Below are 72,089 nucleotides of genomic sequence, written 5' to 3'. Positions count from 1 at the left end.
TAAATATTCTGATTTAAGAAGCGAACTTAAATCGTGTGCAACTTTCAGCTCCACTCTCCGTTGAAAGGGAATAATTCACTTCTTCATTTATTTTTGAAGGACTTTTTTTTCCTTTTCAATATCCGATGTGGAACAATGTAACCAACAGCACTTGTTGGTCTACTAAAGTGATTTTATGACTACACTTATGTAGTGAAGACAATTTTATTAAACTTTACCTTTGGGTATTAGCTAAAATAAGATAAAGTTTACATCAAAATCATGAGATTATCTATATCTAACAAGGAGGATAATTGTTGTGTTCAAATTTAGTTTGTAAGCAATTCGATTGAATAAATATCTCAAAAGGTCATTCTTACAAAGTCATTAAATTTTATTTTGTATAAATAAAGTCATTCAACCAAAATCACTCAACTAAAATTTTTTTCTTATAAAATCACTTCACAAAAAAATTTATTTTAAAAAATAACATGATAAAATAAATTAATTCTCATGCCATGTAAATATAAACCTCGCAAATAAAATTAGAATCACTGCCCACTAAAGTTGTATGGATTTAATTATATTAAAACTAAAATTTGGCTGGACGACTAAGGAAGTTTTATGGAGTAAAAAACCACTGCCCATATTTTTTACCGTTTAGCATTGAATACTTTTTTTATTTGAATAGATATAATATATAATCTATTTAATTATTATTTTTAAAAAAGAATATGAAGTTCTTATATACAAACACATACTTTTAATTAAAATCAATGGGAGGTTGATTCTTTTAACACCAAAAACAAAACAAAAATGCAAATCAATTTTCGGAAGTTAATTTGTTTTTGTTTTTTCACATAAATAAATAAATTTAACGATTATTGCAGAAACCATGAATTTCCAGATTCATAATTTTGAGAATTATGAAATTGTTGGTGTGTTGACTTTAAACTTTAAGATAATAAATTTAGTCTATGTGACTTTTTAAAAAGAAAATCTCAAAGTTGAGTGATTTTATTGGTACAAAACAAATTTGGATGATGTTACAAATAATTCTTCGAAATTGACTGATCTTTAGAAATATTTACTCCAATTCAACTAGGATAATTGTCGTGTTCAAGTTAGTTTATAAGCGATTTAACTAGTTCTAAGTATTACTTGTTACGACCAACAACGCTTGAAAGCAATGCAATTAATATAATCGTATTGTTCAAGTCAGTTTGTAAATAATTTAACTAGATTCTCAATAGTACTTGTTACAACCATCAATGTGCATTGAATAAATAGAGGATATGATAATACACATCATTTATATTGAATGCAAAGAAAATATCTATTTTGATTTGACTATAATCTCAGGATTATACTTCTATAATATAATTGAAACTTGATACGCTGCTCAAATTTTGTGATACAACACAAAGTATTATATTTTATTATTAATAATAGGTATCAACAACTATATAGTAAAAGAAAAGTTACAAAGCTTTTGCACCTAACATATGCATTCAAACACTTGATATCCACAACTTCTAAAGGAGCTTTATTTTTCACATTTTACAAGTCGATGTACGATGCAGGATGGAAGCATGAGTTACACTACTGATATCAATATGTAGGGGTGTCAAATGGGTGGATTGGGTTGAAATTGAAAATATTAAAATGGGTTGAAATCGAAGTGGGGTTGGATCTTGACTCATCCAAGTTTACTTCTCAAAAGGGCTAAAAACGAGTTAAGTCTTGACCCGCCCAATTTGACCCGATTAATCTCAATAATCTAACATATTATTATTTAAGTTTTATAATGACAATTTGAATTTAACTCGGATTTTTTTTTAAAAAGCAACAAAAATTGATAAACCTTAAAAGATTTTAAATGGATAATAATTCATACATTCAATATAGAAACATATCTAAATAAAAAGTTTTAAAATGGGTTGATATTGGAGATTAAATTGGGCTCAATTGAGGATTATCTTCAAATGGATTATGCTTGAATGAGTTGAGATTGAATCAATTCAAATTATCTTGAGTTCAACCCTTAAAATTCTGGTTGGTTACATATGCTTGGGTTTATTTTTGACACCCAATCTAACATGTTAGTTTTGTGTAAATTTTCAATTTCTAGAGGATAGTTTAGTCATTACCATTAATTGCCACAACATTGTTACAGGTGGCTAGGGGTGTCAAAAATGAGCTCAAACATAGATAACTCGTCCAACCCGCCCAAAATTGTAAGGGGTGAGTTCAAGATAATTTGAATTGGCCTCAATCTCAACCTGTTCAAGCTTAACCCATTTGAAGAGAATTCTCAATTGAGTCCAATTCAATCTCCAATTTCAACCTGTTTTAAAACTTTTTATTAACATATGTTCCTATATTGAAGGTATGAATTATTACCTATTTAACATCATTTAGATTATCTATCAATTTGTTACTATTTCTAAAAAAAATTCTTGAGCGTAAATTCAAACTATGATCATAAAAGTTAAATATCAATATGTTAATTATTAAGATTAATCGGGTCAAACTAGGCGGGTCAAGACTCAATCCGATTTTTAGCTCATTTGAGCCTAATCCATTTGAGTCCAAAGTAAACATGGATAAGTCAAGACTTAATATTTCCAATTTCAACCCAACCCTCCCATTTGACACGTCTACAGATGACTCTCATGCCCCTCTTCTCATTTTTATTATTCATTTGCCTTCGGCAGTAGAATTTCAAGTGACTCTCTCAAAGTGTTTCTACAATTTTCAGGTTTCGTAATTATTATTTTCTGCTCATATTCTGATCTTCTTTCTCCATTCCTCTTTTCTTCCTTTCTATATTTGAACCAATTCCCATCTGAAAATCTATTGTTGTAATAAACAAAGTGGGAAAAGAGTATTATTTTTATATTTCTCTTGCGAAATTTGATTCTAGATTTTGAAAACTCAAGTAACTAATTCAAATTTCTGAATGGATCTTTGCTTTGACTGTTCATAAATATTGTCTCTGTAGCCTTTCATCTTCAATCTTCTCAAAGTACTACTACAATTTTGAGGTAATTTCTTAGTATGTTTTTGTATTCCTCTTGAATGTCTTTTTAAATTCTATTTTTGAAGTTGTCATTTTCATATGTTATTTCCTCATTTTTCTTGTGAATTTCAATTATAGATTGATGGAGTCTGAATCTAAGAAGAATCCAAAATGGCATAATGAAACCATTAAAAAACACAAACAAATCAATCACAAACAAAATAAAGCAAACCAAACTTCAATATAGTATGGTTTTTACACAAGAAATAAATAAGGAAATAACTATATAAGTTGTCTGCAATAATCTAAATGCAGATCCTCCTATTCTTACTGCGTTGAATATAAGCATTCTAATTGGAGGTCAATAGATTGTAAGAACATTTCTAAAAATTTAAATAGATGACCTAAACTGTTGGGTATTAATGTGAATGAAAAAATGAAAAGTTGAAACTTTGATGAAAAATTGTGACTTTTATGAAAAAATTGTGACTTTTATGAAAAGTTATGAAAGGTGACGACCTTTCCGAAAGTTTGTGACTTTCCAAAGGTTTGTGACCTTTACGGTAAGACACAATAAGAACTTTTTCGCACTACCATTTGTTTTCTAGAAATTGAGTAATTTCCTCTCATTTTAAGAATGAAATTTCTATATTTCTTCTACTATTACTAAATCTAGTATATTAAGCGTATTTTATTGTCGTTGGGTATCAATAAACTAGGGTTTGAGATCATTCTATCATGGGAGGAAATAATCCAAATCAAACATCGGATATCAGTGGGCTTGATCTTCTTTTTATTTTTTAGATTCTGGTATATGTTACAAATTTTAGATTTGTAGATTAATATCTGTTTTCTGTTCTTCTATTTTTCACTAGTTCATTAAATTTTAGTAACTTCATGTTTCTGCAAAGTTTGTTGGAATAAGTATGATTCTATAAACATAGATTCACAACAATTCTTTTTGAAGAAAAATATTTCGTTTATTTTTTCTAATCTATTTCTGATTCTAATTTCTCAACTACTTTTAATTTTCTAGTTGTGAAAATATTCTTAAACGTTGTTGTGTCTTACCAAGTTCTTCAAAATTTTGTTTTTAGTATCTTAGGAATATAAGATGAACAACATAAACATTCTATATCTTCCTATTATAGTAGAAGAGATAAAAATGATTTACAAGACAAAAAACTTTAGGTAAATTCTTCCACTTGTCCTAGCTTTTGTGAATAGAATCAGGTAACTCGTGAAATTAGTCAAGCCGAACAACACAATTATCAGCAAATAAAGGATATAGGCGATTCACTAACTTGCACTAATTAACTAAGCGAACTTTTCTACAGACCCAACAAATTAGATCGTGATATATTACTCGATGTTAAAACCATTAAATTTATAAAGAGTTAGACTTAATTTTTTGGATTATCTTTCAGCTTAACGCTGGAAAAAAAGGAAGAGAAAAAGTCTAATCTCTATTAGCTTGCACTTGAATTTTTTCATATCCATGATGTTCTTTGAGTTATTATCTACTATGAATTGTTCCAAAAATCCACAATGTTGTTATAAAATATTGTGTCTAAAATTTGTTATTTGAATTTTAAAAAGTTCACTTTATTTTTAGTTTAGGAAGTATGAAATTAAGAGGGACACTTTTATTTTCACAAAGGTTGGAAGTTTGAATTTATGTAACAAAAATCTAATCTTTAGGTTTCTCATTCTTCCGCATTATCTTAGTATTATTCTGTTGTTGGAGGGTTGTTATAGTTATTGAATAACAAATTATTGACTACAATTTTTCTCAATTGATATGTACTCTCTTGATTCTAGAACATGTTTCAAAATTGGGAAAACAAATTCTTTGAGGTGATACCAGTGATGATTATTTGAGTTCGTGATTGGACTTTCAACTAGCCATTTTACTGTTTATGGGGGTAAGAAACCTGCTCCAATTTGCGATTCTGTTTCTTTTCTGTTGTTGTCATTGTAGTCATCAATTGCAATTTCATTTTACGGTATAAATAAGATACTATGATTACAGACAATATGCTTGATTTGTGGTACACACTTCATCTTCTAATGGATAAAAACACAACTACGTACATGTACAATTTATTCTTAGAGCTGATTTAAAGCCGGCGATAGTCAAATAACTACTTGAAATCTAAGGATTTGTACTAAGGACAATTGTAAACTTGTATACAATAGAATATAAACTTACTATTCCTGAAGTTGAGTAATAGATTAATAATAGCATGACCAAAAAAATGTTCTTCACTTTCCCCCCCTCCCAATTATCAACTGGTCCTTAGAATTATGTCTATGAGTTGGCTGATTTTTATGTTGCATGGCAACATGAGTTGATTGTGATGCCAATTGACAAAGGAACATATACTTATTATTAGTGAACTTCATATTGTGATTTGTTAATCTTGTGAATGTCTTTTTTGGAACTTGTGATGGACAAAATACTGAGCTTGTTGTTTAAGACATATAATTTATTTAAGTGTTATTGTTGAGGACATGTAAAATGTTAAAGTGTTATCGTTGAGGATATGTAATTTGTTTAAGTGTTGTTGTTGATGATATGTAATTTGTCAAAGCGTTGTCTTTGAGGATATGCATTTGTCTAATGTTGTTATTGAGCTATGTGCTATGTAAACTGTGAGTTGTTAGGTTAGGTTGATTTTTATGCAGGTTGTAGTTGTGGAGGTTCAGTTGGAGAGATAGTTGTACCCGTTTTTGATCCCCTTAGTTGTGTTTAGAGGCCTACTTGCCGAGTACCGTATGATTTGACACTCATCCCTTGCTTCTACAAATTTTTTTGTAGGTTACTTGCCTGAACCTTTGTGATGTATTCTCTTCTTTTTCGAGGTTTCTTGGAGATTTACGATGTAGTTGTTTGTCATCTCAGTAGACCTTCTTACTCATGTTTATGATTTTGTTCTACTCTAGAAACAATGTCATATAAAACTTATAGTTTCTTTCGATTCAATTACAATAATTTAGAAGTATGTGCACGTGACAACCAATTTTTGGAGGGTATATTTGAGTTTATTATAGAATTTCCCCATTTTATTATAATGGTTGAGTTTAAGTCAGCCTAAAACTTAATTGTTACAATAAAGTGAAGAAATGTTATAATCAACTCAAAAATACCCCCAAAATTTGGTTGTCACGTGTAGAAGACTCTAAAGTATTACAATTAATTTTTTTTAAAAAAAAAGTCAAGTCTCAAATGAACTTGTTTCTAGAATAGAACAAGATCATAATTAAGTAGAAATAAAGTATGCTAACATGACAAACAGCCACCCCATAACACTTTGTTTGGATCATTGTTACCAATTGTTTCATAATGTATTGTATTGTTTGTACTCTATTGTACTGTATTGTATGTTATAAAAAATGTTTGATTAAATTGTATTGTTTGTTGTTGTTTAGTAACATTCTAATTGTTTGATTTGATTATATTATACTGTATTGTAATTTATAAATTTACTTAAATATTCTTAATTATTCTAGGATATAAGGTTTGACTAGGTTTAAATAATTAAGGTAAAGGGTAAAATATTGTTTTGAAATATTATGTAAAAATATAATTGAAAAAAGAAATTAAGTAACAATGGGAACACACCAAATTGATTGTTCTATAAAATAGGGGTTTCCATTTTTACGAAACAAAGAAATTTAACAATAAAGTACAATACACTTTAAGTAACAATCAAAACAAAACATTGTAGGTATAGTAACGATACAATACAATACAATGGATAACAATGATCCAAACATAGTGAAAATCTCCAAGAAGCCTCAGAAAAGAAGAGAATATATCACAAAGGTCCTAAAAAAATTGTAGAAGTAAGGGGTAAGTACCAAACCACACGGTATTCATCAAGTAAACCTCTAACACAAGATAAGGGGATGAAATATAGGTACTTCTACCACCCCAACCGAACCTCCACATCTATAACCTGCATAAAAATAGCTCAATCTAACAACTCACAGTTTACATAACACATAGCTCAACAATAACACTTAGACAAATTATATATCCTCAAAAACAAGCTCAGTATTCATCAATCACATGTTTCACAGAATGACATTCACAAGATCAGCAAAACACAATATCAAGTTCACTAATGATAAATATGTGCGATGTAATGGAATGTAATTTCAAGTATAATGATGCATGTCTAACCTAGTGATATACACTGGTTGTCTCTTAGTCTGAGACCCATGTGGGACATATTTGTCCATGCATCCATCACGGCGTGTGATACAACCCCGGATAATAGTAACCATCGTGACGCGCGATACGTTCCTCAAAACATAGTATCCATCGCGGCTCACGATACGCCCCTCAAAAGGGTACATTCTCTTTAATTTCTTATTCTTTCTTAACTCATATAACACATGTCACAACAATTTTTCAAAATAATGCAAATGATATGATCGCACAAATAATGAGGATATGACCATTTTCATAATATTGCACAATTCACAACAACATAATCACTATACAATATAAACAATGACAATAAGTCTTTCAAACCATTCTCCTTTCTCAACACATCACACACAAATAATTAATTACATTACCTTTTATCACTCATTTTGCATCATTAAAATTAATCAATATGGACAAATTAATCAATTACCAATTCCCATTACTCCCTAACATATACCACAAGTAAATACACACATTCCATACACGTATCAAGAGTTTAGAAATTCACTTGCCTCAATAGTCAAGAATTCACTCTGACACTTGAGGCTTCCACTTTCGTTGAGCTTCCAAATATATGAAATCTATTCACATAATAATCACAAAAATTTTAAAATGTCAATATTTTGACATTTAATAGGACTCATTGTCAATACTTTCAATATGCAGTAAAAGTGTCAAAATTTCAGTTTATTATGTACCTTATTTGAGTTTTTATTATTTATTTTAAATGAAAGAATACAATTGTTAAAAAAAACTGAATGAAGAAATTTAGGGAAGAGAAAACTATTAAAAGTAATAATTGCTTAAAATTCTCATCAGTTACAAAAATTCAAAAAAAAAACTAATAACGCAATTCCATAGTTGATGAATTCTATCATTATCGATTTTCAAGATTTTCATTCAGTTGAACTTTTTTTTTGAGTATCTGTCTGGTAAGAACTATTTTAACAAAAGAGTATAAAAAATCGTTGACGAACATCTTTGGAGAATAATTTTTCTACTAAGAGTTCGATCAAATTGTTTGAATATAAATTTGATCAGGTTTTAGTTAATTGTTTCTTCCTAATCTTTTTCTAATTGCTTATAATTTTGATTTGAAATTTTGTAAATCGTAATCTATTTTTATCCTTTATCTGTTTTCATTGTAATGAATGACGTATTAATAATTAGTTTTAGTGGATTTGTTGAATTTTTTTTGTTGTTGAATATGAAAATATTAGTATTTGTTTGAAGACAAATTTTTTTGATTGACTGCCTGTTTTTAATATTCCAAATTCAATTATATCCCTAATGGAATACAAATTAAAGTCGGTATAATTTTTTACGACAATCAATAATTTTGTTTATTTATTTAGTTCTTTCTGTTTTATGCTTATTTAATTGCGTTGTATGCCTTATCGAAATGATATGATCAATGTAATGTATTTTGTAAGTGTTTGATTTAAATACAATTTCAATATCTGTTTAGCATACATATATATTGACAGACTTAATTGAAATATGAAATATACAGTTTTGTTCAAAACATGATGGAAATACTATTGTAAGTACATACATTTTTTTTACTTGGATACAAAATATTATTTACATCTTTAATTCTGTATTTATTAATGACTTGGGTGGGTCTCTTTTAGTTTGCATACAAATAAACAATGGAGAATATTAGTTTTATGAGTATGCATATGTATGAATGAAATACAATATGGCGAACTTAAGAGCATCATTTTCATTGTTAGCCCAATTTTTTTTGTGAATCTATCCATTAAGTCTGTTTTAAGGATAAATACCTTACCACCAAAGTACTAAACAATTAACCTATTAGGTTCTTTAGTGTTAAATTAGAAATCATCTATTACACCAACACAATTTAATTCAGTAATAAGTGTAAACGTCCTAAGTGTAAACTTCAAGATAGTTCCATTAATTCGGATACCAAGAGCTAGTTGAGTACTACATTCTAGTTCTAGTGCCATACAATACCTGTGACTTTGACATTGAACAACACATTTTATGATTCTCATATAATGACCGAAACATCTTTTCTCGCAAAACAAACTATATTTTTGCTCAGTAAGATGATCAACTGAGCTTTAATTTCTTAATTAACATAACAGTGAATGTGGGGTGACTTCTTGGGGTAGATATTTGCAGGCAAAAGCAACTCCCTGAGTAAGTGCTATTTGTAAGAAAAAATATTTATCTTGGCAAGCATAAAAATATAAAAAAACAATGCCATAATGTAACTTAGAAACTATATCATATTAAAAATGCGCAGTAATGTAACTTACAAATCAAACCTGACATATACAATAATATTATGATCTAATGAATACACCAAATATGACACAATGAATACAAAGAAATGAAACAAAAGTGAATGAATAATACAGTGAATACAATAAAGATGTATCTTTACTTTAACTTTGAAAAATTCAAATAGCATTACTATTTGTTAAAAATATATCAAGTTTAGTCTCATTACTCTAAAATATATACCACAAGGAAATACACGCATTTCATACGCTTAACAAGAGTTTAAAAATTTACTTGCCTCAATTAGTCAACAGTTCACTCCATAACGTGAGTCTTTCCTTTTCGTTGAGCTTCTCCAAACCAATGCAATCTATTCAAATACATAATCACGATAAGATTTTGAAACTAACAACACCCACATTACTATGTGTTTAGCCTAGACCCAAAAACTCACTCAAATATACATTTTCCAAATTTCAAGTATAGTGGTAAGTTCAAATATCTCCAATATCAGGAATTTATTTATTCCATATAATATAATACACTTAATATTTATTTAACTATCTCAATATATCAAGACTTGAATTATAACTTGATTATTTTCTTAGTAACGATAACAAAAGAAAGAAGAAAGGAACATAAAATTATCACATACCATGTGAACTTGAAAAAGCCAAAATAGGCATTCATCATATACTCCCAAAACAAGTGATTTGTTAATAATCATCCTTAATAGTTGTGCAGCCATTATTTAATCATTGGACACCAATGTCCCTTTTTTTCAAATCACACTGCTAGAAACGAAAAATTTACAGTTTAAACTTAAAACATTCAAATTATTTCCTCTCTTTTCCAAGCATGATGTTGGAATTCTACCCTCCTGAATTCTTCAAAGGAACACGTACGGACAATATGTTTCTGCTTGTTTGAAACATAACGATAATTAATTCAAACAACACTTTGTATTATTCATAAACTCCAAACAATACAACGATTACAAAGCTCTATAACCTTAGAAATTATAAACTCCAATTCCTAGAGGAATTATAAACTCTAATTCCTAGCTAAGAAATTATAAACTCGAATTTTTAGCTACCCAAAGGCACAAAAACCCCGGTTTTATATCTTCTGATGTTCTTCAAGTTCTACAACTTGTCGAACAACTCCTATCAAAAAATTCAGATTATAATAAAAACTCTTAATTACAATCTTACAATTTTTCCTCACAAATTGCAACACTCTCAATAAATCTCAAAACTCTCTCTAACATCTTGATCGTGTTTTGATCTTCTCTCTATGTAAGTGGGCAATTTTCTTCAAGTGAATCTATCGCCCTATTTATAGATTTGGACTTGAATCCAAAACTTATTTCAACTAGAAATCCTACTTGTGCTCTGCTACCTTTTCCTCATGAAACATAGAAGCTCACGCGTAGGATTCCTGCATTGTGTGAAACTCATCTTCACAGCATCTTCAACTCTTTCTTCAACTTTCACTTTGTCGCATCAAATCCTTGTTGACTCTGGACTTTGTTTCCAGCCTTTGTCGCTGAAAAATTGTCACTGGAACAAAACCTTGTAGCATTAGGACTTCTTTTTGTCTTCGCCGCAACTGCTTATATGTTCTGCTTCAACTTGTTGCCGCATCAAGACTTTGTATAATACAATTTTAATTAGGTTTCTACCCTTGCTGCTGCAACATGTAATCTTTGTTGAACTCAAGTTAGATTAGGTGATATACTTTCTCAAACCTTTCCTTAATTAAATATGAAAATAGTTTTCTTACATTAAGTTAGTTTTCCAACACTTATCAAGCTATACGTAAGTTCGGAATCCTCCTTCCAGTAGTCTTGGAATCTTCGAATCAAGTTCAAGCTATACGTAAGTTCGGAATCCTTCTTCCAGTAGACTTAGAATCTTCGAATCAAGTTTTCTCCATTATGCATCTTTGTTAGTCGTCAAATTAAACATGTTCATGTGTACCGAACAAATTTCCTCTTTTTGATGATGACAAACATCACATAATGTATTATGTATGCACACTTCCCCATTTTGACTTCATAAAAACTTGAATAAAACACAATCAACCACTGGTGAACACCGACATAAAAGCAAAAACAATACTCATGACAATTGAGGCTATCACTTACACAAAGACACTTTCACAAACATAGGAGATAGACATGAACACAAAACTCAAGCAAACATTAGCATCAATCAAAAAGCATATACACTACAAATGTAATCGAAATTAAACATATAATCAAGCACTTCTGATAAGAAAAGAATTGTAAGTCAAAGGCTAGAGTGCCTAGGTAATATCAAAAGATCATGCATGAGAGGATAAATAAAAGTCATTTTTCAGCAGCAAAAATATCTTTTGGATTAACAAAATTAGCAGTGTTCTCAATTTAAAAGGTTCATTGGTCTATCCACGCTCAATCTCTTTTTTTCTTATATCACTTTTAAGATACTTGTTAAATCAACAATGTACCATCTGCGAAAACAATAGTTCACTTATCTTTAATTTCAATAGAGTCAGTATGAGGAACAAGTTTTCTTGAAAATTATTTGTAGAGGAACATGTTATCTCAATCGTTCCCTGGGCGTGGTGCTATCATATGAAACATCAAGTATAATAATACCTCCTTGACATCAATCCTAACTCCCAGTTTATATGGTTTCCAATAGAAGAACTAGGGTCAAACAGATGGGTCTCCCATCGGTTCACCCTCTCTAGATTCACCCAAATTCAGCATAACAAGTGAACTTTGTTCAAGTGTAGGATCCCCAAAATATTACCCCTCACAAGGTGAATCCTTCAAAACCTTGCTCAATACAAATGATTCCCCCTAAGAACCAGCTCACTCTACTAACTCAATTAGTATTTTATTAGTAAAGGTGTCCTCCACCAAATTCATCTCAACCATAGACCATCACATTGGGGTAAGACTTTTTGTTTTGGTATTATTTAGGGCATGGATTTCTTTTGGGTCAAGTGGAAGAAATAGGTTCAAGTTCATTGACTTTATATTTAATCATGAATAATTGTAGCGCACATACCTTATTCTCTCTCGTGCCAGATGCAAATACAATGTTTATAGTGCATGAGTAGCATGAATTTAAAAGTGGTATAGAAACATAAAACTTAATGTACAAAACTGAGCATAGAATTCAAGATCAGAGGGCAGAATGCGCAATGTTCATTAGCCATTGAGGGATTCTCATGTGTCCTTAATCATCCCCCAAGTTCCAAATTGTTCCTTTTGAAAGTGTTTTCCTTGGCTGATCATATTTTTGATTGATTGATCATCTAAGTGCGCATATCTGTTAGATACGACATAGGTTGGACCTGTTTCTTTCACATGCTTCTTCAGTTTTTCCCTTTTTTTTTCTCTTTTCTTTTTAATGTTATTCATCCATTACCCCTTTTTTCAAGCGACAGGAATTTCTTCCAGTTTCAATCATGCATCTGAAGCAACATGTTCCATTGGTGAATGTTGCATGCTTCCTCTCACTTTTCCTGCAAATTCGAAGGTGTTAGATTTAAGAACTTATACTAGCTTAGGTCCTTTGTATTGATAAAAAGGATGAATCAGATATATATTAATCCATATTGGTAAAACATTTTTAGATTTTTTCTTTTGCCCCAAAATTTTCCTTTGACGTGATTCCTCTCTTTTACCATAGTTGATTTTTCTATTTGAGAGTTTTGAAGTTCGTATCCATGTGAGCTATAACTGTTGGGCAGGTACAACTTGAGTGACCACTACTACCACAATGTTTGCACAAATAAGAGTTTTTTAGGGACTTCTTTAACAAAACATATTCCACCTTCAGTGTTATTTTTTCTATTACTGAGTTGAGACACAATCATTGAGTATTGAGTCCATTTGTTTTCCCTCTCAAGCTCATACTTAGTTCTAGTTAGGTCAAGATTTATTCTTCTAGATTTTTCCTTTCAGAAGATAGTTCATTATTTAACTTAATTAGATCTTGGCCACATTTTATTTGATCACCACTAATTATTTCTTTTCCATTCCCAGTAACACTTTGTTTCAAAATTTCAAATTTGAGAGGAAAAGTGTTGGAATCAAGTTGTTGTACTTGTTCCTTTAGAAGGTAATTTTATTTCTTGAGATCACAACTAATTTTTTCAAAATCAATATATTCATATTTTAAGCTGGTTAAGGAAGTCAATAACTAATCTCTATTTTCATTCCACTCTTGGAGATTATCCATGAGTGTTAGAATAAAGGAAGATAAATTTTTCTTTGAAAAACCTTTTAGTTTATTTTTAAGGTCAAAAAGATTTACCTCCCTTTTTTTAATGTCTGATTCAGATTCTGGTTCAGATTCCTCCATGGCCATCAAAGCAACATCTTCTGTGAATTGAGTTGTTTGAACATGTTCCCCAATCAATAGCAATGTCAGATTCTTTTTCTTTGCTCGGAGAAGTTCCTTCATTTGCATTTATCAATGTGTCCCAAATTTGTTTCTCTATAGTACAACAAGAGATGCAATTAAACTCGTTTGGTCCAGGTTCACATACAAGGATGTACTTAGCTTTGGCATTCTTTGTAATCATTCTATAATTAGCTTCTCCATATTGTGTCTTGGGCTTTGGAATGACTTTTCCTTCATCATCCTTCATCATAGGAATAAGGAGACCATTAATAACTGTCATCCATAATTCCATAGTCTTTGGCTTGTAGAAAAACCTTCATTCTCGCCTTCCACCATTGATATACCGTGTTTTCATGGTATTATTAATACATTTTCCTTAAAGTTTAATGTGTCCAAAAGCATTTTTGTGCTAATTTTTATACAAGTTTCTCTTTATTTGCAGGAAATCTGTCCAAAGATGAATGCAGAGATTTTGAGCGAAGAAATGTAGAAAGACCACCTACGGAGCTTGTGACGGTCCGTAGTGCTTGTGACGGTCCGTAGGTGGCAGCGTAGTGTAGTTGCTGAAGGAAGATGGGGAAGTCTGACCAAGTGTGGGGTTACGGAGTCCATGACGATCCGTCGTGTCTATGATGGTCCGTCCTGTAGGTTCGTCATGAAGTTCAGAGAAGTAATCCCAGTACCCATATTCCAAGAGTTAAAGTGTTTTGGAACGAACACCCTTGACGAACTGTTGTACCTGTGACGGTCCGTCCTGCAGGTCTGTCATACTTGCCTTCGAGGGTAATGAAGAGAGCAGCAGAAGAAATTGCACAAGCATGGGATGATGGAGTCCATGACGGTCTGTCGTGACCATGACGATCCGTCGCGAGGTCCGTCGACCCAGCTGCATTTTGACAGATTTCAAGCAAATAGAGTCCTTGTTTAATTAGGTTTTTATTTTCGATAAATAGTTCAAAAAACCTGGTTTTTGAGGTTAGACTCGGTATTATTAGTTAGACTCGGTATTATTGTTAGATATTATTAGTAGACACTATATTATTAGACTTTTGATTATCATTAGACTTTTTTGGGAGATAATTAATTACTTTGAGATTCTTGCAAGTGATTATTGGTGATTTTTGGTGATTAATCAAGCAAACTTTTGGATTTTACTCTTTCTCATTGAAGTAAGTACATGAATTCTTATATAATATATTTGAATATTCTGATTATGACTATGGGTAACTAAACTCCATAACTAGGGTTGTGGGAACCATAGGCAAATACTGAGATAAAACCTAACTAAAATAACAATTCTAGAATAGTGTCTTGCATATATTAATAATTCTTTCACTTAGAAGTCTTTTTAATGGATGGTCAACGTTAGAACTCGCCTTAATGCTACTTGCCGGACCAAGGAGGTAGATAATAGGAAAAGACTTATTAAAATAGATTTAAGTCTAAACTATTTTCCTCGTGGGAACGATACCAACCTCACTAGTTGGGTTATTTACTTGACACGACTGCTTTACTTTTTATTTGAGAAGTAAGTTTGAGCATATCAAATTTTGGCGCCGCTTCCGGGGATTAGAGCTTTTAGATTAACTTAAACTTATTACTATAGTTTAGTTGGTATTTTCTTGATTTTACTTTGTTTTATTGTTTTTTATTTGTGCAGAACCATCTTTCTTGTATGCCAAATACACGGAGAGGAAGAGAACCCTTGTTTCCCTATGATCACGAATTAGAGCTTACCCTACGCAATATGAATCGAAACTTGGGAATAAATGATAATGATCCAAACAGAACATCCCTGCTCCGGTTGATATTCATGGTCAGTTGTTACCCGATGCTCCGGGTGAACACCAACAGAGGGGACAAAATCCCGTTCCACGACCTCAAGCATACTATAGAGGCTATGATAACATAGCAGACTCGGATGGGCCACTTGTCTTGCCTCCTCTACCCACAGGCCACACCTTTGTGATAAGTAGTAGCCTGATGCAAATGCTCACTTCCAGAGGTTTGTTTTCAGGGATACCTTCTGAGGATCCACATGCCCACATAGCTAAGGTAAGGGAAGTGTGTAAAAGTTGTGTAGGGAGGCCTGACTTGGACTTAGATGTAATAGGGCTCAGAGTGTTTCCTCTCTCACTGACGGGAGAGGCTGCTATATGGTTCACTGAGCTCCCTTATAACTCAATTTTCACTTGGAACCAACTAAGGGATGTCTTCTTAGCACGTTACTATCCGATCTCCAAGAAACTAAACCACAAAGACAGAGTGAACAACTTTGTGGCACTACCAGGAGAGTCAGTTAGTAGTTCTTGGGATAGATTCACCTCGTTCTTGAGAAGTGTCCCAAATCACCGTATAGATGATGAGTCACTGAAGGAATACTTCTATCAGGGACAGGATGATAATAATAAACCGGTGTTGGATACTATAGTAGGTGGATCTTATGGAGAGTGACCTTATGCTGAGATTGCTGAAAAATTAGAGAAAATCTCATGAAATAATAAAGCTTGGAGTACTAGAAAGTCAGATATCGGGAGAAACACCTTCGCAGTGCAGTCCACTCACAACCCTGCCACAGATGAGATTCGTGAAGAAATGGCTCAGATGAGAACTAATCTTGTGTTGGTACTAAAACATGTCACTTGGGTGTCCAAAAAAGATAAATGCAGTCAACTACCTGTCTAATCCACCACCTCCTAATGATGAATGCTATTATGCGGAGGACACCTATTAGTAAATGAGCAGATGGGGGGTTTCCGACCAAGCTCCCAAGTCTCAAATCAGGATTCTTGGCGCCATGGTCAAGGGAGCCAAGGTCGTAACTATGGTAACTACAACCGTGAGGGTCATTATGTCCGAGATGGAAACTACAACCGCGATAACAACTTCAACATAGGTAACTAAGGTAACAGAAATGATAGGAATAGGCCCTATGTCCCTCCTCATAATCGTGAAGTTACTCCTAGGGATGGTGGAGATAGTATGGCGCGAGTTGAGGATATGTTGCACAAAATGATGAAGAGGTTCGATGCTAGTGATGAGCACATTAAAGAGTTAAGGTGTGATTTAGCAACTATTGGGCAAAAAGTTGATACGCATGCAATATTAATTAAGCAGATCGAGTTGTAAATGGCCCAATTATCTGCGACAGTGAACACACGGCAACCGGGCACATCTTCCTACCAACACTGTCCAAAACCCAAAAAATGCTGCTCACTGTATGGCGATCACTACTCGGGGTGGTAAGCAAACCATTGACCCACCTATGCCGTCTAATGAGGAAAATGTAAGAAAGGATGATGATAAGGTGGTAAAGGGTAGTAGTGAAGCAAAGAAAAGTAATGGAAAAGATGCAGAAGTACCTATGAAGGTAATTCCCATGCCTAGGCCACCACCACCCTTCCCTCAGAGATTAGTGAAAAAACCAAGGATGGTAAATATCGGCGTTTCATAACAATGCTGAAGCAGCTTTCTATAAGTGTCCCTTTGGTAGAAGCTCTAGAACAAATGCCCGGTTATTCCAAGTTTATGAAAGATATGGTTACAAAGAAAAGATCGGTCACTTTTGAGGATGATGATAGACTGCAGCATTGTAGTGCTATTGCTACAAGATATCTCGTGCAAAATAAAGAAGATCCGGGTGCATTCACTATTCCTTGTACAGTCGGGTCATTAAATTTTGCGAAAGCATTATGTGATCAGGGGGCAAGCATAAATCTCACGCCCCTCTCAATTTACAAGAAGTTGGGTTTGGGTGACCCAAAACCCACTGCGATGCGGCTACTGATGGCTGATCGAACAGTGAAAATGCCTATAGGGATACTCCATGATGTGCTAGTAAAAGTGGAGTCATTCATATTTCCAGCAGATCTTGTTATTCTTGATTGTGAAGTCGATTTTGAAGTGCCTATTATTCTTGGGAGGCCATTCCTTGCTACAGGTAGAGCCTTAGTTGATATGGAAAAGGGGTAGATGAAATTTTGGTTGAATAATGAAGAAGTGACCTTCAACGTTTGTAGGACTATGAGGCAGAGAGGTGAGCTCCAATCGATATCCACCATATCCCACAAAGAAAAGATGAAGGAGGAGAATGAACAAAAAAGTGCAAAACAAGAGTTTATGGTTGGGGATTTGGTGCTTGTAGACAGTTCTGGGCTTGTCTTCCGGGCAAGCTCAAGTCCAAATAGACTGGCCCTTACTTGATTACCCAAGTATTCCCTCATGTAGCAGGCATGCTGGGTGCCATAGTAGATAGTTGATTACAGTAGTTACCCCTGTTGAAGTTGTTGTCGCGGTTGTAGTTTCCATCTCGGACATAATGACCCTCACAGTTATAGTTACCATAGATCCGACCTTGGTTCCCTTGACCTTGGCGCCAATTATCCTGATTTGAGCTTTGACACTCTGTTGGAAACCCCCCGTCTGCTCATTTACTGCATTGGAATCCTCCGCATAATAGCATTCATCATTAGGTGGTGGTGGTTTAGACAAGTAGTTAACTACATTTATCTTTTATGCACCCCTCGTGATATGTTTTAGTACCAAACCAACTCAGTTCTCATCTGAGCCATTTCTTCACGAATCTCATCTGTGGCTGGGTTGTGAGTGAACTGCAAAGGTATTTCTCCCGGTATCTGACTTCCTAGTACTCCAAGCTTTATTATTCCGGGAGATTTTCTCTAATTTTTCAGCAATCTCAGCATAAGGACACTCCCCATAAGATCCACCTGCTATAGTGTCCAGCACTGCTTTATTATTATCATCCTGTCCCCGATAGAAGTATTCCTTCAGTGACTCATCATCTATATGGTGATTTGGGATACTTCTCAAGAAAGAGGTGAATCTATCCCAAGAACTACTAACTGACTCTCCCGGTAGTGCCACAAAGTTGTTCACTCTGTATTTCTGGTTTAGTTTCTTGGAGACCGGATAGTAGCGTGCTAAAAAAACATCCCTTAGTTAGTTTTAAGAGAAAATTGAGTTGTACGGGAGCTCAGTGAACCATATAGCAGCATCTCCCATCAGTGAGAGAGGAAACACTCTGAGCCCTATTACATCCAAGTCCAAGTCAGGCCTCCCTACACAGCTTTTACACACTGCCCTATCCTTAGCTATATGGGCATCTGGATTCTTAGAAGGTAGCCCTAAAAACAAACCTCTGGCACTGAGCATTTGCATCAGGATACTAGTTACCACAAAGGTGTGACCTGGTGGTAGAGGGGACAAGACAAGTGGCCTGTCTGAGTCTGCTATATTGTCATAGCCTCTATAGTATTCTTGGGGCCGTGGAGCGGGATTTTGTCCCCTCAGTTAATGTTCACCCGGAACATCGGGTAACAACTGACCATGAACATCAACCGGAGCTGGGATGTTCTGGTTTGGATCATCATCATTGATTCCCAAGTTTCGATTCATGTTGCTTAGTGTACGCTCTAATTCGTGATCGTAGGCTAACAAGAATTCTCTTCCTCTCCGTGTATTTGGCATACAAGGAAGATGGTTCTGCAAGGATCAAAAACAATAAAACAAAGTAACATCAAGAAAATATCAACTAAACTATAGTAATAAGTTTAAATTAATCTAAAAGCTACTTTCCCTGGCAGCGTCGCCAAAATTTGATACGCTCAAACTTATTTCTCAAATAAGAAGTAAAGCGGTCGTGTCAAGTAAATAACCCAACTAATGAGGTTGAGATCGTTCCCACGAGGAAAATAGTTTAGACTAAACGTCAATCTATTATTACTATTGTTCACTCAATTACTTCCTTGGAAAGCAAAAATGATAAAAGGGGGGTTTTCTATTTCTAAATAAATGAAAATAACTATCGAATTTAAAGGTGAAAACTAACATCTTCAAATGTTAGAGTTTAATCAATTAATCAAAGTAACTAGGGTTTACAAGTTCCCCACAGGTTCATAACTTGATAATTCTAACTACAACAATTTTTTCCTAGTATCTTGCATGCAAAGTGATAAGTTATGTATTTTTAAATCCTTGGTCCGGCATGTAGAAAATTTCACTCCGCACCTTGGTTAGGCTACGTGTGTTGCTATACTAACCCTTATCTTTACCTCATATTAAGCATCGTATTCGATATTTGACTAACTTATTACCTCGTACAGATAAATACTAGCCTATTAGATAGTATACACTAAATCTATGTTGATAATTCTTTTCTTATTATCTACCTCCTTGGTCCAGCAAGTATCATTAAGGCGAGTTCTAACGTTGGTCATCTGTTAAAAAGACTTCTAAGCGAAAGAATTATCAATACATGCAAGAAACTATTCTAGAATTGTTATTTTAGTTGGGTTTTACCTCATTATTTGCCTATGGTTCCCACAACCCTAGTTATGAAGTTTACTTACCCAGAGTCATAATCACAATATTCAAATATATGGTATAAGAATTCAGGTACTTACTTCAATGAGAAAGAGTAAAATCCGAAAGTTCGCTTGATTAATCAACAAAAATCACCAACAATCAATTACTAGAATCTCAAAATAATCAAGAATCTCACAAATGGTCTAAAAAATAATCAAGAGTCTAACCTCCAAAAAGAGGTTTTTCGAACTATTTATTAAAAATAAAAACCTAATTACATAAGGACTCTATTTGCTGGAAATCTGTCAAAACGCGGCTGGGTCGACGGACCTCTCGACGGATCGTCGTGGGCACAACGGACCGTCATGGACTCCGTCGTCCCATACTTGTTCAATTTTTTCTGATGCTCTCTTCATTATCCTCGACAGCAGATATGGCGGATATTCACAGGCACAACGGTCTGTCGAGGGTCTCCGTTCCAAAACACTTAAACTCTTGGAATTTGGGTACTAGGACTACTTCTCTGAACTTCATGACGAACCAGCAGGACGGATCATTTTGGATACAACGGTCCATCACGCACTCCGTAACCCCACACTTGGTCAGAGTTCCCCATCTTCCTTCAGCAGCTGCACTACGACGCCACCTATGGACCGTCACGGGTACGACAAACTGTCACAAGCTTCGTAGGTGGTACTTTTCTGTATTTCTCGCTCAAAAACCTCCGCATTCCTCTTTTAGATAGATTTCCTGCAAATAAAGAGAAACTTACATAAAAATTGGGACAAAAAGTCTTTTGGACACACTAAACTTAAGGAAAAAGAATTAATAATACTGTGAAACCACGGTATATCAGTATCTCATAATATATTTATGTAATACTTGAGAATCTGTTTTGCTTAAACTTAAGGCTAAAATAAATTTGAACTCATGTTTCATGTGCATTGTGTGGTGAGCGTCAGATATAAAATTCAATGACATGACTTTGCTGATCTAGAACTTGACAGAATGTTGGTTGAAACAAAATTTTGAACAACATTTAATTTGGGAAAGGATTATAGACTTTCTTTGATCCAATTGTGTATTTCAAGCTTACCAAATGAAGTGTTATCCATAGAACTACCATTTCAATCCTGAGACATTTTTATTCAAATAACTTTGAGTGCATAAATGCACTATTCCTCGGTCTCACCTCCCAGAGCGCACTATACACATCGCCAAATACTTGAGTTAGGTGCCAAAATGAAAAGGCCAAATATATGAAAGTTAAAGAAAAAAATTACAAAGAAAATCTAGACTAAAAAACAAATAAAAATCTCCAACAAAAATAAAAGGAAGTGAAAAAAAGAAGAAGAAAATAAATGAGGAGAAGTTTTCAAAAAAACAAAGGTCAAATGCGAAAATGAAAATGTTGAGAGGATTGTCTAAACTTTAAGGAGGAAACAATCACTTTATCTCAAATAAATATCCTATCTTTCTTTAGGCCTAAATTATAAGTCAATGACAAGTCCTATTTGATCTCATTGTTTTGTGTTCTCACATTAGTGGATTTTTAGATGAGGGCCAAGCATATGGTATCTCGATCTCGTGCATTAAACATCTTTTTGAGCGCGAGTGAACTCTAAAACGTCCTAAGATTAGAACGCTTCGATTCTATGAAAAAAGACTTCAATTGTCGCGAAAGCATTTGAAACATGAGGATATGAATAATTTTATCCCTTAACTTAGGCCCGATGAACCCATCTTGTAAATACTTAAATATGTTTGAGATACAATTTGAAATTATAGGGAGTATTCAAAGTTGACCTCAAATTTGACTGAAATTAGTTGAATGTGATTCATATGCATAATACTAATTGTTATTACCAACTAAAGTCAAAATATAGACAACCATGAACTGATTCGTTTCTAAAAAAGATGGCTTTGGTAGTAAGAATCAAGAAAATAAATAATAATTTTTTATTGATAAGACCTACGTGTGACCTGATTCTTGCTATACAATATACGTAGGCAGTCTTATCATAGGGCTCGATCTAACAAAATAAAATTGTGTATCCTTGAAATATCATAATAAGATAATTTTTATAGATAATAAAAAAAGAAGGATAAATCAAAAAAGAAGTTTCAAAAATTTCTCAATTTCAAAAATTGAGGTGTATATATATAGGAAACAAACAGCCTATTATCTCTCATTTCTAGGGAACAAACTCCCTAATTGCATACTTGCATTTTTAAATATTTTTTATTGATATAGGTATTTATAATTCATTCTAATGTATTTTTTGGCGCAATCTAGACTCAAATTTAAAAAATACTGTGGTGATTTCAAATGATAATTCTATTTAATAATATATTCTTCAGCATAAGATTTAGGATTAGCAGGACCCTCCTCATAATGAGACTAGTAGGACTCTCCTGGATAATAGGACTAGCATGACCCTCCTCATAATGGGACGAGCAGGACCCTCCTGAATAATGGGACTGGCAGGACCCTCCTAAATAATGGGACTGGCATGACCCTCCTAGATAATGAGACCATCAAGACCCTCCTAGTTCATAATGATACTAGCAAGACCCTCCTGCATAATGGGACTAGCAGGACCCTCCTGGATAATGGGATTAGTAAGACACTCATGGATAATGGGACTAGCAGGACCCTCCTCATAATGGTATTAGCAGGACCCTCCTCATAATGGGATTAGCAGGACCCTCTTGGATAATGGGACTAGCAAGACCCTCTTCGATAATGGTAGTAGCAGGACTCTCCTGGATAATCAGACTAGCAGGACCCTCCTTGTCACAATCGGAGAGCAGCCGCTAGTCGTGACGTGGTGTACTTGACCTCTCGGAGGTCTTGTACGATCCCTTAGACATCATTCATCACATATATATGAAAAGTAGTGTGGAATTAAAAATTTACTTTCAACATAATACGAAAATCATTTCATAGCAACAGAAGACTTTCTAATACATGTCTCAAATTATCTTTCCAATATATGAATAAAAATGTCTTGAGACGCAACCCACAAAAAGTCTAAACATAGTAAAAGACATAAACGAAACATAAGGGTATTGTCCTCAAATGCTATGAAGATTCACCAATCTTCAATTCTTGAAAGCCTTGGAAACTCTGTCCTTCAAAGAAACTCAATCTTCTCAACACCCTACATTGAATTAGAAATTAAGCAAAATATGCGTTAGTACAAAATATACCAAGTATGAAAGCTAACATACAAAACATAAGTTATCCCAAGGGTTAGTCAATAATAGACATAATCATAAGGGATAATAGCATAAACATAACATTAATATCATAAGTATACCAAATCATCATAAAGCGTACTTAAGTTTATATTTCAACTTATGTGTCCTTCTTACTCGAGTTAACTACCTCACAAGCCACCTCAAAGTATACTTGTGTAAGGACATGGTAGCATCCCATTCTACTACCTAGCTAAGTACCTCTTTTTAGTCGTTCTTGATCATAGCCCACTTTCATAACTAAGACCTAAGTTCTTCATAGATAAGATTACTATACCCTTTTGATCATTTTAAAACACACTTGTGCAATGCATATGAGGCATCACATACTACCTCACAGACTAAGAATATCTTAGAGTCATACTTAACATGTTCACCCTCTTTAGTCTCAACATTAACTTAACTCTCTTGACTAAAAATATCTCATATCTAGTCATCTATAACTAGGAAAGGAAACTCTAGTCCAATCCTGTCTCAAGCCTCTTCTTTAGTGACCCTAGGTTATACTTTGTGCAATGCACTCATAGCACCCCATAATACTAATCATGACAAGTATTACTTTTAGGTCCTCTTACTATTTCTTCTTACTTTAGAATCTAGTTCTTCTTTTTAACTTTAGAACACTCTAAGGTACTCTATCTCAATCACGTTTAAGTTCGTTATTAATTTGAACCCTATGAGATACTTCATTAAGTATGTCGAAGTTCCTTTTACAATCATGAACACTACGAGATACCCTCTTGGGTATGTCTAATTCATCCACACATTTGAACACTACGAGTTACTTCATCAAGTAAGTCTTAGTTCATTTTTCTTTGAACACTATGGGATGCTTCTCAAACATGTCTTAGTTCTTAGGATATGGAGATGTCTACTAGGAAACCTTGACCCCACTACGTGAACAACTCCCGCCTCATGAGATCTAACTTTGGGAAAACTAACACTCTACTACGTAAGAGTTCCCCTTAAACATGGATTGTCACCACAATAACTAGGTGTGGCTCTCCTTACTACTTGGAGTCCAGACCCTTGTGTGACAAACCTTCTCATTGACATATCCACTTGGAGTCAATCAGATACTCCTAGATTTTCTTGTCATGCCTTGCTCAACACTTTTATTGTCCTCCATGCTCAAGTGATTCTATCAGTTTCATTTACTAAATTCCTAAATCAACACCCAACACAACAAACTAAGATTCATAATTCTTCACTTCAGTCTATCTTCTTTCGTATGTAGATTATAGGATTATCAAGTATCTCACATTCTTCATTACTTGGTGAATCTAGCCATTATTCATCTTTAAGGTTCAATTCGTACATAACAAGCTAAGATGAATCCTAATCAACAAGGTCTAGTTCAATTCATATATAGATGATCTTTCTATGATCAATTAGTACTCAAGACAATTGCATTAAGAAGATCAATCGAGAATCCTAAATCTTAACCTTAATGGCCTAAATCACCATGATCACCTTCATCATCAAATACTAAATTCATCAAGGAACTTCATTAAAAATATCATATAATCATCATAGAAAAATAATTAAATGCTACCCACTAGATTGGGATCACAAATAAGTCTTACCCACAATGCAATCACAACCCCATATATCTAGATTGGGGTATTTTTGATTTACAATTAAGGGAAGCTAGAGGGACTTCAAGGATGGAAGAATCCATGAAAGAATAAGTTTCACTACCTTTAATCAAAGCCTTAATCTAAGCTTGAAACCTAGGTGAAATTCGTTCTAGAAGTTGCCTCCTTTTTCTCTTCTTCTTCAATGGTGATATTGAGAGAGTTTCGAGAGGGAAAGGTTTTTGTTTTGGAGTCTAGAGTATAAATGACTATATTATTGCTTAAATATTATTAAATACCTACAAAACACCTAAAATTACCGTCCATGACTTAATTATGACCCTAGGTGAATTTCCCAAAGTGTCCTTGCCTTGGCCGAGACACCTGCAAAAAGTTGCACAATAATTCATAAGTACTGTAATTAACCAATACAAATTTCATTTATTTGTTATAAATGCGTATTAAATTATACAAAATAAAGTAAACAATGGTGAAATTTAGCCAAAAGAAAATAAAAAAAATCGTATTATTAATTTGTCATTTTTCTAAAAATAATATGTATTTTTTATTTATGTTAGTGAAATATTTTCCCACATAATTTACTCATAAATATTAAACTCTAGCTTAATCATTAACTAAATTTGTGATTAAATATTGAGTCTCAGTTAGAAAATACACAATAGTTAAACAAAATTACATTAGTTTTATCATGCTTAAGTGATGTAACGATTGTTATATTACATATTCATTAATCATTTTTAAGTGCCAAAATGATATAAGAAAAATATATCCAATATAAACAAGTAAAAAATCATCCCACTTTAGATTAATTTTAGCATGTGTGGTAAGCCACATGATTTTTATTTTTTAATGTATAAAATATAAAAATAAATATTAATTGTATAAGATGAAAAATGATGGTTGTAAAAGAATGTATTATCTATAAATGATCAAAAACTTACCCAATATAACTACACATATAATGTTTGAAACTATCAATATGCACGCACGCACACGCACGCACGCAAACGTGCACACGCACACACAATCACGCTCACCAACGCACGCACACGCACACATATTAATTCAAACAAAAGATCCATGTGGATCAAGGGAAGCGACTACATTTAGACCATCTACTTGATTGTTTGACATAGACATAACAATTGCTAAAAACTTGATGTTTCTATTGCTAGTTTTGTGTCATTCATTTAATTAATCAAATTATGCAAGTCCATTATATAGATTCATACATGTTAAAACTCATATATTGAAATCAGAATAATTAAAATGAGTTACAATTAATTCACGAGCGACAAAAATTAAAATGAGTTATAATTAATTCACAAACGACAAGAATTCATAAGTGATGTAACTAATCAATACAAGTTTAGTTTAATGGACTAAATGTGCATTATATAATACAAAATCAAATAAATAAAGGTGAATTTTAGTCGAAAAAAATCATATTATACATTTGTCATTTCTTCAAAAATAATAGGTATTTTCGATTTTATGCTATTGAATTTTTTTCCAAACAACATCTATTCATAGATGTTAAACTCTAGCTTAATCATTAACTAAATTTCTGCTTGAGTATTAAATCTAAGTGAGAAAAAGATACAAATAATAACACCAAATCACATTAGTTTTATTATGCGTAAGTGGTAGAACTATTATAATATTACATATTTATAAATCATTTTTAAGCGCCAAAAGAGTATAAAAGAAAATAGATACTCTATTAACAAATGAAAAATAGTCCGATTTTAGACTAATTTTAGCATGTGCGGTAAGTCGCTTGATTTTTTATTTTTTCAATATCTAAAATATACAAATAAATACATATTGTATAAGATTAAGAAAGAATGATTGTCTAATAATTTACTATCTATACATGATTAAAAACTTATGCAATATAATCATACATAAAGTTTGAAACTATTTCTACACAGGCACGCACGAGCAACCACAACCCCCCCCCCCCAACACACACACACACATTAATTCAAAGACACAATTGCTAAAAGCTTGATGTTTCTATCGCTAGTTTTGCCTAACTCCTTTATAATTAACCGACCTATGCATGTCCTTTATATAGGTAGATACTTATTAAAATTCATTTATTAAAATCTGAACAATTAAAATGGGTTACAATTAGTCGTAAGAGACTCATTAAAATGGATTACAATTAAGTCGCAAGCGACAATAATTCATAAATGATGTAATTGACCGATACAAGCTTAATATATTTGTTATAAATGACCATTATCTTATACAAAATAAAGTAAACGAAAGTGAATTTTAGTCAAAAAGAAAAAGAAAAAAAATATTATACTTTGTCATTTTTCCAAATGTAATATGTATTTTCGATTTTATGTTAGTGAATTTTTTGCCAACAACATCTATTCACAGATACTCAACTCTAGCTTAATCATTAACTAAATTTGTGTTTAAGTATTAAATCTAAGTGTGAAAAAGCTACACAATAATTACACCAAATCACATTAATTTTATCATGCTTAAGTGATATAACTATTTTGATATTACATACTTATTAATCATTTTTAACGTCAAAAAAATATTTTAAAAAAATGGATACACTCTTAACAAGTGAAAGATAGTTCTATTTTAGACTAATGTTAGCATGTGTTTAAGCCACATGATTTTTTTAAAAATATATAAATTATACAAATAATATCAATTTAATAAGATTTAAAAAGAATAGTTGTAAAAGAATATACATCAACTTACCTTCACTCAAATAAGTTTGAAACTATCTCTACACACGCATGCACGAGCCACACAACCACAGTACACAGGCATATACGCATGCACAGATTAATTCAAAGATAAGATACATGTGGAGGAGGAGAACATCTACATTTAGACACTCTATTTGATTTTTTGATATAGACATTACAATTGCTAAAAACTTGATGTTTCTATTGCTATTTTTGCCCAATTCTTTTTCAATTAACCAAACCATGCAAGTCCTTTATATAGATAGATATATGTTAACACTCATTTATTGAAATCTGAATAATTAAAATTATTAATGATTAAAACGCAAGCGAAAAGAATTAAAATAAGTTTCAATTAAACTACAAACGACAAGAATTCATAAGTGATGTAACTGATACAAGCTTAATACACTTGTTATAAATGCGCATTATCTAATAAAAACTAAAGCAAACGAAGGTGAATTTTAGTCAAAAAGAAAAAGAAAATATAACATTATACATTTATCATTTTTTAAATTAATATGTATTTACGATTTTATGCTAGTGAATTTTTTTCCCTGCAACATATATTCAAAGATATTAGACTCTAGATTAATCATTAAGTAAATTTGTGCTTAAGTAATAAATCTAAGTGAGAAAAAGCTACATAATAGTTACATCAAATTACATTAGTTTTTATCATGCTTAAGTGGTATAACTATTAAGATATTACTTATTTATTAATTATTTTTATACGCCAAAAACAATATGAAAAATTAGATATACTCTTAACAAGTGTAAGATAGTCCAATTTTATATTAATTTTACAATGTATAGTAAGCCGCATGATTTTTATTTTTTTAATAGAAAATATACAAATAAATATAAGTTGTATAATATTAAAAAAGGATGGTTGTAAATACTTTATTATGCGTACATGATCAACAACTTACCCAAAATAATCACACTCATAAAGATTGAAATTATATCTACACACACACACACGAGAACACACAACACACGCGCACACACACACACATTAATTCATTGAAAAAATACATGTGGAGTTGGGAAGAACTAAATTTAGCCCCTATACTTGATTGTTTGAAATAGACATTACAATTGCTAAACACTTGATGTAACTATTGCTAGTTTTGCCTAATTTATTTTCAATTAACCAAACTATGCAAGTCATTTATATAGACTGATACATGTTATAACTCATTTATTGAAATCTGAATAATTCAAATTGGTTACAATAAAAACACAAGCAACAAAAATTAAAATGGGTTACTATTAATTCGCAAGCTGCAAGAATTCATAAGTGATGTAATTAACCAATACAAGTTTAATTTATCTATTCTAAATGTGCATTATCGTATACAAAATCAAGTAAATAAAGGTAAATTTTCCTCAAAAGAAGTCATATTATATATTTGTCATTTTTATAAAAAATAAAACATATTTTTATTTTATATTCGTCAATTTTTTTTCAACGACATCTATTTATAGATATTTCATTCTAGCTTAATTATTAACTAAATTTGTTCTTAAGTACAAAATCAAAGTGAGAATAGTTACATCAAATCACATTAGTTTTATCATTGCTTAAGTGATATAAATATTGTGATATTACATATTTATTAATCATTTTATGAGCCAAAATAATATTAAAAATAGATAAACTCTTAACAAATGAAAGATAATCCGGTTTAGACTAATTTTAGCATGTGTGGCAAGTTGTATGATTTTTTATATTTTTAATATATATAAAAAAATGTATAAGATTAAAAAAGGATGGTTGTAAAAGAATTTATTATGTTTACATGTTCAACAACTTACTCAATACAATCACACACATAAAGTTTGAAACTATCTCAAAACACGCACGAACGAGCACACACAACCACACACACACATTAATTCAAAGAAGAGATACATGTGGGTAAAAGAAAACAACTTTGTTTAGACCCTTTACTTGATTGTTTGACATAAACATTACAATTGCTAAAAACTTGATGTTACTATTGCTAGTTTTGCCTAATTCCTTTTCAATTAACCAAACAATGCAAGTCTTTTATATAAATTGGTAAATTTTAAAACTCATCTATTGAAATCTGAATAATTAAAATGGGTTACAATTAAATCACAAGAGACAAAAATTAAAATGGGTTACAATTAAGTCACAAACGACAAAAATTCATATGTGATGTAATTGACCAATACATGTTCGATTTATTTTTTCTAAATGTACATTATTGTAACATCTCGTAACTTGAAATAAATACGGTTAAGCTAAGAAAAACAAGAATAATCAATCTTGAAAATAAGTAAGGAAATATGAAAATTTCCAGCCAAAAGTGAGTTTTTGTTATGTTCAAACGGTCATAACATCTAGCTCAGGAGAAGTCTAGGTGAATTAATTATATAATTGGAAATTCTTGAGAAGATCTTTCAATGCCGCCGATTTTTCACAAATCCGATGTCGTATGAGGGAGAAATGTCTTTCGGAAGTGGGTTGTTGGACTGAGAAAAGTCCAATTCAAATTTTAGTAAGGGCAAAGTTATTTTTTCACCCTAAGTATTTCTTAATTCGTTTTAAGGTTATATCAGGGGTAAAAACAAGTCCAAAGTCAGTTTTTCAAATGGAAGAACGCTTAGGGTTTGGGAGAAAAGGAGAAAAGAAGATGAAGACCAAAAATCGTCCAAAAACGTCAAGGATCGTGCCTGGATTTCGTCGGGGGTGATATCTTTGAGGTATGTGGGATCTTTTATATTGGGTTACTTCACCACACATCAATTTTTTTGTTCATCCAAATTTTGGATTTATTTCATGTTAGGAGATAAGTTCTTGAAATAAAGTTTGATTTCTTGTTGATTGGATTGTTGGCCATAATAGTTATTGATTCTTGTTAATTCGAGATAAATTGAGTTGAATCCAGTAGTTATTGATAGTAACAATGGTCCCAATTTGTAACGATCTGTTTAGTCGTTTTGAGCAGCAGATTTTATTTCTGGAAAAACTGGCTGAGGTGACGGATCCCACGACGGACCGTCATGGGCACGACGGACCGTCGAGGGGGTCTCATTCCAAAATACTTAGAATTCTGAAATTTGGGTACTGAAATCGACTCACTGAACTTCGTGACAACATAGCAGGACGGACCGTTGCAGGCACGACGGCCCGTCACAGCTTGCGTAATCCCAGTTGGAGTCGGATTTCTGGTTAAGTTTTAAGGGACGTTTTTGACTATTCTTGCCTTAATTATAAAGTTCGTGGGTTTATATTAATAACTCAAATTCTTGGGGGTTAAAAGAGGTAACCTTAAGTTAATTAGTGGGGTATTATTGCCATCTTTTATTCTTAATTATATACTAATTAGGGTAAAAGAAAAAGGGTTTGAATAAGAAAATAGAAAGAACAAGAAGGGAGAGAGAGAAACGATCGAGAGAAGAGGAAAGCACCAAGCTTTGAGGATTAACTTGCTTGATTTCAATTCTTCGGTGGAGGTAGGTTATGGTTTTCATGCTATTCGTAGTAGACTCTCAATAGCGAATGATATGTATTGGTAGTATTGTAAACCGGTCTATATGCTTAATTGTATGCTTGCATGAATATGATTATGTGATTGTGATAAAACAAGCATGATGAAAACTATTGAATCCCAAATCTTGAAAGAAACTTTAATATACATTATTAATGATGATGCCTTAGTATAGAAGAAGGCTTGATGAATTAAAGTAATGGGATTGATGAGGCCTTGGTATAGAGAAGGCTTGATGAATTTATAGAATGATATTAGTGGATCGGAGTGTCACGTTCCGACACATAGTATTAGTGGATCGGAGTGTCACGTTCTGACACATATTATTATTTGATCGGAGTGTCACGTTCCGAAACATAGTATTAGTGGATCGGAGTGTCACGTTCCGACACATAGAATTAGGGGATCAGAGTGTCACGTTCCGACACATAGAATTAGGGGATCGGAGTGTCACGTACCGACACATGTAGGGATCGGAGTGTCACGTTCCGATACATGTAGGAGATCAGAGTGTCACGTACCGACACATGTAGGGGATCGGAGTGTCACGTTCCGACACATAGAATTAGGGGATCGGAGTGTCACGTACCGACACATAGTAGTAGGGGATCGGAGTGTCACGTACCGACACAAGAGGAGGAAAGATAATGAATCTTGAAAGATGATAATATACTCAACTTAATAAACTTAATTCCCAAATGAGTATGGCATTGAGGCTTGAGCCATCATGGATGAACTTGATGGTACTTATTGATGATTATAGTACCTGTTGCTGCTACATGTTGAGTTTTATAGTTGATTTATGATATTACTTGATATATACTGTTCTCTATTTTGAGTTGACCGATGATATCTACTCAGTACCCGTGGTTTGTACTGACCCCTACTTTTATGTTTTCTTCTTGTTATTTGTGGAGTGCAGCAAACGTTCCGTCATCTTCAACTCAGTAGTGATTCTAGCCAGTCTTCGTCATATCGGATATTCAGGGTGAGCTAATGCTTCTAGCTTGGACTGGGTCTTCTTCTTCAAGTCTTGATGACTTGAACTTCCGGCATGGACTAGCTTCTTATGTATTTTTAGCTTTTAGAATACTCTTAGTTTAGTCATTTGATCGTAGATGTTCTTGTGATGATGACTTCCAGATTTTGGGGAATAATAGATGTTGAATTTTAGAAGTTAATGAATTGATTTTATTAATGAGTTTAAGTCTTCCGCATTACTTTATGTTGATATTACCTTGAAATTTTAAGGTTTAGATTGGTTGGTTCGCTCACATAGGAGGGTAAGGTTGGGTGCTAGTCGCGGCCTGGATTTGGGTCATGACAAACTTGGTATCAGAGCATTAGGTTCGTTGGTCTTATCACACAAGAACAGGTCTAGTAGAGTCTTAAGGAACGGTAGGGGGACGCCTTTACTTTTCCTTGAGAGGCTATAAGACTTTAGGAAAATTTCACTCTTTCATTCTTTCTTTCGTGCTACTACTTGAGTCCAATTGGTATCTAGGCGATACGAATTGGTATCTGACCATCTTCACTCTCTTTCGCAGATGGTTAGAACTAGAGCAACGACTACGCCAACACCAACACCGGCCAGACAAGAAACAATTGAGCCAGCCACTGGGGCTGTGGCTCGAGGAAGAACAGCGGCAAGGGGCCGTGGTAGAGGTCGTGGGAGGACGTCCTCTAGGGGAAGAGGACGAGCACCTAGCCCATCTGATACTAGGGCAGTGACTCCTCCACCGACTGAGGAAGTAATAAGAGAAGGGGAGGATGGGGAAACTGAACAAGTGCAGAATGAGGGATTGCCACCCCAACCTACCCCAGAGATGATCAATCAGGTTCTGGCTTATCTTAGAGGGTTATCTGATCAGGGCCAGACACCCCCAGTGTTTTCTGCACCAGCACCTCAGGCTCCGGAGGTACAACATGCGGCTACTATGGCTCCCCGCATGGATGTTCCATTGGAAATAGGCACGTTTCCACGTCTGACTACTGGGCCTATAATGACAAATGATCAGCATGAACTTTTCAGTAAGTTCTTGAAATTGAAACCTCCTGTTTTCAAGGGTGCGGAATCTGAGGATGCTTACGATTTTCTGGTTGACTGTCATGAGCTACTACACAAGATGGGTATAGTAGAACGGTTTGGTGTTGAGTTCGTGAGTTATCAGTTTCAAGGGAACGCCAAAATGTGGTGGCGGTCACATATCGAGTGTCAACCAATAGAGGCACCACCTATGACTTGGGCCTCATTCTCTAGCTTGTTTATGGAGAAGTATATCCCCCGAACTTTGAGGGATAGGAAAAGGGATGAGTTCTTGAGCCTAGGCAAGGTAGGATGTCGGTCAATGCATATGAGGCTAAGTTTCGTGCATTATCCCGGTATGCCACTTAACTGTTTTTCAGTCCACAAGAGCAAATTCGCCGGTTTGTGAAGGGGTTGAGGTCAGAATTGCAGATTTCGGCCTTACAAATAGCGGCAACGGCAAAATCCTTCCAAGAAGTGGTAGACTTTGTGATAGAAGTGGAAGGAGTTAAGCCAGACGACTTCACCACAACATCGACATCAAAAAGGTTTCGAAAGGGAGGTGAGTTTAATGGTTCTTACACTAGAGGACAGGGTTCGGGAAGTTACTCAGTCTGACCAATTCAGTCTTCACTACAGACTGTAGTTGGGGGATCACCTCAGACCGGTCAACACTTCTCCGAGAGGCCTATGCTTGACTCCAGAGAGTGTTATGGATGTGGGGAGATTGGACATATTAGGAAAAATTGTCCCAGACAAAGTTATAGACCCCCAATAGCTAGAGGTAGAGGTGGTCATGGTAGAGGCCGTTATTCTGGAGGACGTGGTGGTCGAGGTAATGGTGGTCACCAAAACGGCAGAGGTAATGGGAAAACTGGGGCCACTACATCACAACATGGTAGGGGCAACGGACAGACGAACGATAGGGCCCATTGTTACGCTTTCCCTGGGCGGTCTAAAGCGGAGGCATCTGATGCTGTCATCACAGGTAATCTTCTGGTTTGTGATTGCATGGCTTCTGTATTGTTTGATCCTGGATCCACGTTTTCTTATGTATCTTCCTCATTTGCTAATGGTCTAAATTTACATTGTGAATTACTTGATATGCCTATTCGTGTCTCTACTCCGGTGGGTGAGTCTGTGGTAGTCGAAAGGGTATATAGGTCTTGTTTGGTGAACTTTGTGGGGAGCAACACTTATGTAGATTTGGTTATCTTAGAAATGGATGATTTTGATGTAATTCTGGGTATGACTTGGCTTTCTCCGCAATTTGCAATCTTGGATTGTAATGCTAAAACGGTGACGTTAGCCAAGCCCTGGACAGACCCGTTAGTGTGGGAGGGTGACTACACTTCCAATCCGGTCCGCATCGTCTCCTTTTTTCGTGCTAAGAAAATGATTAGTAAAGGGTGTTTAGCTTTCTGGGCACATCTCAAGGATGACACTACCCAAGTACCTTCGATTGAGTCGGTTTCAGTGGTTCGTGAGTTTCTGGATGTGTTCCCTGCAGATCTTCCTGGTATGCCACCGGATAGGGATATTGACTTCTGTATTGATCTGGAACCAGGTACTCGCCCCATTTCTATACCCCCTTATAGAATGGCTCCCACGGAGTTAAGAGAGTTAAAAGCACAACTTCAAGAGTTATTGAACAAAGGCTTCATTAGACCAAGTGCATCCCCTTGGGGTGCTCCGGTTCTATTTGTGAAGAAGAAGGATGGGAGTTTTCGGATGTGCATAGACTACAGACAACTGAATAAAGTAACTATTAAGAACAAGTATCCTCTTCCCCGCATTGATGACTTGTTCGATTAGTTACGAGGTGCTTGTGTCTTCTCTAAGATTGACTTGAGATCTGGTTATCATCAATTGAAAATACGGGCAACGGATGTGCCAAAGACTGCTTTTCGAACGAGGTATGGGCATTACGAATTTGTAGTGATGTCTTTTGGCCTAACGAATGCCCCTGCTGCGTTCATGAGCTTGATGAACGGGATTTTAAAGCCATATTTGGACCTCTTCGTGATCGTATTTATTGATGATATATTAGTATACTCGAAGAGCAAGAAGGAACATGAAGAGCATTTGAGAATGGTATTGGAAATGTTAAGGGAGAAAAAGCTTTATGCCAAGTTCTCTAAGTGTGAGTTTTGGCTAGATGCAGTGTCCTTCTTGGAGCACGTGGTTTCTAAGTATGGAGTGATGGTGGATCCTTCTAAGATTGAGACAGTGAAGAATTGGGTAAGACCTACTAATGTGTCAGAAATAAGGAGCTTTGTTGGGTTAGCTAGCTACTACCGTCGATTCGTCAAGGGATTCTCTTCTATTGCTTCCCAATTGACGAACTTGACTAAGCAGAATGTTCCATTTGTATGGTCGGACGAATGTGAGGAAAGCTTTCAGAAGATCAAGACTTTGTTGACTACCGCACCTATCCTTACCTTGCCAGTAGAGGGTAAGAACTTCATTGTTTATTGTGATGCATCCTATTCTGGTTTGGGTGCAGTACTAATGCAAGAGAAGAGTGTGATTGCTTATGCTTCAAGGCAACTAAAGGTGCATGAACGTAACTATCCGACCCACGATTTGGAATTGGCTGCGGTGGTGTTTGCATTAAAGCAATGGAGACACTATTTATATGGGGTTAAGTGTGAGATCTATACGGATCATCGTAGCCTGCAGTATGTCTTTACTCAGAAAGATTTGAACTTGAGACAGAGGAGATAGATGGAACTACTGAAGGACTACGACATCACTATTTTGTATCATCCGGGGAAGGCGAATGTTGTAGCGGATGCTTTAAGTAGAAAGGTGGGAAGCATGGGAAGTCTAGCTCACTTGCAAGCTTCTAGACGCCCTTTGGCTAGAGAGGTTCAGACTCTAGCTAATGACTTGATGAGATTAGAAGTAAATGAGAAGGGAGGATTGTTGGCTTCTGCGGAGTCAAGATCTTCTTTTCTTGACAAAATTAAGGGAAAACAGTTTGATGATGAGAAACTAAGAAGAATCCAAGATAAGGTATTGCGAGGAGAGGCTAAGGAAGAACAAATCGATGAGGAAGGTGTTTTAAGAATCAAGGGAAGGGTATGTGTGCCCCGTGTTGATGAATTGATCAACACTATTCTGACAGAAGCTCATAGTTCAAGGTATTCTATACATCCGGGTGCAACCAAGATGTATCGTGACCTGAAGCAACACTTTTGGTGGAGTAGAATGAAGCGCGATATTGTTGACTTCATTGCCAAGTGTGCAAACTGTCAACAAGTAAAGTATGAACACCAAAGGCCCGGAGGAACACTTCAGAGAATGCCTATTCCGGAATGGAAATGGGAGAGGATCGCAATGGACTTCGTGGTTGGTCTTCCAAAAACGATGGGTAAGTATGACTCCATTTGGGTGATTGTTGATAGGTTAACTAACTCTGCTCATTTCATTCCGGTGAAGGTGACTTACAATGCAGAAAAGTTAGCCAAGATCTATATCTCAGAAATCGTTCGATTGCATGGGGTTCCACTATCCATCATATCAGATAGGGGTACGCAGTTTACTTCTAAGTTTTGGAAAACATTGCATGCGGAATTAGGTACTAGGTTGGACCTTAGTACTGCGTTCCATCCTCAGACCGATGGTCAGTCTGAAAGGACGATTCAAGTGTTGGAGGATATGCTTCGTGCGTGTGTGATAGAGTTTGGTGGTCATTGGGATAGCTTCCTACCCTTAGCGGAGTTTTCATACAATAATAGCTATCACTCAAGCATTGATATGGCTCCATTTGAAGCATTGTATGGTAGGAGATGTAGGTCTCCCATTGGTTGGTTTGATGCATTTGAGGTTAGGCCTTGGGGTACTGACCTTCCGAGAGAATCGTTAGATAAAGTGAAATCTATTCAAGAAAAGTTGTTAGCGGCGTAAAGTAGACAAAAAGAATATGCAGATCGAAAGGTTAGAGACTTAGAGTTCATGGAAGGTGAACAAGTCTTGTTGAAAGTTTCGCCAATGAAAGGGGTGATGCGATTTGGTAAGCGAGGTAAACTTAGACCAAGGTATATTGGTCCATTTGAAGTACTTAAGCGAGTAGGGGAGGTGGCTTATGAGTTAGCCTTGCCTCCAGGGCTGTCCGGAGTGCATCCGGTATTCCATGTGTCTATGTTGAAAAGATATCATGGGGATGGAAATTACATTATCCGTTGGGATTCAGTTTTGCTTGATGAAAACTTGTCTTATGAGGAGGAGCCTGTTGCTATTTTAGATAGAGAAGTTCGCAAGTTGAGGTCAAGAGAGATTGCATCCATCAAGGTGCAATGGAAGAATCGACCGGTTGAAGAATCCACTTGGGAGAAGGAGACGGATATGCGAGAAAAATACCCACATCTGTTTACAGATTCAAGTACTCCTTTTCGCCCTTGTTTTCCTTCTTGTGATCGTTCGGGGACGAACAATGGGTAAATTGGTATCTAATGTAACGACCTGTTTAGTCGTTTTGAGCAGCAGATTTTATTTCTAGAAAAACAGGCTGAGGCGACGGACCCCACAACGGACCGTCATGGGCACGACAGACCGTCGCATGGTCTCGTTTCAAAACACTTAGAAAATCTGAAATTGGGTACTGAAAATCGACTCTCTGAACTTTGTAACGAAATGGCAGGACGGACCGTCACAGGTGTGACGGACCGTCACAGGCCCTTGGTGGAAATTTGGGTCTCTGAACTTTACGACGACCTACAGGACGGACCGTCGCAGGCACGACGGCCCGTCACAGCTTGCGTAATCCCAGTTGGAGTCGGATTTCTGGTTATGTTTTAAGGGACGTTTTTGACTATTATTGCCTTAATTATAAAGTTCGTGGGTTTATATTAATAACTCAAATTCTTGGGGGTTAGAAGAGGTAACCTTAAGTTAATTAGTGGGGTATTATTGCCATCTTTTATTCTTAATTATATACTAATTAGGGTAAAAGAAAGAGGGTTTGAATAAGAAAATAGAAAGAACAAGAAGGGAGAGAGAGAAACGATCGAGAAAAGAGGAAAGCACCAAGCTTTGAGGATTAACTTGCTTGATTTCAATTCTTCGGTGGAGGTAGGTTATGGTTTTCATGCTATTCGTAGTAGACTCTCAATAGCGAATGATATGTATTGGTAGTATTATAAACCGGTCTATATGCTTAATTGTATGCTTGCATGAATATGATTATGTGATTGTGATAAAACAAACATGATGAAAACTATTGAATCCCAAATCTTGAAAGAAACTTTAATATACATTTTTAATGATGATGCCTTGGTATAGAAGAAGGCTTGATGAATTAAAGTAATGGGATTGATGATGCCTTGGTATAGAGAAGGCTTGATGAATTTATAGAATGATATTAGTGGATCGGAGTGTCACGTTCCGACACATAGTATTAGTGGATCGGAGTGTCACGTTTCGACACATAGTATTAGTGGATCGGAGTGTCACGTTCCGACACATAGTATTAGTGGATCGGAGTGTCACGTTCCGACACATAGAATTAGGGGATCAGAGTGTCACATTCCGACACATAGAATTAGGGGATCGGAGTGTCACGTACCGACACATGTAGGGGATCGGAGTGTCACGTTCCGACACATGTAGGGGATCGGAGTGTCACGTACCGACACATGTAGGGGATCGGAGTGTCACGTTCCGACACATAGAATTAGGGGATCGGAGTGTCACGTACCGACACATAGTAGTAGGGGATCGGAGTGTCACGTACCGACACAAGAGGAGGAAAGATAATGAATCTTGAAAGATGATAATATACTCAACTTAATAAACTTAATTCCCAAATGAGTATGGCATTGAGGCTTGAGCCCTCATGGATGAACTTGATGGTACTTATTGATGATTATAGTACCTGTTGTTGCTACATGTTGAGTTTTATAGTTGATTTATGATATTACTTGATATATACTGTTCTCTATTTTGAGTTGACCGATGATATCTACTCAGTACCCGTGGTTTGTACTGACCCCTACTTTTATGTTTTCTTCTTGTTATTTGTGGAGTGCAGCAAACGTTCCGTCATCTTCAACTCAGTAGTGATTCTAGCCAGTCTTCGTCATATCGGATATTCAGGGTGAGCTAATGCTTCTAGCTTGGACTGGGTCTTCTTCTTCAAGTCTTGATGCCTTGAACTTCCGGCATGGACTAGCTTCTTATGTATTTTTAGCTTTTAGAATACTCTTAGTTTAGTCATTTGATCGTAGATGTTCTTGTGATGATGACTTCTAGATTTTGGGGAATAATAGATGTTGAATTTTAGAAGTTAATGAATTGATTTTATTAATGAGTTTAAGTCTTCCGCATTACTTTATGTTGATATTACCTTGAAATGTTAAGGTTTAGATTGGTTGGTTCGCTCACATAGGAGGGTAAGTGTGGGCGCCAGTCCCGGCCCGGATTTGGGTCGTGACAATACTCTATTAACAAGTGAAAGATAGTCTGATTTTAGATTAATTTTAGCATGCCTGGTAAGTCGTATGATTTTTATTTTTTTAATATATAAAATATACAAATAAATATAAATTGTATATGATTAAAAAAAGGATGGTTGTGAAAGAATTTATCATCTATACATGATCAATAACTTACCCAATATAATCATAAACATAAAGTTCGAACTATCTCTACACACTCATGCACGACCACGCACGACCACACGTATACACGCACACATTAATTCAAAGAAAAGACACACGCAGAGCAAAGAAAACAACTATATTTTGCCCCTCTACTTGATTATTTGTCATAGACATTACAATTGCTAAAAACTTGATGTTACTATTGCTAGTTTGCCTAATTCCTTTTTAATTAACTAAACTATGCAAGTCCTTTATATATATAGATTAATACATGTTAAAAATCATTTATTAAAATTCGAATAATTAAAATGGATTACAATTAAATCACAAGCAACAAAAATTAAAATGAGTTACAATTAATTTCCAAGCAACAAGAATTTATAAGTGGTGTAATTGAGTAATACATATTCAATATATTTGTTCTAAATGTGCATTATCTTATACAAAATCAAGTAAATAATTTTGAATTTTAGTAAAATATATAAAATCATATTATACATTTGTCATTTGTTTCAAAAATAATACATATTCTTTTTTATTTAATGGAATTTTTTCCCCAGAAATATCTATTCATAGATATGAAAGTCTAACTTAATCATTAACTGTGTTTGTGCTTAAATATTAAATCTAAGTGAGAAGAAGCTACACAATAGTTACATCAAATCACGTTAATTTTATTATATTTAAGTGATAAAACTATTGTGATACTAAATGTTTATTAATCATTTTTAAGCGTCCAAACAATATGTAAACAAAATAAATACGCTCTTAACAAATTAAAGATAGTTCGATATTAGACTAACTAGTATATGTACCCGCACGTTGCGTGAATAAAACTTTTTTATAAAAAAAATTAACAAAATTTATTATTCTCTTTGTAATGTTTTATTTTAAAAAAAATTACAAATCAATTAACTTATTTATTTGTGCATATTATAGTATTATTTTTATTAACACAAAATTTAAAATTATGTTTATAGATATGATTTTAGCAACGCGCGGACGTATATGAATAGAAGAAGACTCCAGGAGCATTATGATTAAATGTGTTTATCCGCATATGCACGTTAATACATATATTTTTAGTTAGTAAACACAAAATTTAATAAATTCTCAAAGTATTGCTTAAAATTATAATTATAAATGAACGAAATAGTATACCTCCTTTAAAATACTTGTCATATTTTTTTTAAAGTCAATTTAATAAATACCCAAAGCTAAAATTTAATTAGATTAAATTAATGTCACGATCTAAAATAGACGTCATGACACCCGTCTTATTCCACCAAGACAAGTCAGCCTAAAACTCAACCACTATAATAAAAATGCGAAAATTTTACAATCAACTTAAAAATACCCCCAAACCTGGTTGTTACGTGCACAAGCCTCTAAAGTATTACAACTGATTCAAAAGAACACTAGTCTCAAATGAACTTGTTTCTAGAATAGAACAAGATCATAACTAAACAGAAAGAAAGTACGTACGGACGACAAATAACTATCTCACAAATCTCCAAAAAGCCTCATAAAAGAAGAGAATGACAAGTATCACAAAAATTCAGGCTCGTAATCTACAAAAAAAATTGTAGAAGCAAGGGATGAGTACCAAATCACATGGTATTCAGCAAGTAAACCTTTAAATGCAAGCTAAGGGGATGAAATACCGGTAATCCTACCACCCCAACCGAACCTTCACAACTACAACCTGCATAAAACTCCGTCCAGCCTAACAGCTCACAATTTACATAGCACATAGCTCAACAACAACATTTTCAAATCACATATCCTCAACAATCATACTTTGACAAATCACATATCCTCAACAACAACACTTTAGCAAATTACATATCCTCAACAACAATACTTTAACAAATTATATATCCTCAACAACAATACTTTAAAAAATTATATATCCTCAACAACAAGCTCAGTATTCATCAATCACCAATTTCACATAAAGGCATTCACAAGATCAGAAAAACACAATATCAAGTTCAGTAATGATAAGTATGTGCAATGCAATGAAATGCAATGTCAAGTATAATGATGCATGTCTGATCTAGTGATATACACCCGTTGTCTCTCAGTCCAGGACCCATGGAAAACATATTTGTCCATGCATCCATTCCGGCGTGCGATACGACCCTCGATTAGTAACAATCTGGCGCGCAATACGTCCCTCGATATATAGTATCCATCTCGATGTGTGATATGTCCGCAATACGATCCTTGAAATTGTATATCCTCTTTCATTTCTCATTCTTTTTCAATGCATATAACACTTGTCACAACCATGTCTCAGAACAGTGCAAATGACATGTTCACAAAAATAACGAGAAGATGACCATTTTCATAACATTGCACAGTTTACTACAACATCAACAATGATTCAATAAGCCTTTCAAATCATTCTCCATTATCAACACATCACACACAAGCAATTATTGGCGTTGCCTTTTATTACCCTTTGTTTTCATCATTAGAATTAATCAATGTGGACAAGTCAACTCATCGCCAAGTACCATTACTCGCAAACATATACCACAAGGAAATACACACATTTCATTCACTTAACAAGGTTTAGAAATCCACTTGCCTCAAATAGTCGAACAATTACTCCGGAAATTGAGCCTTCCCTTTTCATTGAACTTCTAAACCAATGCAATCTATTCAACTAATCAATCACAAAAAGTTTTCAAAAATAACAACACACATATTACAATAGGTCTAGTCTATAACCAAATACTTACACAAACCTAAAATCAAGTTCCTAATTTTTTATGCCAATAATTATGTAACCCTCCTATTGTCAAATTTCGAGTTTAGGATTACATTCCGACTTCTCCCATATCATAATTCTAGTAGTATTCATATAATAAATAACTCCTTATATTCAATGATCTACCCTAATATATCAAAAATTAAATCATAATATGATAAATATAAGATTAAATTGGAAAAACACTAAAAACCTAAATTATGAACATACCTTTTCCGGTTACGAAAAAACTAAAACTTTCAACATTTAAATAGACACAAGTTAATTTCAAAATCCTTTTCTCCAGCCTATCCTTCTAATTATTATGCTATAATTTGATAATAATTATTGAATGATTACTAACATATTATATCCTATCAAACCATACTTCTCTCTGACCAATATTCTGACGTCATTCATCAACAACAAACCAAGTTATAACCTGCTTCATTCTATACCTACCAAACACCTTGGCCGTTAATAGACTTCTACACATTAATCAACCAACATGACACACCCACCAATAGGAATAACCATCTTAATTAAATTTGAAAACTAAATTGTTACCTCTAACATATAGTAATAATAAAATAACAAAATGTTACCTTTATGCATACTCAATTCATTGTTTAAAGGCAGTGACCTACCTGAAACATGAAGCTTGGCCATTCTTTTTCCTCCCATTCATCCGCCTAGATAAGTTTCCTCCTCTTTTTTTCTAAATTAATTCTTTATTAAAAAGTGATAAAACCCAAATTTATTTTAATGAATATAGCCAAATAATATATATTAAATAAATGAAAAATTGTATATAATAGTAAATTAATAACCTAAAATAAATGGAGTAGCTAGGGTTTGATTTAATTGTGCTCCATAGCAAACGTTTGCAAAAAATTGTCAGACACCTCTCTCCCAAATATCTCGCTCTCCACTCTCCTCCAATCTCTCTCTCGCTTCCTCACTTTTTATACAAACACAAGTGTATAAAGGTTGTTTCTAATTATATAAAGCAGAGAAAATTGTATAAATACAAATATTTTTGTTCCCCTCTTCCAGATCTCGCTCACCACTCTCCCAAATCTCGCTCGCCACCCTCGCCTTTCTCACTTATACAAACAGAAGTGAAATGTATAAATTGCGTTTTTGTATAAAGCGTGAGAAAATTGTATATACACATGTAAGTACATATATTTTCGTCCTATACACCTATAATTGTACAATAAAAATACTCCCCTGCCCAGTTTCTTTTGCCTTCTCTCTTTCCCGATTTATACAATTTTCAAATTGTATCTATTTCTCTCTTTCTCATTTTATACAATTCGATTCAATTGTATATTCCTTGTCAAGTCTCTTTTGTCTTTCTCTCTTTTTCATTTTATACTAATTCAAATTGTATATAATCGTTCTATACACTTATAATAATACAATTAGTTTTATACAGTTCTCTGCCCAAGTGACTTTATCTTTCTTGTTTTATACACTTCGTTTTATACAATTTGTTTCAACTATATATGTCACACCCCTTTTTCACGCGGCGGCGTAAGAGTTTTTCCAATTTAATTGACGTAATTAATTAGGGGATTATTTTAGTTTTTTCAGAATCGCCACTCAGAATTGAGTTATGGTGTTCCAGGTAACCTTTTATTTAATCCCTAATCAAAAGGAAATGACTCTTTGTTTGGTCTGTGAACCAGTTCAGGTAAGGAATTCTATTGACCGAGGGGAAGGTATTAGGCATCCCTCGAGTCCCGTGGTTCTAGCACGGTCACTTTATGGACTTTTATAACTTAAACTAATTTTTGAATATTATATTATTAAGACAAATGTATTTACCGTCATTCTTTGATTTATATTAACATATTTAAAACTGTACTATTTTATAAAAAAGGTGATGTTTTTACACATTTTTATTAATTATTTGTTTATTTTTCATGCTTTCAACATGTGCCTGCTTCTTAATTTCTCTCTTTTATTTTATTTTTTTTATTTGTTTTTTTATTGTATTTTTGTTTCTCTCTTCTTTTCTCTTTTTGTACTAATTTTTCACTTTTTTTTTTTAACTTTCCTTATTTTATATTTTTGGTTTTTACATTGATTTTTCTTCTTTTTCTTCTTACCTTTTTTTAAAAAAATAGTTGTGTTTTTTTTTATTGATCATACTAAAATATTTTATTATTTTTTAACACTATACTTTATTTCTTTTCATTTTTTCAGTATTTTTTATTAAATTTATTCTTCCTGTATATTTTCTCCATTCTTTTAATTATATATTTTTTTATTTTTTCGATTATCATCACTATTTCTTTTCTTCTTCTTTTATTCACATATTCAACCTCTTTTCCTAATTCCATTTTATTGTTATTATCTTTTTCATCTTTTTTTCTTTCAATTTATTATCCTCTCCTTATCCTAATAAGTTTATTATTATTATTTTTAATAGAATCTAAAAATAATAATGTAAGACAACACACATAATATAATATAAACTATAATTTAATACATTTCTAAACACAACCAAACAAGGAATTCATTCAAATTAGTAAAACATGAATATAAAAATTTGGATAACTATGCATTAGTATCATCAGAATCATAATAACTATACATATTATCATTAAAAACTAAACATGAAAAATAAGAATAGACTTAGACAATAATTTTACTTAAGCATGAAATAAACTATGAGTTATTTAATATGAAATAAACTACGGTATATTATAGCAATTTCACACAAAATATAACTATATAAGGGATCTAAACATAAAGTTGATATGAAATATTTGAACAAACTTCATATAAAAACATAACGGTTTAACCACATGTGAAATTTGACAACTTCAATATATTGCAATCAATGCTTGTATAACCTGATATTAAATTACTAAAAAAAATAATTAAATGGTACCTCTTGCGAAAATTCCACCAAAAGAAAACAATTCGAATAAGGAACCGCGAAAGTAAACCCAACTTCAACTTTTGTTTTTGAGTCAAAGCAAAATATGTGAATATATTTACTGATTTTTGTTTGTGGGAGTCTTTTTCTTTTTGTTTGTATTTTTTCTTCACAATTTTTTTCTTCTTCTTTCTTGTGATCCCCCTTTTTTTATGTGATGTTGTCTGTATATTATAATAGTGTAGGTGTGCAATGTGTACGTGTGTACATGTGTAGTGTGAGTGTCACGACCCAAAACGAGTCGTGAGTGGCACCCACACTTACCTCCTTAGGTGGGCGAACCGACACATCTAAACCCCAACATATTCCAATAGTTCAACTATAAATAATATAAATAATGTGGAAGCTCCAAAAGATACTAAGCAACCAATTTAAATAAGTTTCTAAAGCTTAATACTTATCATCCCAAAATCTGATAGTCATCACATCAAGGACATCTAATCTCCAATACTAAGTCTAAGAATATTGAATACACTAAAATAAAGAATAAAATGGTATGTGTCCGAAAGTATAGGACACCATGTCGTGACCGAGAGAATCCAACACGAGCTTGAATGGATAGCTCACCCTATAACTTGATATGCGGGAGGCTGGCTAGAGCTGAGGGAAATCAAAAGTCATAGGTACACTCGCTGCATTTCATAAAAGTAAAACAAAGAAGAAAACAAGTAGGACTCAGTACGAGGCAACATGTACTGAGTAAGTATCATCGGTCAACCCATAATAGTAACTAATATACAAAGAATAATAGTATGAACTCAACTATAGCACTTAACATGTGATAAGCAACAAACAACATGAACAAGTGTCAATAACAATAAAGTAAACACGTATTAAGTCAACGGTATCAAGATCACACATGAGGACTCATGCCTCCAAACCAAACCATTTTTGGGAGTTGAGTACTTTGAGATTGAATATCTTCCATTAATTCAACATATTTTTTCTTTAATATTATCATTTCGGAATGTGACACTCCGATCCAAAAATACCGTATCGGAACGTGAAACTCCGATCCAAAAATACCATGTCAAAACGCGACAATCCGATCAAAAAATACCGTGTCGGAATGTGACACTCTGATCCAAAAATACTGTGTCGGAATGTGACACTCCGATCCAATTATACTATTAATTTATTCTTTATTATCACCGCTTTCAATTCATTGTTATAATATTTTCATCAAGCCTTCTTTATTCAAGGAATCACTTCGATAGATAGGATTAGAGAATATAAATTCTACGGTCTCAGGATTTCGGACCAATCACAAACCACACAATCAAATCACACAATCACACAGTCAAGTACATAGATAACTTCACAATATCATTCAAGGCATATTAATCACTATTAAGAGTTTACTATCAAATAGCATAAACCATAACCTACCTCCATCGAAGAACCGAATTCAAGCAAGCTTTAATACTTTTCCTTTCCTCAATGCTTTCGAACCTTTCCAATCTATCAATTATATATACATAATTTGTAAGTTTAAAAACTTATAATCACTCATGAGTTATTCTATGTTTAGCTTAGACCCAAAAATTCACCTAATTCTATGATCAATTTCCTAAGTTCAAATCCAAGGATAAGCCTTAATTCCTCCCATTAGCATAATTTTAATGTACTTTATATACTGTACTACACCTTATATTTAATTACGTATTAAAATATGTTAAAACTTGAACCATTACGTACTAAAAATTTTTACATGTCCAATAGAATCGATGACATTCTCTTTTATACAATTCATTGTAATCTATACAACATATAATTTGTAAAACTAATTAAATCAAACAATCTATCACTATTTGGGTATAAAAAAAAGACTCATATACTTATATTCAAACCCAGGCGATTGGCCAGCAAGTTTCAGCCCAATTTATTTTATAAAATTAACAAATAACGTCAATCCTACATTCGCCAATCACTGTAAGCTTCAATCCTTTAAAATAATAATTTCCTACACTACATATTCTAATCATTAACTTCTAATTCTTGGCCAAATTTCATGCAATAATTATTCCTACCATTAATTAACAATAACTAGGAGAATTGGGTTCATGCTGTTTCAATTCAATATCATTCGAATTTGTTTACACATTAATGATTCATGGCTGCCATACTTTTTCAATCAACAATTTGTACTTAAACCTATCTCGTAGCAATTTAGCATACACCTGAACATTTATAGTTTTACAAGAACTAATATATTCTTTCCACCAATCTGCATGTTACGAATTCATAAAGAAACTTACCGCTAAACGAATCCACGCTTAATCTTTAATGTAGCTGAGAGGTAAGCCGTCTTTCTCATTGTTCTTCTTTTTTCCTCTTTTCTTTTCGTCTACAGATTATTTGTTACCTTAGTTATTATACTCACGTAATTATAATAGTTATAAAAGTGACCCACCATTAATTATAATATTATTTCTTAACCATTAACTAAATAAATTAGTAAAACTACCCCACTAATTCATAATTATAATTATGAATAGTCCAAAACACCCACTTAAATCTATCAGAAAGTATTTTCTAACATAAAAATTTCTAGTGCCCAAACCGACTACACGGGATGTTACAATAGATATCAATTTACCCATCGTTCGTCCTCGAACGATCAAAGGAAGGCAAGCCAAGAAAGGATAGTTATCTCAATGATTATTCCAAAATATTAATACCCATTGTCTCATCTCAATAGTATCAAAAACTAGAGATCTACACCTCCCCTCATAGAATGTCTCTAATATAATTGCCCACATACTTGGTTATCAAACTCAACATTCATTGAAGTCAACACTCTTAATAATAACAAAACGTATAACTACATCGATCATCTACCTTACTCTCAAACCATCATTAGTATCAAAGTATGCTTATCAAATACATGTTCAAACTATGGCTTTCTCTTTCTATTTAAGCATTTCCTGACAGATACGAGTCCCAAATAAGGCCTATAGCACTAATTTCAAACGTGATAGTACCTTTTCATTGAGACAAAACTATTAAATCACACCCAAAGTCAACTCTACACCACTTTCACATATCATGCTTAAGGTACCATTTTAAACCATTATATATATCATGCCAACACTTAGGAAAATTCCTTTTATACCATTACGTACTAAAATATTTTACATGTCCAATAGAATCGATGACATTCTCTTTTATACAATTCATTGTAATCTATACAACATATAATTTGTAAAACTAATTAAATCAAACAACCTATCACTATTTGGGTATAAAAAAAGACTCATATACTAGTATTCAAACCCACGTGTTTGGACAGCAAGTTTCAACCCAATTTATTTTATAAAATTAACAAATAACGTCAATCCTACATTCGCCAATCACTGTAAGCTCCAATCCTTTAAAATAATAATTTCCGACACTACATATTCTAATCATTAACTTTTAATTCTTGGCTAAATTTCATGCCATAATTATTCCTACCATTAATTAACAATAACAAGGAGAATTGGGTTCATGCTGTTTCAATTCAATATCATTCCAATTTGTTTACACATTAATGATTAATGACTGCCTAACTTTTTCAATCAACAATTTGTACTTAAACCTATCTCATAGCAATTTAGCATACACCTGAACATTTATAGTTTTACAAGAACTAATATATTCTTTCCACCAATCTGCATGTTACAAATTCATAAAGAAACTTACCGCTAAACGAATCCACGCTTAATCTTTAATGTAGCTGCACAGGTAAGCCATTTTTCTCACTGTTCTTCTTTTTTCCTCTTTTCTTTTCGTCTACAGATTAATTGTTACCTTAATTATTATACTCACATAATTATAATAGTGATAAAAGTGACCCACTATTAATTATAATATTATTTCTTAACCATTAACTAAATAGATTAGTAAAAATACCCCACTAATTTCATAATTATAATTATGAATAGTCCAAAACACCCACTTAAATCTATCAGAAAGTAATTCTAACATAAAAATTTCTAATGCCCAAACCGACTATACGGGTTGTTACAGTGAGTGCAGGTCGTGGGGGGTGAATGGGGAGTGGGATCGTGGGTCCTTTTTTCTTTTATTTTTTTTAATATTAAATATATATATATATATATATATATATATATATATATATATATATATATATATATATAATGATAATTATATAATTATTAATTGTTTTGTGTAAATAAATAAATAAAGCAAAATGGGTAATTAAAACAAAAAAGACATAATTAAGAAATATTAGTTTATTTAAATAATATATGTAATATATATATATATATATATATATATATATATATATATATATATATATATATATATATATATATATATATACATACATACATATATATATATCCTTTTTTTAACAATCAAAATAAACTTATCTAATAAAAATTATATTTATGTTGTTTATTCTTATATCTTTTAAATAAACTTAATGAAAATAATAAAATAAAATAAAAAATTAAAAAAAAGTCAAAATATATTTAATTTAGATTAATAAAATTATTTATGCTCTAAAAATTGGTGTTAAACTTAAATTCGATCAAAATTACGTGTCTACAGTTTGCCCCTCTTTGACTAAAAACACGAAGAGTTTTTCAGACAAAGAAGTAGACAAAGCGACAAGTTTTGACCAAACTCTTATTTGAAAGACCAAAATTTGTGCGACTGGGTCCTTGTTTGGACATCCTACGTATCCCGGGTGATAAGGGAATCAGGTCACTTGTGGTTCGAGGAGATAAAGTGATGAGTTGGAAGTTAAGTGAGGTTCCATTGAGGCTCCAGATCACGGCTCTTATCCTTACATAAAAAATGAAAACTATTAGTCAAAAGAAAAACAAATGTACAAACTTCTATCCACGCAGCTTTTCTTGAATTTTGACTTTAAGATATCACCTAGATTTTTGAGTGAATATCTTTACTTAGAATTGGAATGGAGGCTGAACTTGCCACCTAGACGGAAATTTTAACATTCTTAAAAATGACAACTTGAAAAATGTTCTTGAATGAATGCGTATTTTCTTGATCAAAAGTTGACTAGTAAAAGATGTGCGAAAGTCAGGCTGCTACATGCATTGAAGAAGCTAATTCTAACCATCATGGAATTGATTATTCTAAAAATTTTGAAACTTTGTTCTTGAATTTAAAATCTAGGTCTCGCTTGAGAAAACCTAAGAACCACCACGAACAATAAAATAAAAAAAAATTGCCCTAGTTTTCACTGGGAAATTTTTTTGTGAGTTATTAGCAAATATAAATATAAAACATAAACTTCAGCTAGGAAGTGTTTATTTTAGGAGAAAATAAAACTAAAAATCTAGACTAGGAAGTGTTAATCCAATGAGAAAGTAATCTAATGCCATTATTCAGGAGGGTCCTGCTAGTCCCATTATCCAGGAGGGTCCTGCTAGTCACATTATTCAGGAGGGTCCTACTAATCCCACTATTCAGGAGGGTCATGGTAGTCCCATTATCCAGGAGGGTCCTATTTATCCCATTATAAAGGAGGGTCCTTCTAGTCCCATTATCCGGGAGGGTCCTGCTAGTCCCATTATTCAGGAGGGTCCAGCTAATCCCATTATCCAGCCAGGAGGGTCCTGCTAGTCCCATTATCCAGGAGGGTCCTGCTAGTCCCATTATCAAGGAGGGTCCTGCTAGATCCATTATCCAAGAGGGTCCTGCTAATCCCATTATCCAGGAGGGTCCTGGTAGTCGCATTATCCAGGAGAGTCCTGTTAATCCCGTTATCCAGGAGGGTCCTGCTAGTCCCATTATCCAGGTGGGTACTGCTAGTCCCATTATTCAGGAGGGTCCTGCTAGTCCTATTATCCAGGAGGGTCCTGCTAGTCCCATTATCCAGGAGGGTCCTTCTAATCCCATTATCCAGGAGGGTCCTTCTAATCCCATTATCCAGGAGGGTCCTGCTAATCCCAGTATCTAGGAGGGCCCTGCTAATAAAATTTTCAACAAACTAATAATAACAACGAAACATTGTGAATGCTATCTTTTTTATTTGGAAGTTCCTTCAAGGAGAAAATAATAATAATAATAATAATAATAATAAATAAAATATATTCCAACATTCAAGTAATTGATATTTTGATATATATTAGCCAACTTTCATATAATATTCCACAAGTCTTTATTGTAGGGTTTCCATTTCGCTCGCTGCAGACTAGGTTGAACATCTAGGTTCCTCGAATCTTCAATCTTGAAACAACTTGTGTCCCTGCTTCAACAAAGAAAATTTGTAAGTTTGAAAAGGTGGTGGTCGGTTTGTGGTTCCATCTTTCGACAAGGGCGGCTCAAACACTTATGACGATTTGGTTGTTTCCAACGGTCAATACTTCTTATTGATTGATAGTACTTTCATCCAAATTTGCTTATTTTGGGACCTAAATCTAGATTAACTCAGTAGCTTGATGCTTTGCCTAGTACTGTTTAGAGACTTGGTAGCGAGTCTTGAAATTCCTTCCTAGTTTTTTTTTGACCAAGACTCGACTCAAATACATACAAAATAAGTGACAAAAAAGTATAAGAAAATTACGAACTATATGAGAATAAAAGAAAAGATTCAATGAAGACTCTTTTTTTTTGTAAGAAGAAAAAAGAAAAACCTATCTGAGTGTGGGAGCTGAGTCTACTGATCATGCCATGCAATTTGAATTGATTTCCAGACTTGGCTATCCAGTCTATTCATCAACCATTATTGATTATTCAATCTTGATGTGGAATCCCAACTCTTAATGAAGCCATAAATAATTTGAACCCTTATAGACTTTGTGATATTCACGAAGGTCTTTACCGCTAAAACTCTATCATGTTAATTGCTCCAGCTCACATCTGCCTTATGGTGCATGTCATAAATTTCACCAATAAGACTCTTTGATTTTCAACTCCTTTTCGCCTTACGGTGCCCACTTAGGGTTTTCACCAATAAGATTCTCTCATTTTTATTTCTTTTTACTGAAATTTATCTAATGGCGCCCATTCGGGATTTATACCTACTACCCTTAACCGACTTACTCTCGACATAACAAGGGTTGATAAAAAGACTTTTTTTTTACTTTAGATTATGGGGTTTATTTTGAGCTTTGAGATGAGAAACCGAATGAATAAACAAACGAATTTTGCCCCAGTATACTACAATATGAATTTTTGGATTTGTATTTGGTTGAACCGAACCCAATATTAGGGCTGCCTACGTATCTTTTCGAAACAACAATCAGGTCAAACGTAGTTCAGGCGATTTGTTTTGTTTTGTTTGTTTGTTTGTTTGTTTTTTATTCTTTTTTTTGAAAATTCAAGGAAACAGCATAACCAAGAGATCCCATTGAATCAACCCTTGAAATGTCGAGCCCAAACATAAGGGTCTCTAATGTGGAAACTCAATCATATGTAACATCTTTTCACAGCATCAACATTGACGACCGTTTTTGTCACTTTGCCTTCTATATCTGCTAAGTAAAGAGCGCCATTGGGTAATACCCTTTTAACAACGAATGGTCCTCTCCAATTTGGAGAAAATTTACCTTTGGTTTCAGCATGATGTGGCAAAATGTGCTCAACACTAATTGACCGTCTTTAAAATGTCTGGCACGCACCTTTTTGTTATATGCCCGTGCCATTTTTTCTGATATAATTGTCCATGACATACTGATGTCAGACGCTTCTCATCAATCAAACTTAATTGCTCTAACCGAGTTTTGATTCACTCATCATCATCAATTTCAGCCTCCACAACAATTCGTAAAGATGGGATTTCAATCTCTGCATGTATAACTGCCTCAGTCCCGTATACCAGTGAATATGGGGTAGCACCCACTGACGTACAAACTGTAGTGCGATAACCCAACAAAGCAAAAGGCAACTTTTCATGCCATTGTCGAGAACTTTGCACCATCTTACGAAGTATCTTTTTTATATTTTTGTTAGCAGCTTCTACAGCCCCGTTTGCCTTTGGGCGATACGGAGTCGAATTTCGATGCTCAATCTTAAATTGGTAGCATACCTCTTGCATTAAGTGGCTGTTAAGATTTGCGCCATTATCGGTTATAATCACCTTTGGAATACCAAACCGACAGATGATATTGAAATGGATGAAATCCACCACGACCTTCTTCGTCACTGACCTGAAAGTTACTGCTTCCACCCACTTTGTAGACTAATCAATAGCCACCAAGATGAACCTGTGACCATTCGATGCTTTTGGTTCTATCGGTCCAATCACATCCATTCCCCATGCCACGAAAGGCCATGGAGCAGACATTGCATGCAACTTAGAAGGGGGAGAATGTATTAAATCACCATGTATTTTACATTCATGACATTTACGAACAAATCGTATTGAATCTCGCTCCATGGTGAGCCAATAATATCCTGCTCAAAGTATCATCTTGGCTAGAACATATCCATTCATATGAGGTCCACAAACTTCTGAGTGTACTTCAATCATGATTGTGGAAGCCTCTTGAGCATTTACACATCTTACAAGACCTAAATCGGGTGTCTTCTTGTACAGTATGCCTCCACTTAAGAAAAAACCCCTTGCTAGTTGTCGAATAGTTCTTTATTGATTACTGGTTACATCCGACGGACATTCTCCAGACTGAAGATATGTTTTGATATCATGAAACCAAGCTTACCATCAAATTCCTCCTCAATCATGTTGCAATAAGCATGTTGATCACGAATTTGTATGTATAAAGGGTCGATATGAGCGTCATCAGGGTGTTGGAGCATCGAAGATAAAGTGACCAATGCATCTGCAATCTCATTGTGCATTCTGGGAATGTGTCTAAACTTTATCAACACGAATCGTTGACAAAGACCTTGTAAACAATATTGATATGGTATGAGCTTTGGGTCTCGAGTTTACCATTCTCCTTGAATTTGATGAACTAGTAAGTCTGAGTCTCCTAACACTAACAATTCTTGGATGCCCATGTCAATAGCTAACCTCAGACGGAAAATGCATGCTTCATACTCAGACATATTATTAGTACAATAGAATCTATGTTGGGCTGATATAGGGTAATATTCCCTGGATTCAGACATAAGAACAACTCCTATTCCAACTCCTTTCCTGTTAGAGGCACCATCAAAGAATAACTTCCAACCTTGATCGATATCGTGAATAACTTCATTGATACAAGGTATCTCTTTATCTGGAAAATAAGTTTTAAGTGGTTCATATTCTTCATCAATAGGGTTCTCTGCCAAATGATCTGTCAATGCTTGAGCTTTCATTGCGGTCCGCGTTATATAGATAATGTCGAACTCTGTGAGCAATATTTTTCATTTCGCAAGCCTGCCTTTGGGCATGGGCTTTTGAAAAATATATTTCAACGGATCCATACGAGAGATGAGATAAGTAGTGTAAGATGAAAGATAATGTTTCAACTCCTGTGCTACCCAAGTTAGGGCACAACACGTTCTTTCAAGAAGGGTGTATTTCGCTTCGTAAACGGTAAACTTCTTGCAAAGGTAATAAATGGACCGCTCTTTCTTCCCAGTGTCATCATGCTAACCCAGTACACAAACAAAAGAATTATCCAGTACTGACATATACAATTCAAAGGTCTTCCCGGCTTGGGAGGAACTAACACAGGGGGATTGGATAGGTAGTTCTTAATTCTTTCAAAAGCTTCTCCACATTCTTCGGTCCACTCGACTGTAGCATTCTTTTTCAACAACTTAAAGATAGGCTCACAAGTTGTTGTGAGTTGAGCAATGAATCTGCTGATGTAGTTTAACCTTTCTAGAAGGCTCATAACCTCAGTTTTGTTCTTTGGAGGTGGCAATTCTTGAATTGCTTTTATTTTTGAAGGATCCAACTCGATACCTCTTCGACTGACTATAAACCCCAAAATCTTCCCCGATGGTACTCCAAATACACATTTTACAGGATTAAGCTTGAGATTATGCCTGCGGAGACTTTCGAAGAATCTTCTTAAGTCTTTCACATGATTTGATTGTTTTTTAGATTTAGTGATAACATCATCCACATAAACTTCGATTTCTCTATGCATCATATCGTGAAACATGGTTTTCATGGATCTCATATAAATTGCTCCTGCATTTTTTAATCTAAAAGGCATAACACAATAACAATATGTACCCCATGGAGTGATAAAAAATATTTTTTCTGCATCTTCATCATCCATAATAATCTGATGTTATCCCGCATAACAATCCACAAAAGATGCAACCTCATGTTTAGCACAATTATCCAATAAAATATGGATGTTAGGCAAAGGAAAATCATCTTTTGGACTTGCCTTATTCAAATCACGATAATCAACACACATTCAAACTTTGCCATCTTTCTTAGGGACGGGTACGATATTGGCTAACCAAGAAGGATATTGAGATACTTAAATGACTTTGGCCTCAAGTTGTTTTGTGATTTCCTCTTTAATTATTACACTCATGTCGGTTTTGAGTTTTCTCAACTTCTGCTTTATCGGAGCAAAATTAGGATCAATTGGCAACTTGTGAACAACCATGTCAGTGCTTAATCAAGGCATGTCATCATAAGATGACACAAAAACATCTTTGTAATCAAACAGGGCCTGGATTATATCGTCCTTTTGATGTAGAACATGTACACTTATCTTAGTCTCCTTAATAATTTCCTGATCCACCAAATTTATCGTCTCAGTTTTACTCATGTTTGGATTTGACTTATTTTCAAAATGATTGAAATCCCTCCTTACTTCTTCAAATACTCTGTCTTCATCATGTTCGATTTCTTGACTTCTTATTTCAATATTAGGTCAAAGATTAGATTGGATATTAAGATCTGGCGAAAAATTCTGCATGCATGTCATATCACTAGAATCAGCATAGAAAGAACTATATAAAAGAAAACGAACAAGTACATTAGACTGAAATAAAGATGCAATTAATCCTATTGAAAAGGGAAATAGAATGTTTGAAATAAAATGACAAGATAAAATCCGAATTACAATCCTTGAATGAATCGGACAACAAAAGAAAAACAAGATAGAATACCAAGACTCGTCTTTAACGGGGAGAGGGGTGGCCTCCCAATTGTTTAGATTGACATCAGGACCAATGAATTGCACATCTCTGTCGCTAGTGCCTTCTCCGAGTTCCACCATATCAATCTCGACAAATAAATCTTAAAAATAGTTGATCATTTCTTCGCTAACTTTCATCACTGGATCTAGAAAAGATGATTGATAAGATTCTGTTGCGCGGGCTTTGATGAAAGATTTGTAGATTGGTTGTATAGACTTGGTAAGTGACCATACATCTCTCTTCTGCTTCTTTTCCTTCATTTTGTCCTCGACTCTAGTTTGGTAGCCTAATCCAAAAGTACCGATGCTCTTTCGTAGACTCACAGGATATAAGCTCTTTCTTGCAAGAAGATTCCTTAGCATTTACCCGGCTCAAACCCATGTTTTAGAAATGCATTCACCACCATTACAGACGCGATGGGCATATTTGGTTTTGAAATGACACTCCCTTCGGGGACATGCTCAATAACCACTACCTCAGAAGCTTGATAAACTAGTGCCTCATTCTCATTATCCGCGTTGATAAAAGGGAAGGAAGAGTCTTTATAGATTGACAAATCCTCCTCACCATGAACAATTACCTCTTGTCAGTCGTATTCAAACTTAATTATTTGATGCAACGTTGAGGGGACTGCTTCCCCGCCCTATGCACCCATGGCCTCCCCAACAATAGATTGTACGACGCGTTGATATCCAACACTTGAAAATTTACAGCGAAATCCACAGGCCCTATGGTTAGTACGAGCTCAATCTCACCAATAACATTTGTTTTTGACCCATCAAAAGCTCTAACACATACATTGTTGGGTCGGACCCTTTCAGCACTAATATTTAATTTCTGTAGAGTTGATAAAGGACAAATATTTGCTCCAGAGCCTCCATAAATTATAACTCGAGTGACATATGAAAGCTCACACTTTACAGTGATATGTAGGCATTGGTTATGTCCTGTACCTTCTTTGGGTAGTTCATCATCTGAAAAGGTGATGTGGTTTACCTCAAATATTTTCCCAGCAATCTTCTCTAACTGACTCACTGTAACTTTACTAGGAACATGTGCTTCATTCAAAATTTTCATTACAGCCTTACGATGTTCATTAGAATGTATTAGCAAAGACAACGAAGAGATTTGGGCTGAAGTTTTTCTTAATTGTTCCACCACAGAGTAGTCTGATAGTTTCATCTTCCTTAGGAATTCCTCTGCCTCTCCTTCAGTGACCGGACTCTTTATTTGTATTTGGTCATTTTTAGTTTTCCTTAATTCCATCGGGACATAACATCTTCCTGAACGGGTTATTCCTCCTACTTCATCAATTTCTTTTCCCTTGTATGTCATGACAGTAGGCTCATAATTCCAAGGAACAGCTTTGGGGTTAGTCATTGGGAGCAGGGATACTGGCCTGATAATCATATGAGGAATATGGGCCCCTCGCACGATCAAGATAGGCTTGTTTGGCCCTTTTGGAACAAACGATTTTGCCTTACTCGGGCTTGCCCAAACATCTTCAAGGGCTCTTTTCACAGTTAAGATGGGTGTGTTTGATGGACTCAACTTTTCTAACACATTTTCCGCCCCTAAAGGCATCATTTTTGTTAAATCAACAATATTTGCTGACTTCTCAATGCCATTTCCAACCCTAAGGATTGGCTTATACGGAGATGCAAACTCTTCATGACCCTTCATCATTTCCAGCATGTTTGTTTCAGTATGCCTCGGCAATGGATTTTGATTGATGTTGGGTCCACTCGGACTTTCAACTATAATTCGATTAGAATCGATCAAATCCTGAATGGCCCTTTTCAAATACCAACATCTCTCTATGTTGTGCCCTGGGGCATTAGAACAATATGCGCAATGTTGAGAATAGTCCAAATTTCTTGGGGGAGGATTCGACATCTTTCTCTCAATAGGACTCAAAACATTCAACGTCCTTAATTTCTGGAACAAGCTAGCATACGACTCCCCAATAGGAGTGAACTCATCTTTGACGCCATTTCCCTTTTTGTATTGTGGTCTAGGGCGGAAAGGAATTCTAGCAGTATTTTGATGAACTTGTGGGAGTGGTGGTTGATTTTGTGGAGTTGGTGCACGCCATTGTGGATAAGAAGGGGGTGCAATTGGTTGTGCATTAAAAACATGATATGGAGTGTATGGGACAGAATATTATGGAGCTTGGGAAGGAAAATAGTATTGTGGGAATTACCTAGAACATGAGTCCTAGGCGCTGATACAATAGTGGCCACATCCTCCCTTCTCTTCTTCCCTCCAATATTTCCAGAACCATTTTGAAGCACTTGCGTTGTGGCTTTTAAGGCAGCTTGACTTACAATCTTCCCAGACTTGATGCCATTTTACCATTTCCCCTACCTTAATAACTTCAGAGAATGTCTTCCCTACGGTAGAAAGCAGATAGTGAAAGTAATCAGGTTTTTGCGCCTGGAGAATTCATCAATCATCTCTGACTCCTTCATCGGTAGTTTAACCCTAGCAGCTTGTTCCCTCCATCTGATAGCATATTCACGAAAATTTTCCGTGGTCTTATTCCTCATGTTGGCTAACGAGGAGCGATCTAGAACAATGTCAATATTATATTGGAATTGCTGTAAAAAACATCGAGCCAAATAATCCCATGTGTGTCAGTTGGTGATATCCTGATCTATGAACCATTCAGATGCAATCCCTACTAAGCTTTCCCCAAAATAGGCCATAAGTAACTCTTCTTTGCCCTCTGCACCCCTCAATTGGTTGCAATATCTCTTTAGATGAGCTATGGGGTCTCCGTGACCATCATATTTTTCAAACTTTGGAGTTTTAAAACCAGCAGGTAAATGGACGTGAGGAAATATACACAAGTCACTGAACGAGATGCCTTTGTGGCCTCCTAGTCCTTTCATATCTCTTATACTCTATTCCAAACTCTTCATTTTCTTAGTTATTTCTTCATGTTCCTCATTCTTGACCATCCTCTCAATTTCGACAGGGGAACTATATTGATGAATGTGGGGATGAGAGCTTGGAATTTTAATGGCCTCTTTAAGAGTATAACTCTGATCACGCCAAACTTTGGGCGGAGGATCGCTGTTGGATTTGGGCACCATCATTGGCTGCGGGATGCTGTTAGTCGGGTCAGTTGACACAAAGAGTGGATTACTTATCACATGCGTATTCGAAGGGCGCACCATAGAAGTTCCAGCGACATTGAATGTGTTAGCATAGGGGCTGAATCCAGGGGGATATATCGGATCGCTTGTCGACACCTGGATAGGTTGAGACATATTTGTATTAAAATAGTCTAGGATTGAAGATGGTGGAGGTTGTCCACTCATCCAAGCCTCGTACATCTCTTTCATTTGGTGTTTTAACACCCTTATCTCTTCTGTTGTCCCTATTTCTTGTGAAGTCATCTGGTTTTGGACCTCCTCATCAATGTCCGATTCATTTCCGTATTTGGGGGCCATTTTCTGTTTCCCTTTCGATCTTGTGTTGTAAGGATGTGATGTCAGTTTAACCACAAACCAACTACCTTTAAGCTAGTATGTCTCTCTCTCTTTCGCTCTCTATCTCTCTCTCTCTCTCTGAATAGAGTAACAAACTGATTAGTGTTAAGAAATTATGCACATTGTATCCACAAACATAATTCTACTTTGGAGGACCTTATGTTTCACCCCGGCTTACCTACGCATTCTTCTCTTCATTAGTTTGTTTAATATTTTATTATTATTATTTATTTATTTAATTATTTATTTATTTATTATCATTATGATTATCATTTTTAAGAGAAAAAATAAAGAAAAAAAAGAAAAGAAAAATAATAATAATAATAATTTGGATCGAACCCCCTGGGTTGCCTAGGTATCATGTTTGGCCCATGAATCAGATCTTGCGTAGTTCGAGAAAGATATTAATTATTCTTTTTTGCATGACACATACACATAAGGTGACCGAAAGAAAGTATTTTTCATTCATTTTCAAATATTTTAAACAATGATTTGCATAAAACAAACAAACAAAAAAAATAGAAGTACCTAGGACTTAGATAGACTCTAAATGAAATAAAATAACAAAACGAAAAAAAACTAAAAATAATAATGAAATGAAATAATCACTACTAAGAAAATAGACTCCAAGAGAAACTGAATCCTCGAATCTCAATCATCTCCAAGACCCTTATAAATCTTCGCCAACGCTTTCGGTAGATATGGAGCCAAAGCACGGGCCTGTTGGCCCAACCTCTCATCGTTCTGGTGTAAATATCTAGCATAAACATTGTTGAGTTCATCCCTGAGTTGTATTATTCGGTCTCTGGCTTCATCCATATTGTCATAACAATTCTGTAACCAGTGGTGAGCAGTATTGACTTCATGCGTCAAATTTTCCCTTTGTTCTTGGAGCTCTTCAATTTCAAGGTGGAGTGCATCTCGCTCGGCTATCCTTTGACCTCTCTCAATCTCACAGTCTGCCTGATAAGCACTGAAACACCTTGCTATTTCTCTTTCCCGTTCCATAGAGGCTTTAACTTGAGTTTGGAGCCTAGACTGTGCGCAGATAAGTTGGGCCTTTTCTTTCTTATACTCCTCTTCCTGTTGCTCCATAGCGCCTGTGGCAATGCCCAAGTCTTCTTGTAAGGTTAGAACGGTAGAGTGGTGTTTTCTAACTCTAACTTCAAATATTGCATCACGTTGGGCCAACTCATCTTTAGTGTTTTTCAGGTCATTACTTAGGATATCCAAAGTAGATTGATAGCTTCTTTCGACTTTGAGGCGAGCTTGCTTAATCTTAACTTCAATTTCTGCTTCTCGATCTACAGGTCCTTTTATTGACCCTTCTGGCATAACCTTAGGAAGGGGCTGATCATGAACCCAGTCTAAGTATGCTTGGTCCACCTCGCCTCTTGTGCGATCCTTCACCATATCGTGGGGACTTGAGAGTATGCATCCCCCCCCAAATCTTAAATATCTCTGATTGCCTTAAAGGTATCTTGGGATGAAAATCATACATGAATTCACGCATATCTTCATTAGGTGGTAGAAACTGGCATCGCCCAAGTTGTCGCATGACTCTAAGTGACATGTAAGGTTGGACACCGCGAAGACCCATTAGGACAATGAACGATCGAAAAGTAGACATCTATATCACCTCGGCCGATGGAAACCAATGATAATTCCACACAATCTTGTCAGCAGTCAGATTATTGAGGTGTTGCTTCCAAGCTTCAATACCCTTCGGAAAACTATGATCTTTGATTCTTTCTTTGTGGCCTCCAATATAATCATTCCATTCTATTTTAAAGTCCACTGCATAAGGGTGATGACGAATGTGTTCAATCATCCATAGTTGTAATAACATATTGCATCCCTCAAAGTAGTCTTTTTCATCTTTGCAAATAGTTAAAGCACGATAGATGTCTGCCAGAATCATTGGTACGAGGGTGATATTAGGCTTTTTCTCAAAAGCTGTAATGAATGCAGCTAAGCTCATGCTAATCTTTCCTCCCTTTTTTGGAAATACCATGATCCCCAAAAAAGCCACCACAAAGGCATCATAACTGTGTACTTCCCAGGTCAGACGACACCCATTATTACGGAGTTTCTTTCCATACACTTCGAATCCATCACTTTTGTCATATCTTTTGTACAAAAATTCTAACGGAACCCATCTATTATCGAGACAATCACCTATATCATTCTCATTTATATGCAGTTTTTCTAGAAACCTCCTCCCATTAATATGTTTTGGTATCATAGGCTTTTCTTTGTGAAGATGTTTACCCTTTCCAATGAAGGCCCCTATCTCCTCAAGGGTGGGGGTGAGTTCACAACCAGAAAAATGGATTACATTTCTTAACGGGTCCCGAAAATGCACAAGTGCTTCTATCAAATCCCGTCGTGGCTCAACATACAAAAGGCTTCGTAGAAATCTCAAGCGTTTGAACATCATTCCTCGTCCATGGTTTGTCATATTTTCATACCATGTCTTCAAGAGTGTCGGGGGCCTTATCCAATATCATGAATCGAGGTGATTGGTCCTCTCTTTGTCTCTTATCTCCCTTTCCTTATGGATTCATATTTTCCTATATTATGATAGTGACAAACTAGGGTTAATAAATATATATTTTTAAATAAGAATAACAGAAAAATCATACACACAAAAGAAAGTAATTTTTTTCATAATAAAATATATATATATATATATATATATTTAAAATAAGAATAACGTAAAAATCATACACACAAAAAATGTAAATTTTTTTTTATTTTTTAATAAAATAATCATACACATACACACATACGAAAAAACAATTTTTTTATTTTTATTTATTTTTTTTATTTTTTTAAAAAAATGGTTACTAAAGGAAGAAGGAGAAAAAAATATATATATATATAGCCCTTAAAATTTTTTCAAAATTAAAAATATTAGTATATTCGATTGTATTTTATTTTTGTTGATTAAATTTTCAATCTTTTTTTATATATATATATAAAAAACTTTGATGGTATGATAGATTTTTCTATTTCTAAAAGAAATATGAATTTTGATAGAAAAAATTGTGTTTAATAAAAGAATTACGTCAAAACTTTTATTTGATATATTTCGTTATAATTAATTTTTCATTATAATTCATTCATCTAAAGCCGATCAACATTTGTATAGTCTTCCCAATAATGCGTCAAATAACACAAATAATGTACATGATAGTCTCAAGTAGGGATACTTCTCCTAGACAGGCTCGACCCTTGCGTCGAGCTCCCCATTAATTCAACATTATGAATGATGTAGATAGATCGAATCCTATTAGGGATAGTCATTGTTGAGGCTTGTTTTACTAGATAAACAATCTAATAGGGAAGGTGTTTAGACTAGCCATAAAACGAGCAGACTACACGAGTCGAGAAGGGACATCTTACCAGTAGCAGGACTTTCTGGCCTCACTGTTAATCCTTCCCATCCTGAGACATGTTTTACTATAGAATCCTTCCCAGGAGCATTGCCGCATCTTTGGTATCTCATGGCTCGGGAGCATAATCGCATCTCCAAATAAAGTATCTCAGAAGACTCAGATGGATGCGCGAGGAAAGATAGTTATATTATAATTCACATATTATCAGAAGAGTAAATAAGCAAGCAAATAAGATATTATGTCATTAAACACAATATCCACAAATAGATGAGTATGTAAATACATAATAAAGTAATGTAGAAGTCCATTTTTACATGCTCGAATTCTAGGGTCCCCAGCGGAGTCGCCACAGATGTCACACCCCTTTTTCACGCGGTGGCATAAGGGTTTTTTCAATTTAAGTGACGTAATTAATTAGAAGATTATTTTAGTTTTTCAGAGTCGCCACTCGGAATTGAGTTACGGTGTTCCAAGTCACCTTTTATTTAATCCCTAATCAAAAGGAAATGACTCTTTGTTTGGTCTGCGAACCAGTTTGGGTAAGGAATTTTTTTGATTGAGGGGAAGGTATTAGGCATCTCTCGAGTCCCGTGGTTCTAGCACGGTCACTTTATGGACTTTTATGACTTAAACTAATTTTTGAATATTATATTATTAAGACAAATGTATTTACCCTCATTCTTTGATTTATATTAACATATTTAAAACAGTACTATTTTATAAACATGTGAAGTTTTTACACATTTTTATTAATTATTTGTTTATTTTTCATGCTTTCAACATTTTCCTGCTTCTTAATTTTTCTCATTTATTTTTTTTATTTGTTTTTTTAATTGTATTTTTGTTTCTCTCTTCTTTTCTCTTTTTGTACTAATTTTTAACTTTTTTTTTGTTTAACTTTCCTGATTTTATATTTTTGGTTTTTACATTGATTTTTCTTCTTTTTCTTTTCTTACCCTTTTTTTTTTTAAAAAAATAGTTGTGTTTTTTTTTATTGATCATACTAAAATATTTTATTATTTTTTAACACTATACTTTATTTCTTTTCAATTTTGCAGTATTTTTTTTAAATTTATTTTTCCCGTATATTTTCTCCATTCTTTTAATTATTTTTTCTATTATTCTTTTTCTGATTCAGATGTTCTTTCATCACTATTTCTTTTCTTCTTCTTTTATTCACGTATTCTACCTTTTTTCCTAATTTCATTTTATTGTTATTTTTTTTTTTTCATCTTTTTTTCTTTCAATTTATTATCCTCTCCTTATCCTAACAAGTTTATTATTATTATTTTTAATAGAATCTAAAAATAATAATGTAAGACAACACACATAATATAATATAAAATATAATTTAATACATTTCTAAACACAACCAAACAAGGAATTCATTCAAATTAGTAAGACATGAATATAAAAATTTGGATAACTATGCATAGTATCATCAGAATCATAATAACTATACATATTATCATTAAAAACTAAACATGAAAAATAAGAATAGACTTAGACAATAATTTTACTTAAGCATGAAATAAACTATGAGTTATTTAATATGAAATAAACTACGTTTATTATACCAATTTCACACAAAATATAACTATATAAGGGATCTAAGCAAAAAGTTGATATGAAATATTTGAACAAACTTCATATAAAAACATAACGGTTTGACCACATGTGAAATTTGACAACTTCAATATATTACAATCAACGCTTGTATAACATGATATTAAATTATTTTTAAAAAAAATAAATGGTACCTCTTGCGAAAATTCCACCAAAAGAAAACAATTCGAATAAGGAACCGCGAAAGTAAACCTCAACTTCAACTTTTGTTTTTGAGTCTGTCACGACCCAAATCGGGCCGCGACTGGCACCCACACTTACCCTCCTATGTGAGCGAACCGACCAATCTAAACCTTAACATTTCAATGTAATATCAACATAAAGTAATGCGGAAGACTTAAACTCATTAATAAACCAATTCAATACTATTATTTCCCAAAACCTGGAAGTCATCATCACAAGAACATCTATAATCAAATGACTAAACTAAGAGTATTCTAAAAAGCTAAAAATACATAAGAAGCTAGTCCATGCCGGAAGTTCAAGGCATCAAGACTTGAAGAAGAAGATCGAGTCCAAGCTAGAAGCATTAGCTCACCCTGAATTTCCGATGTAGTAAGACTGGCTTAAATTACTGTTGAGTCGAACATGACGGCACGTTTGCTGCACTCCACAAATAAACAAGAAGAAAACAATAAAAGTAGGGGTCAGTACAAAACACGGGTACTGAGTAGATATCATCGGCCAACTCAAAATAGAAAACAGTATGTATTAAGCAATATCATAAAATCAACTAATATCCTTAGCATGCAGCATTTACAGTTACCATAACCCTTGGTTACAACACCAAGCACATCAATGAGGACTCACACCTCCTCATCATACTCATTTGGGAATTCAGTTCATTAGATTGAATATATTAACATATTTCAAGATTCATTATCTTTATTCCCCTCGTGTCGGTACGTGACACTCCGCTCCTCAATATACTATCCTGGTGTCGGAACGTGACACTCCGATCCTCATTCTATCCTGGTACCGGAACGTGGCACCCGATCCATATTCTATCCTGGTGTCGGAACGTGACACCCGATCCTCATATACTATCCTGGTACCGGAACGTGGCACCCGATCCACATTCTATCCTGGTGTCGAAATGTGACACTCCGATCCTCATATTCTATCCTGGTACCGGAACGTGGCACCCGATCCATATTCTATCCTGGTGTCGGAACGTGACACTCCGATCCTCATATTCTATCCTGGTACCGGAACGTGGCACCCGATCCCCTAATCTCACCACTTTCGTTCATCAAGCCTTCTTTTATACCAAGGCATCATCATTAACAAAGTACATTAGGGTTTCTTTTCAAGATTTGGGATTCAATAGCTTCATCATGCTTATTTATTCATAATTACATAATCACATCATTCATGCAAGCATACAATTAAGCATATAGAAGGGTTTACAATACTACTAGAACATATCATTCACTATTAAGAGTTTACTACGAATAGCATGAAAACCATAACCTACCTCCACCGAAGAATTGAAATCAAGCAAGTTAATCCTCAAAGCTTGGTGATTTCCTCTTCTCTCGATCGTTTCTCTCTCTCCCTTCTTGTTCTTTCTGTTTTCTTAGTCAAACCCTCTTTCTTTTACCCTAATTAGTATATAATTAAGAATAAAAGATGGCAATAATACCCCACTAATTAACTTAAGGTTACCTCTTTTAACCCCCAATAATTTGAGTTATTAATATAAACCCACGAAATATATAATTATAGCAGGAATAGTCCAAAACGCCCCTTTAAAACTTAACCAGAAATCCGACTCCAACTGGGATTACGCAAGCTGTGACGGGCCGTCGCGCCTGTGACGGTCCGTCCTGCTGTCCGTCGCATAGTTCAGAAACTTGATTTTGGGTGAATGGCCTGTGACGGTCCGTCACACCTGTGACGGTCCGTCCTGCCACTCCGTTACGAAGTTCAGAGAGTCGATTTTTGGTGCCCAATTTCAGATTTTCTAAGTGTTTTGAAACGAGACCCTGCGACGGTCCGTCGTGCCCATGACGGATCGTCGTTTGGTCCGTCGCGTCAGCCTGTTTTTCCAGAAATAAAATCTGCTGCTCAAAACGACTAAACAGGTCGTTACAATAGATACCAATTTACCCATCGTTCGTCCCCGAATGATCACAAGAAGAAAAACAAGGGCGAGAAGGAGTACCTGAATCTTTAAACAGATGTGGGTATCTTTCTTGCATATCTGCCTCCTTCTCCCAAGTGGCTTCTTCAACCGATCGATTCTTCCATTGCACCTTGATGGATGCGATCTCTCTTAACCTCAACTTGCAAACTTCTCTATCTAAAATAGCAACAGGATCCTCCTCATAAGATAAGTTCTCATAAAGCAAAACTGAATCCCAACGGATAATGTAATTTCCATCCCCATGGTATCTTTTCAACATCGACACATGGAATACCGGATGTACTCCGGACAGCCCTGGAGGCAAGGCTAACTCATAAGCCACCTCTCCTACTCGCTTAAGTACTTCAAATGATCCAATGTACCTTGGACTTAGTTTACCCCTTTTTCCAAACCGCATCACCCCTTTCATGGGCGAAACTTTCAACAAGACTTGTTCACCCTCCATGAACTCTAAGTCTCTAACCTTTCGATCTGCATATTCTTTTTGTCTACTTTGCGCCGCTAGAAGCTTTTCTTGAATAGACTTCACTTTCTCTATCGAATCCCTCAAAAGGTCAGTACCCTAAGGTCTAACCTCGAACGCATCAAACCAACCAATGGGAGACCTACATCTCCTACCATACAATGCTTCAAATGGAGCCATATCAATGCTTGAGTGATAGCTATTATTGTATGAAAACTCCGATAAGGGTAGGAAGCTATCCCAATGGCCACCAAACTCTATCACACATGCACGAAGCATATCTTCCAACACTTGAATCGTTCTCTCAGACTGACCATCGGTCTGAGGATGGAACGCAGTACTAAGGTCCAACCTAGTACCCAATTCCGCATGCAATGTTTTCCAAAACTTAGAAGTAAACTGCGTACCTCTATCTGATATGATGGATAGTGGAACCCCATGCAATCGCACCACTTCCGAGATGTAAAGTTTGGCTAACTTCTCTGCATTGTAAGTCACCTTGACCGGAATGAAGTGAGCAGACTTAGTTAACCTATCAACAATTACCCAAATAGAATCAAACTTTCCCAATGTCTTGGGAAGACCAACAACAAAGTCCATTGCAATTCTCTCCCACTTCCATTCAGGAATGGGCATTCTCTGAAGTGTTCCTCCGGGCCTCTGGTGTTCATACTTTACTTGTTGACAATTTGGACACTTGGCAATAAAGTCAACAACATCACGCTTCATTCTACTCCACCAAAAGTGTTGCTTTAGGTCACGATACATCTTGGTTGCACCCGGATGTATAGAATACCTTGAACTATGAGCCTCTATCAGAATAGTGTCGATCAAATCATCGACGCGGGGTACACATACCCTTCCCTTGATCCTCAAAACACCTTCCTCATCAATTTTTGCTTTCTTAGCCTTATCTTGAATTCTGCGCAGTTTCTCATCATCAAACTGTTTTCCCTTAATCTTGTCAAGAAAGGAAGATCTTGCCTCTACACAAGCCAACAATCCTCCCTTCTCATTTACTTCTAATCTCATCAAGTCGTTAGCTAGAGTCTTAACCTCTCTAGCTAATGGGCGTCTAGAGGCGTGCAAGTGAGCTAGACTTCCCATGCTTCCCGCCTTTCTACTTAAAGCATCCGCTACAACATTCGCCTTTCCCGGATGATACAAGATAGTGATATCGTAGTCCTTTAGTAGCTCCATCCATCTCCTCTGTCTCAAGTTCAAATCTTTCTGAGTAAAGACATATTGTAGGCTACGATGATCCGTATAGATCTCACACTTAACCCCATATAAATAGTGTCTCCATTGCTTTAATGCAAACACTACCGCAGCCAATTCCAAATCATGAGTTGGATAGATATGTTCATACACCTTTAATTGCCTTGAAGCATAAGCAATCACACTCTTCTCTTGCATTAGTACTGCACCCACCAGAATAGGATGCATCACAATAAACAATGAAGTTCTTACCCTCTACTTGCAAGGTAAGGATAGGTGCGGTAGTCAACAAGGTCTTGAGCTTCTGAAAGCTTTCCTTGCACTCATCCGACCATACAAATGGAACATTTTGCTTAGTAAAGTTCGTCAGTTGGGAAGCAATAGAAGAGAATCCCTTGACGAATCGGCGGTAGTCGCTAGCTAACCCAACAAAGCTCCTTATTTCCGACACATTAGTAGGTCTTACCCAATTCTTCACTGTCTCAATCTTAGAAGGATCCACCATCACTCCATCCTTAGAAACCACGTGCCCCAAGAAGGACACTGCATCTAGCCAAAACTCACACTTAGAGAACTTGGCATAAAGATTTTTCTCCCTCAACATTTCCAATACCATTCTCAAATGCTCTTCATGTTCCTTCTTGTTCTTTGAGTGTACCAATATATCATCAATAAATACGATCACGAAGAGATCCAAATATGGCTTAAAAATCCCGTTCATCAAGCTCATGAACGCAGCAGGGGCATTCGTAAGACCAAAAGACATCACTACAAATTCGTAATGCCCATACCTCGTTCGAAAAGCAGTCTTTGGCACATCCGTTGCCCGTATTTTCAATTGATGATAACCGGATCTCAAGTCAATCTTAGAGAAGATACAAGCACCTTGTAACTGATCAAACAAGTCATCAATGCGAGGAAGAGGATACTTGTTCTTTATGGTTACCTTGTTCAACTGCTGGTAGTCTATGCACATCCGAAAACTCCCATCCTTCTTCTTCACAAACAAAACCGGAGCACCCCAAGGGGATGCACTTGGTCTAATGAAGCCTTTGTTCAATAACTCTTGAAGTTGTGTCTTTAACTCTCTTAACTCTGCGGGAGCCATTCTATAAGGGGGTATAGAAATGGGGCGTGTGCCCGGTTCGAGATCGATATAGAAGTCAATATCCCTATCTGGTGGCATACCAGGAAGATCTGCAGGGAACACATCCAGAAACTCACGGACCACTGAAACCGACTCAATCGAAGGTACTTGGGTAGTGTCATCCTTGAGATGTGCCAAGAAAGCTAAACACCCTTTACTAATCATTTTCTTATCACGAAGAAAGGAGATGATACGAACCGGATTGGAAGTGTAGTCACCCTCCCAAACTAACGGATCTGTCCCAGGCTTGGCTAATGTCACCGTTTTAGCATTACAATCCAAAATTGCAAATTGCAGAGAAAGCCAAGTCATACCCAGAATTACATCAAAATCATCCATTTCTAAGATAACCAAATCTACATAAGTGTTGCTCCCCACAAAGTTCACCAAACAAGACCTATACACCTTTTCAACTACCACAGACTCACCCACCGGAGTAGAAACACGAATAGGCATATCAAGTAATTCACAATGTAAAGTTAGTCCATTAGCAAATGAGGAAGATACATAAGAAAATGTGGATCCAGGATCAAACAATACAGAAGCCATGCAATCACAAACCAAAAGATTACCTGTGATGACAGCATCAGATGCCTCCGCTTCAGACCGCCCAGGGAAAGCATAACAATGGGCCCTATCGTTCGTCTGTCCGTTGCCCCTACCATGTTGTGATGTAGTGGCTCCAGTTTGCCCATCACCTCGGCCGTTTTGGTGACCACCATTTCCTCGACCACCACGTCCTCCAGAATAACGGCCTCTGCCATGACCACCTCTACCTCTAACATTTGGAGGTCTGTAACTCTGTTTTGGACAATATCTCTTAATATGTCCAATCTCCCCAATCCATAGCACTCTCTGGGTTCATGCATAGGTCTCTTAGAGAAGTGTTGACCGGTCGGAGGTGGACCCCCAACTACAGTCTGTAGTGAAGACTGAATTGGTCGGACTGAGTAACTTCCCGAACCCTGTCCTCTAGTGTAAACACCATTAAACTCACCTCCCTTTCGAAACCTTTTTGATGTCGATGTCAGGGTGAAGTCGTCTGGCTTCACTCCTTCCACTTCTATCACAAAGTCTACCACCTCTTGGAAGGATTTTACCGTTGCCGCTATCTGTAAGGCCGAAATCCACAATTCTGACCTCAACCCCTTCACAAACCGGCGAATTCGCTCTTGTGGACTGAAACACAGTTGGGTGGCATACCGGGATAATGCACGAAACTTAGCCTCATATGCATTGACCGACATCCTACCTTGCTCTAGGCTCAAGAACTCATCCCTTTTCCTATCCCTCAAAGTTTGGGAAATATACTTCTCCATAAACAAGCTAGAGAATGAGGCCCAAGTCATAGGTGGTGCCTCTGTTGGTTGACACTCAATATGTGACCGCCACCACATTTTGGCGTTCCCTTGAAACTGATAACTCACGAACTCAACACCAAACCGTTCTACTATACCCATCTTATGTAGTAGCTCATGACAGTCAACCAGAAAATCGTAAGCATCCTCAGATTCCGCACCCTTGAAGACTGGAGGTTTCAATTTCAAGAACTTACTGAAAAGTTCATGCTGATCATTTGTCATTATAGGCCCAGTAGTCAGACGTGGAAACGTGCCTATTTCCAATGGAACATCCATGCGGGGAGCCATAGTAGCCGCATGTTGTACCTCCGGAGCCTGAGGTGCTGGTGCAGAAAACACTGGGGTGTCTGGCCCTGATCAGATAACCCGCTAAGATAAGCCAGAACTTGATTGATCATCTCTGGAGTAGGTTGGGGTGGCAATCCCTCATTCTGCACTTGTTAAGTTTCCCCATCCTCCCCTTCTCTTATTACTTCCTCAGTCGGTGGAGGAGTCACTGCCCTAGTATCAGATGGGCTAGGCGCTCGTCCTCT

At 35.0% G+C, this 72,089-nt stretch overlaps 1 protein-coding gene and 1 pseudogene across 1 annotated transcript; one reads left to right on the top strand and one right to left on the bottom strand.

Annotated features, from left to right (window-relative positions):
* Nucleotides 1–17,099: 17,099 nt before the first annotated feature.
* Nucleotides 17,100–51,589, top strand: LOC138341905 (uncharacterized). The gene is made up of 4 exons (XM_069294079.1): nt 17,100–17,249; nt 51,019–51,242; nt 51,307–51,427; nt 51,509–51,589. Exons 1-4 carry the CDS (start codon nt 17,100–17,102, stop codon nt 51,587–51,589), a joined length of 576 nt encoding a protein of 191 aa, XP_069150180.1.
* Nucleotides 51,590–52,294: 705 nt separating this feature from the next.
* On the bottom strand, nt 52,295–58,377 carry LOC138340828 (uncharacterized; annotated as a pseudogene).
* Nucleotides 58,378–72,089: the final 13,712 nt, after the last annotated feature.

Source organism: Solanum lycopersicum, chromosome 1 (genome assembly GCF_036512215.1).
Source record: "Solanum lycopersicum chromosome 1, SLM_r2.1".
NCBI lineage: Eukaryota > Viridiplantae > Streptophyta > Magnoliopsida > Solanales > Solanaceae > Solanum > Solanum lycopersicum.
The sequence above is the reverse complement of the archived record's forward strand: the minus strand, read 5'-3'. Positions and strand labels throughout refer to the sequence as shown.

Coding starts and splice junctions, on each gene's coding strand:
- LOC138341905 (XM_069294079.1), top strand. CDS start 17,100: ATGGCGATCACTACTCGGGGTGGTAAGCAAACCATTGACCCACCTATG. Junction 51,243..51,306: donor CCCATTATCCAGCCAGGAGG/GTCCTGCTAGTC, acceptor GGGTCCTGCTAG/ATCCATTATCCAAGAGGGTC. Junction 51,428..51,508: donor CTGCTAGTCCCATTATCCAG/GTGGGTACTGCT, acceptor CCCATTATCCAG/GAGGGTCCTTCTAATCCCAT.